The 64,008-nt window shown below is 35.4% G+C and overlaps 3 protein-coding genes and 1 pseudogene across 5 annotated transcripts in view; 3 read left to right on the plus strand and 1 right to left on the minus strand.

Moving 5' to 3' along the window:
* The first annotated feature begins 24,913 nt into the window (after positions 1-24,913).
* Positions 24,914-25,725, plus strand: LOC104605871 (heat shock protein 83-like; annotated as a pseudogene).
* A 2,148-nt stretch (positions 25,726-27,873) lies between these two features.
* LOC104605798 (26S proteasome regulatory subunit 7) lies at positions 27,874-56,052 on the plus strand. Its single transcript, XM_010270696.3, has 10 exons — positions 27,874-28,051; positions 29,511-29,592; positions 31,458-31,549; positions 31,636-31,713; positions 31,841-31,902; positions 34,489-34,633; positions 34,833-35,051; positions 35,190-35,371; positions 52,919-53,094; positions 55,692-56,052. Exons 1-10 carry the CDS (start codon positions 27,968-27,970, stop codon positions 55,847-55,849), a joined length of 1,278 nt encoding a protein of 425 aa, XP_010268998.1. The 5' UTR covers positions 27,874-27,967; the 3' UTR covers positions 55,850-56,052.
* A 1,547-nt stretch (positions 56,053-57,599) lies between these two features.
* LOC104605797 (metal tolerance protein 1-like) lies at positions 57,600-60,630 on the plus strand. 3 transcript variants are annotated; one of them, XM_088895764.1, is made up of 3 exons: positions 57,604-57,856; positions 58,399-58,704; positions 59,360-60,630. In XM_088895764.1, the coding sequence occupies exons 2-3, from the start codon at positions 58,606-58,608 to the stop codon at positions 60,518-60,520; spliced, it is 1,260 nt and encodes a 419-aa protein (XP_088751890.1). In that variant the 5' UTR covers positions 57,604-57,856; positions 58,399-58,605; the 3' UTR covers positions 60,521-60,630. The 3 variants fall into 3 exon arrangements, with proteins under 3 accessions (XP_010268996.1, XP_088751890.1, XP_010268997.1); XM_010270694.3 differs by lacking the exon at positions 58,399-58,704 and having other exon boundaries at positions 57,600-57,856; XM_010270695.3 differs by lacking the exon at positions 57,604-57,856 and having other exon boundaries at positions 58,476-58,615.
* Positions 60,631-62,242: 1,612 nt separating this feature from the next.
* LOC104605796 (SWI/SNF complex subunit SWI3C) overlaps positions 62,243-64,008 on the minus strand; it is a 15,562-nt gene continuing 13,796 nt past the window's right edge. Inside the window, exon 7 of the mRNA XM_010270691.3 lies at positions 62,243-62,754. Coding sequence (XP_010268993.1) covers positions 62,284-62,754 — 471 coding nt within the window. The 3' untranslated portion in view covers positions 62,243-62,283. The remainder of the gene's footprint in view (positions 62,755-64,008) is intronic.

Below are 64,008 nucleotides of genomic sequence, written 5' to 3' on the forward strand. Positions count from 1 at the left end.
AACAGATATTTACAGTAAAATATTCATCAAACTTCTAAATGGCATGGTAACGTTGAAAAATTTATAAATATAGCCTCTACTAAGAATAGGGGTACTGCTACACCCCATCTCCAGTCCCCATTTACTTCTTTGGTTTGCAGGATGGTTATATCTTGTTCTTCCTTCTTTTAATGTGTGTTTCAGAAAGAAGTCCATCATTGGGCTTGGGATGCCTACAGGACTTTTTTGATGCTCCTGACACTTGTAACTTATCTAGTTTATTGTACTAATGCATCCTTTAATATTGTTTCCAATAAAAATAAATTCAACTTAACAATTAGGAAAAAGGTTCTCTACTTGGATTAAATAGGGAACTTCCCTACATGCCCTGCCATGTTTCTACCACATGGAGGGTGAGGTAACTGTCTGAGCCATCCACGAACTAGGGAACCTGTGATTGGCCACCTCTGCAATCCTTCTGTCCACATCAACACTGTACCCCACTTTTTTATCATCTAAGACAGGTAATATTGACCCTTGAAGCTTTCATTATTTTAATATTAAAATTCCCTGAAAGGAATGGTTTATTCTGGACACACAGCATAGCTTTTGAGGCTCAAATTTCCCCCCACTAATAGAGGATAGTTAGAGGAACCATTGGGGCCATTTTGGGCTGTAAACGAATTTGCCACATGGAATGTTCCTTGGTTGTTCAAAAATCTTTGTTGAATGATCCAATAGCAAGCTCATACCCTAACAATATATGTTTTAATTATGGTATTGTTCAAGACTTATACTTTTTAAAGATATAATGACATGGTATGTAATAGGCTATAACTTTAATAGAAAGTTTGTGACTGTTGAACTTACATAACTTATTTGGTTTTCTATTCTTTATTTTTTTACCTCATCCTGTTCACATATTCTTACTGATTTTACATTTTTGCTACAGAATTTACAAGAGAGTTGACGATGCAAAGGCAATCTACATTTGTAAAATTTCATACATCAAATCCATGGAGCAGAAATAGGGTTCTTGTTTGAGTGGTAAGTACCTATGTTCTCGTTTGTAAAATTTAACAATGGACATGGCACTGATCAGAACAGATTGGTAGTACAGGATTCATATATGTATGTATGTATGTATGTATGTATGTATATGTATGTAGTCTACTGTCAAAGTATCAGCCTTTTGCTACCTAAAGGCAAGGTCTTTTGAGGACTCATAAGTGTAGCATGTAGTCTACTCTACTGCAAGTCTGCCACTAACTTGTTGATGAAAAACTTTGAACCTCAATATGCTTCATCTTATTAATAGCTGGGTAGAAATAAATATAGATATCTAGTGACTATTTCAAAAGGGCTTCAAAAATGAAATTGTTTTAAATTCTATATCTCTTGCCTGGGTTTTTATTTATATATCATGCTGTCATCTTCTATATGTCAATTATTTGCTTAAAACAAAACGAATTTGGTAGAACTTTCTGCTTCTTGGTTCTTCAGTCATTAGATCCCCCTTCCCCCAATATAATCACAGTTTCCAGATACTGAGAGGATCAAAGTTTCCTTATGGACACTAACATGGTGAGCAGGTGAAAGGGTGGATGCCTTGGGGTTGTGACCTGAAATCATGTGAAATTGCACCTTTGTATCCTATAGTTTCTTGTGTCAACTGGTCAATGGTTGAGCATCTTGGCACCTTGAACTCTCTATGCAACTGGTCAAGAATCTTTGTTCCATCCTATTGTAGAAACATATTTTTCTGTAAACTAGGGGATATAGTACTCCCTAATTTTATTCACCTTTCAAAACTCTTCCTCCTACATTTTTGTGTTTCAATTTTATTGAGATCTTGTCCAATAGAACTTGGTTATGTTTCGGTATTCAATAAGAAGGAAAGTAGATTTGCTATATAGACAAAGTTATTTTTTGTTTTCTTATGAAACTGTCTGAGCAATGGTATTCAATTTGATTTGGGTTGTTGATTTGTAAAGGGCACCTCTTCCCAGTTTTTATGTCATTTTATCTTCCAATTATTGGCACTTGTGGAGTAGCATAAATTCATCTAAAGTCACATGGTAGTCAAAGTTGTCTCTAAGATTTTCTTGTTTTACCATTTATTTACTTGTCCTCTTGTTCTCCTCCCTTTTGCAACTTCTGACATTCTGCATGATTTAGATGGGAATCTTAACTCATAGCCAAAATATTTTGAGAAATAAGAATTTGAACTATTGGTAGCCATTGGAGAACAGTGTAAACTAGCCACCCATTTAGGTGGCTTGAGGAGAAAAATAAGCTTCCCTTTTGACTCATCTCCCATCATATACTTTATATTTTTTCATTGGGTTTGCTCTCTGTCTTTTAAAGCCATCTCCATTCTATCTTTTATTCTATTTGAAAGCGTTTTCTGGAATACTAAGTTTGTATATAAATACTTGTAATTAATTTAAAATTCTTATTTTTGCAGACATGTTTCTTCCGGCAATTTGGTCACTCGGTAGTTCGTTCTGACTACCTGACACTCCGCAAAGGCTTCAACATGGTATACAATAAACCTACAGAATGAAGAATATGTCCAGCTTATGAGTTTATTAAGCCCTTTATGCTTTATATCTGGATTTCTCAGAAATATTGCTCAAAAATAAAAGGGTTCTTGCCTCTTTTATCCTTTATTTCTGATTTCCTTATATCCTAATATGGTTTGTACCTTCTTCAGGTAATCTAAACTAGGGGTGATCATGGGCTAGGTCATGCCAAACCTGGGCTGGGCTTAGCACCTGTGCTAAGGGCTCTAGTCTTGGCCTGAGCTTGGCCGGGCCTAAACTCCGGGCCTGAAATATTAGCCCATCCCTTGGGCCTGGTTCAGGCCTATTTGCAAAAAGTTGGGCCTGGCCTAGGCTCTAGGGTAGATTTTAGATTTAAAGTTTATAATATTTGGACAACCACTATTTGCAGAAAGTTGAAAAGACATTAAGATTTTGAAATTATTCATTGTACTTTGTACTTCTTTAAATGTGTTACTTAAGCACGTATTGTTTGCTGTGTTGGGCTAGAAATGATCACCCCTAATCTAGACAGAAAGCACACAGAATTGCATCTATCAATTAATCTAGAAAATATAAAGTCGGTGCTTGAAGAAAGCAAAAACTTCTCTAAGAAATTGCAATATCTAAATAACAGTTAAACTTGACCTTACTTGAATACTACATAAACACAGAGATCCACATATATAGACAAACTAGGAACTGTCTGAACTCACACTTGTGGACTTGCATCAATTCTTCTCCAGCTCTTATGCTTGGATAGAGTCCATGATGAAGTACCACACTACCACATAGAAAGCCCATGACACTACCACATAGAAAGCCCATGAACAGCATAAGTACAACCAACACAAAAAAATGGCCATAAGTCTACCCTGGAGGGCTGCTCATTGATACAATATAATGTGCAAAAAGCCAAATGCTCAGTTGACCTCTAACATTCTATGAGTCTCCTCTTCCTTTTAGCATGTGGCACTGGCAGTTCCTGGCACTTTGGGTGCATATACTAATTTATAACTAAGCTTGGAAGTCATGTTTTGATCCAAACATTTTCAAGGAGCCCCTAATAACCAAAAAATAGAAATGCCTTTCCTTGTTGAGATCATATTTCAATTGCAACTTGATTAATTGCATTATTATGGTCTTGTATATAATGAAACTGTATATCTAGCAAAGAACAAAGCTGTTCACTATATGTGGATTTTCAAATATTATTACCCTTTATTGATAAGTGTGTTTCCTTTTTTTCCCGGCAGAACCACCACCTCACATCAAAATATGATTTCCACAGCTATATGATTCGTTCTATGGAAGAAGAGTTCCAAAGAATAGTTGGTGTGAGGTCAGTTATAGTTTGTTATAATTTGTTAACCAGTCAATTTCTAAATAGAGGATTGTTTAAGCAATTAGATCATTTCTGCTTTCTTAGTTACATGCTTATTTCAAGAATCTTAAATATCAAACTAGACACAGCTTATGTAATTTCAACTAATTTGTGTTTAATACTATTTGATTTTTTCTAATACTACTTTCCAAGTTCATAAGATGTGGGTTTTCCTGGGTGGTTTTATTTTTCTACATGCTTCATTATGTGTTAGAATGTTAACATTTCACAACTTTTGTTTTGAATGAGCTAAGCTGGAAAACTTAGTAGGTGGTGGATGGTCTTACCTCGTTTTGTTTTACCTTATGAAAAAATGAGGGTAAATTACTACATATTATAACATTGTATTTTGATGTTAGTGTCGCTTAGTCCCCCCAACTTTAATTTGTAACAAAGACCCACTTTGAACTTTTTAGATTACAACACTTCACCCCTGCCCTATTAATGGGTTGGATGGTAAAGATAAAATTATAAAAAATGTTTATTTAGAGTCATGCATTTTTCTATCTTTTTGTTCTTTCCTTTTTTGTTGTACAAATTTCTATATTTTTGTTGTATTTTCTTAATTTCCTTTTGTTGTATATTTTACTTTTTTGCAATTTTAGTTTTTTTCTGTAATTTTGTCTTTTCTTTATTATATTCTCTTCAATTTTCTGTTTTCTTTTGTATTTTGTTTTATTTTCTTCTTTTTGTTTATCTTTTATTCTATTTCCTATTTTTTTTCCTTTGGTGTCTGTTTTCTTATTGTATTTTATCAATTTTCTACAAAATGGTTTCATAAATTGATATAAGGGTAGTTTGGGATTTTAAAAATATTTATAAGCATACACATGATAGTCACATAAGAACATTTTCTAAAGTTGATTAGAGGTGGGAATAAGGTGATAGAATCTAATAAAAGTTCATTGTTGCAAATAAAAGTTAAGAAGGCAATTTATAATCTACCCAAGAAGGGAAAAAATAATTTTTGTTCCACTTGTTGATATAGCCCAAAGATTATTCCCCAATCACAATGAATGTTGATCAAGACTAACAATCAAAAAGAGAATAAGACAATAGTTGATTAGAACAAAAAATTAGCCTACTGAGGCAAGATTTCATTACAACCATGATAAAAGTTAATTATCTTTGTTTAGTTAGCAAATAACTTATTTTAATCTAAAATAAGATTTCAGATGCTTATGAAATCGTTATCTCTCCCCTTTTATATTGCCTTTCTAGGTCATGCCAATGGATATTCAACCTTTAATATTATTATAATATATATTTAGGCTTGAAATAAATTTTTAATACTTGAGTTTAGATCTCATGCACTCGGCCTCATGTATGTTGGAATGCATTTCCAAGCAGAATATTGCGCATCATTCTTATCATATTTTTATATAAAAAATAAAATAAAGATATTTTAACCATTCTAGTTTCAAAAAACAGGATTGAAGGAAATCTTGAAATAAAACAGCTCGGTATTTGTAGACTAAACCCTAGATGCCATTTACAAATAATTGTAGAACAAAGATAGGTGGAAGCCATCATTCCACTTGCAAATCATTTCTTCTTCTTCTTCTTCTCACCTAAGGACCATACAACAAGAGTTCTATCGTGTGTAATAGCCAAAGTCCAAAGGTAGCAAACTTCACAACTCATCTAATTGAAACTTGAGAGTGGTCATGTGTTTCAAACCAGAGAGGATCTTCTCCAAGGCAGTCCGGATTTCCTACTAACAAAAGATTTCTGAGAAGAGACGAAGAAGAAAGAGAATAGGGAAGAAGAATTTGGGCTTAAATGAAATATCTATTTTTTAAGAAAGGTTTAATTAATGTTTGAAGAATTGATATGTTGTAAAAACAGTATTTAACGGAGGGGTTAAGCTCTTGATTAGTTCTTACACTAAGTAGAGGGAAGTAAGTAGGAAATCCAGACTGAAGCCTAGAGGAGGTATTGTGCTCGCCAAGGAGTTCTGACAACTTTCCAAACCAGTCTAGCTTCTATGGCTCTGATTGGTGGTCAAATTTTTGGCTTTGTCATTAGAAAGTGCACCATGATATACACGAAGTTGAGTGCAGGAGATCCAAACTTCACATACTCTTCACCAATCATTTTACTTGGATGTTTATTGGTTTCATCCAATTCTTGGGTTAGGTGGTATTCGTTAACTCTTATTTCGAGCATTGATTGCTAAACTTACCTTTCAATAATCAGTGAGTGTTCAATCCTATGAAGCTCTAAGGGCCTGTTTGGGAGGGTTGAGCTAAAGATTGAATTAAGCTGATTCAAGTATTTTGAAGTGATACTTAATAAGTTATTCAAAGGTTGTAATGGACAACCCTTCAAATGTAATTCAGATTAGCTAAACATGATGGTTGTGTGACAAAAATTTTATGACTGGTTTTGGGTGTTTCCATTGGTTCTATAGTTCGTTGAACAGCTATTGTATTTAGCTAATCAATTTCCTTCAAACGATCGACGGACAACCAATTTGGGCTCTCTTGATTTTTCACAAAGCATAGCTTATAGGTTGTTATATAATTTGTGTGAGGCCCACCACAGCGAGCTAGAAGCTGCTTTATTTCCAACCTTACTAGCACTAACATCTTATTTCAGATTTTCACTGGAGTAAAGTTAGGAAATTCAATTTTCTATTTCTTCTCACTCTAACTTATTGCATCCAGCCCAATAACCATTATAAAAATCATACATACCATTCCACTTATCCTGGGGTGATAAGCTTTTGTAGCTTAAGAGCCTGTTTGGTCCATTCCACTTGGACAAGAGTTATTTTTGAAATTCCTATTCATAGTAAAAAACATTGGTCTTTCTTCTTCTTCTTCTTTCATTATTTCTTTTATGCACAAATTAGAGCAAAGAATAACAAGGCATTCGAGATGTTTTCAACAATATTCTAAAAAGTATGTTCTTGCTTATGTATCTCTTTGTTGCTTTTAAAACATGAAACTAAAAACATGTTCTTGAATTTCTAGTTTCAAAAACATGTTCTCATCTGATTATTTAATATCATTTTCCATTAATCATATAATTTTAACACCACAAAATTTGTTTTTGTTTTAAAAAGCCATTATTGCGATGATTTCAAAAATATGTATTGTTTTTTGAAACAAAACCAATACCAATTTATTTTTTTCTTTCAAAACAAAAACAGAGTTCAAGAACATGTTTTCTTCTCTTTGTTGCCAATGTGGCGATTTCAAAAACAAAAAATTCATGTTTTAAAACACCCCCTTAATTTGTAAAAACTAGTTGTACTTAGTAGTATGAAACATTAAACATTGACATATGATATGGCCGGAAAAGGAAATGTTGTGCCAAGGGCAACTCCAAAGGTCACCATGAAGCCAAAACCAGAGGCAGCAATGGAGATCAGACTAGATGCAGAAGAGGTTATAATTTATAAAGAGGAAAAGCCTCATGCAAGTCAGATGATAAAGGGAAGGGTCATATTCAAGAAGAAAAAAGTTCAGACCCTGATTTCAATTCTTACTACTCAAACCAAGGTCATTTTCTTCTATTATCATTAGCATTTATTCCATGGGAAACATGCTTCTCTTTTTTTTTTTTTAAGAGTTTCATTTGCTTCCCTCAGGCAGCTTGAAGTCTGCAATCAAAGGATTTGATTCTAGACATTAACACAACAGATGTTGATAATCAGTTGGCAGTAGTTGAGTACATAGAAGATATCTACCAATTCTGCACATTTGTGTTGAATCCGGACTTTTGCTCCTTCAGGCTGTGTTTGGAAGCGATGCAAATATGTAGAGTGTAAAACGGTTCATATAAATTGTAAAGTTGGGTTAGTTTTGCACCAACAAATTTATCTTCTTACCAAATAGACTTTTAGCTGTAATGGATGCAAATTCTAATTCCAATAAAGCATATGCCTTTTTTTTTATAAAAAGCCCACTTAAATGCAAATTTACTTCTTTTTTATTGATGTACTTTTACAACTTATTATCAATGTAAATATGCATTGAAAAATGTGTTTTCTATCATTTGCCAATGCATAAATGTAATGTTGCCAAACACAAATAAAAATGAATCAGAGTGCAAATTTACCCTGAATCGAGATTTACACTCCATTTGCATCATTTCCAAACGCAACCTCAAGTACAAATGCAATGCAATTCTCCTTAGCATGACCAATTCAAGAGTTGTTTTCCACCGGTCCATCCCCCATTTTTTAGTTAAATTTAGAAAATGTTTTCATATCACTTGTGAGCTCCACTGTTGTCATCCATTATTAACAATTGTTCATAATACATGTTTAGGTGGATTCATTATAACTAAATCAAATTCTATAGCTATTTGGGGTCTATTAGAATTACTCCATTTCTACTATGAAAATTTTGCTTTCAATTAAATTGAACCAAATGGCATTGATCAACGCTATTTCCTTATCTTTCATTTCTAGTTTGAAATAAATTCTATTTTCTAAAAAGAAATTTTAATGACAAACCACGCATGCCAGAACCCAACTCGAGCAGTTGAACCCCAGACCCTAACCGTACCCCAACCTGAAAAATTCGGTTTGGGTTTGTGCTGGGATCAGGTTGGATTCTGTTCTTATTTTGCAAATTCAAGGGTTAAGGTCAATTAAGTTTTAACATCTAATGTGTGTATATATATATACACGTGGCAACTATAATTTTCTAGAAAAAACATCTTAAAATTTGGTTGTTCACATTTTTAAAGAGAAAACCCATTCCTCATATACACATTGCTTTTAACCACATTTAAATTGGTTATCCACAACCACTTTAGTCTACAGTTTGCAATTTCAATAGTTTTGTTTGAATTTCAAACATAAATATAATTATTAAACAAATAGTGAAACTTAAATAAAATCTTCCAAAAAAACTCAAATGAAATAATATTACTATAAAAACAAAAAAAAGATTAAAAACCAAAATGATACATATATATGACTGCCTCATAACGGGGTCACATACTAGATAAAATATGATAATTAAATCTCTTAAATCAAATAAAAATCTATCAAAATAACAAATGAGAAAGGCTTGGCAGTTTGTCTAAACAACATGGACTGTTTGGGAACTTTCTCTGCATGACATGTATCATGTATAAGAAACACTCAACAGCCAAAATTTTTCTTAAAAGGATATAGTTATCATGATTTAGACATTTTGTTTTTAAAATTAAATTTATTGAAATCCGTATATTAATATATATATTTATAAATACTTACATAAATACATGTTTATACAATGTTTATACATATAATATGAAACTTAAATTGGGTTCAGGCATTGTTTTCAAAATCAGATCAGACCAGACGGTCAGACTAGAAAAATCGGGAATTGATAACTTAATCGGTTCTATTTCACCCTAAAATCACTTTTTGGCCAAAAACCGTTGATTTGATCAGTGAACCATTGACCCAAGCAATTGAATCAATGACCCAAACAACAGTTTTTGACCTTTTTTATTTTTTTATTTTTTGTTAGAACGAATTGTCCATTCGGACCAAATGGTCAGACCATTTGACTTAAAAACCAGACCTAGAACAATTCTCTATCCAATCTAATTTTAAAAACCATGGATTCAGGTTGGATCGGGTTGGGCAAGGCGTGAAATCAATTTGAAGTTAACTGGATGCATTTTTTTCAACTTGAACCCGAACTCGAACCTCAATTCAATCTGACGTGACACAGCCCAACTTGATTTTTTAGCTGAGTTTAGGCTAACATGGCTCAAGTTGTAGACCTAGCTGTAATTAGGTTGAAATTTTATGGGATCCAATTACATCCAAATTTGATCCGATTCCAAAATGTTAAGTCATATAATTTGATCCAAAATCCATCATGTTGTACTTGGATTGGATTCTAATTTAATTCAAGTTTGACTTATTGCGCCTAAATGAAAAAAAAAAAGTTATAAGTTCAAAAAATTATTTACTTTTTTACCTATGCATATAACATAAGTTTATATAAATATAAAATATTTAATTTATTAGTTACAAATTTTATATTAATGTCTATATATACATAATTATATTGCATATATAAAATATTAATATTTAATATAATTTTGATGTTAATCGGATCGGGTGTCAAATTGTATCGGAATTTGGAGGGGCGGAGCCAAGTATACAGGTGACCCCCCTCCCCCTCCAAACTTTTTTTTTTTTTGTTAGAACCACAAGTTGAATCGTTCAGTTCGGGAACTATCCAGCAGTTCAAGCAACAGGTTCCATTTTATTCCAAACCTAGTCCCTGGTTAAAAATCATTGAATTGGTCAATGTCCTATTGATCCAATCGATTGAACTGTCGATTCATTCAATCCATTCAACGGTTTTTGGCCATTTTTTATTTTAATTATTTTTTAAATTTTTAAAATTTGTTTGTCAGAACGGACCATCTGTTCGAACTAGATGATCGAACTATCAACCCAGAAATCGATGGCTAGAATAGTTCCAATTCCCGGTCATCTTTTAAAACATTGCCCAAGATTAAAAATATATATATTTATTTTTCTTTTAAAAATCTGTAATGGACGCAAACTTCTCCCGTCATTTTCCCCAAACCTTAATTCTACTCCTTGTCTCAATTTATTTTATTTTTTAACTTGGCCCCCTCATTAGAAAATTCCTAGTTGACAACCTAAACAAAAACGTTTTATTTATCATTTCATTATCATTAATTGATTTATTATTTTTTATCATTTTATGAATTTTTTAATTTTATTAATCTTTTAATCATTTATTATTTTTTGTCCTTTAATTAATGCTTAAGATTTTTTAATTCATTTATCATTTTATTAATTTTTATAAATGAATTGTTTGGTTTCATTACTTCGACAATCCTGACACTACATATCACCTTCCGATTCATCTTCAAACCTTCCCTTCCTTTGCTAAAAGTCAATTTTGGTGGTGCCTTAAGCTCTTTACATAAAGTATACCTCTACTGGTATACTTGTGAGAGACTGCAAGGGGGAGTTCTATTATGGAAGGGCCATTCAGATTCCCGTTTGTTCTCCTATGGAAGTAGAAGCCCATGCTGCTCTTGTCAGTCTACATCTTGTTATTGAAGTAGGTGCTTGTTCTATCATTCTAGAGGGAAACTCTTTATTTAAATGAATCTTAATTTAAATAAAACATTTATCACCCTAATACCAAAGTGGAGAACCTTAGAGGGGTGAACAATTATAGGCCCATTAGTCTTTGCAATGTTGTTTACAAAATTATTTCAAAGATCTTGGTGAATCGCATTAAGCCATTTCTTGATGATATTATTTCTCAAAGTGCCTTTGTACCTAATCAGCAAATTATGAACAATATCCTTATTGCTCATGAGATGTTGCACGCTATGAAAAAGAAGAAAGGCAGAATGGGGATCATGGCATGCAAAATTAATATGGAGAAAGCATATGATAGATTGGAGTGAGATTTTACTGAAAAAGTTTTAAATAAATTTGGTTTCCACAATAAGTGGATTAAGTGGGTTATGGAATGCATAAAATCAGTTTCTTTTCAAATTCTCATTAATGGTTCTCCTACTAGATTGGTGAGTGCTAGTAGAGGTATCAGGCAGGGTGACCCATTCTCTCCATATATTTTTTTGTTGTGTTGAGGCTATCTCTAGGAAGTTAGAAAGTGAAGCTGTAAATGGGAAAAACTGATTAGGTGTAAGGCTTCTAGGAGTGAACCTCTATCCCTATCCTTCAATTTGCTGATGATTGCATTATTTTTTCCAAAGCCCCGATAAATGCTTGTTTCAAAATTAAATAAATTTTGGACAAGTTTTCCATTGCTTCGGGTCAACTTCCAAATTATGCAAAATCTACTATTACATTCTCCAAGAATATTCCTTTTAGACACCAAAAGATCATGGCCAGAATTCTCAAAATTCCCCTTCAAATTAAAAATAATAAATATCTAGGTGCCCCCATTTTATCTAGGAGGGTGTCTAAAGAGAATTTTAAATTTATTAGTGAAAGAATGTCTAGGAAGTTGGCAAGTTGGAAAAATAATACTCTTTCTCTTGCTAGTAAATTAACTATAGTGAACTCTGCAACTTATATGGTATTTCAATTTGTAATGCAATCCTTCAAAATCCTCACTAATGTTATTAATGATCTTGAGAAAGAGCAAAGGGATTTTATTTGGTCAAATTCAAGAAATCAAAAGCTCATTCGTCTGGTGAATTGGAAAAAGGTTTGTACACCCAAAGTCAATGGGGTTTGGGCTTAAAAAATTTGTGGTGGACCAATAAGACCCTCCTTGCCAAGTTGGGATGGAAAATTATTACCAACAAAGGAAACCTTTGGGTGAAAGTGGTGAGTTGCAAAGCTTAGCCAAATGTAAGTTTTGGGATGTTGTCACAAAAACGGGTATCTCTTGGTCATGGAGAGGTATTCTTACGTCAAGGGATCTTACCAAAGCAGGAATAGGTTGGAAGATTGGTTATGGAAATTTGGTCAATTTCTAGAGAGACACGTGGGCAGGATATTTCCCTATTTTGGATAATGTTAACCTCGAAAGTATCTCAAATTTAGAAATGTTGGTTAGCAGTGTGATTGATTATGATAGAAAGGTTTGGAAGGAAGACCTCATCCGGTCTTTGGTGCCCGATCTTGTTTGGCATCGTACTAAACCTATAATAATTCCCTTGAATAATATTGAGGATAAAATAGTTTGAAAGTTGTCTTTGGATGGGAAGTTCTCTATTAGTTTCGCCTATAATGAGGAATGTCAAATTAATGGAGGCTCTGGCAATTCAAATATATATATATATAATAAAATTGGGAGGTCTAAAAAGTATCTGGAAACTGAAAGTCCCTCCAAAGATTAAAGTTTTTCTCTTCCTTCTTTTTAGTGGCAAACTTCCCACGAAGGATAAGCTTATTGTGAAAGGTCTCAATATTAACCCTAATTGCATATTTTGTGGTGAGGTTGAGAATATTGATCATTTGTTCATTAAATGCAACTTATCTAAGCAAATATGGATGATTGTTAAAACCATGCTTCTAGTGCCTATTGAGAGTGATACCTTGTTCAATTTATGGTGGACCAGAATTGCTAGAGATCAAGATCCAAATAATGATCAATTGTTTAGAGAAAAACTTGTGGTTTATCTGGAAAAATAGAAATGAGAAGTGCTTTAGTAATAAGGCCTCACACCCTCAAATTATCATTGACAAAGCTTTGAACTATTGGAATGTGATCAAGAATTAAACTCTTGCTGAAGTCAATGATTGTTCTAAAGAATGGAAGTCAATTGTGTGGTCTCCCCCCAACTCCGAGATTATTAAAGTCAATTTTGATGCTTCTCGTAGATAGGACGGTTGGTGCTCCATTTCTTGTATTGCTAGAAACTACTTAGGAGCTATTCTCGATCTTAAGGCTTACTGCATTGGTTACACTTCGATTAATTCAGCTGAAGCTTGGGCGGCGTGGGAAGCGGTGAACATAGCCACTAACTACAAGGATTCCCCAATCATCATAGAAGGTGACTCCAAGCTCATGGTTAATTGTCTCAAAAGGAAGGTGTAGCCCCCTGTGGAACCTAGATAATATCATCAAAGAGTGCCTTAATGCAGCGACATTGATCAATGGAAGAATCTCATTCAGACATGTGTACCACAAAGCAAATCAAGTTACGGACTGGCTTGCTAGGAATGCTCAATCTATCACCCTGATTAATGTTAATTGTATCCCATATGATCTTAGTGTAATTTGTTTGTTTGTTTGTTTTTTATTCTTAGGGAAGAGTTACCCCTGTCTTGTGTAACTCATCTTTTGCCTATCAAAAAAAAAAATAAAAAAGCAAGCATTTCCCCACTGAAAATGCTTATAACAATGTTTTCAACTCATCGTTGATTCAGATGGTCAAACCATTTAAACCATCGCCCAATCATTGGTTTTGAGTATAGTTTTCCTAAAACCTAGAATTTGATAAAAAAATCATTAACCCGATCAAAAGCCTTTTAATTTGATTCAAAGATAAAAACGATTCAACCTCCAACCTCCGAGCCCTTCGGAAACAACAAAAGGAAGAAGCATTTGATAAAAACAAAGGATTAATATAGTTTTCTAATACAGTCAACTCTATAACTTTAAATCCTCGTATCAACATATATGAGGAATAAATTAATAAATCTTAATTTTACAATCGCAAAATATATATATATATATATATATATATATATATATATATATATATATATATATAACTTTGTCATTTGATGGCATCATGAGCATACTCAAGATAAAGATCTAACCATGCCTTTGATCACAGTTTACATGTTATATTTCAATAACTGAATTTGGCCAATGGAATAATAAATAGTATTACAATTTGTCAAACATATTCTCATAGCAAAGGAAACATTCCACTATATGAATGAAAATTTTATAGATGTAAATTAAAGAGTTGTTTAAATGACCTATACTAATAAGTAGACATAAGTAGAGAAAGATAAATAGATGGGCATTTAGTTTATAACAAAGTGTATAAACTCTCCTCTTCTACATGCTTAAGTGTAAAAGATCTATATTATGAATTTTAATAATAATATATCATAGGATGGCACTATAGTACTGGTCATGCAGTATGATTATTAATTAAAAGCTCATATGTTCAAGCTTGAGCTTGATATTGAGTTAAGCTTCATATAAATAAAAATTATTTATATGTATGTATGTATATATAAAGAGAAAGAGAGAGAAAGATAAATAGATAGGCATTTAGTTTATAACAAAGTGTATAAACTCTCCTCTTTTACATGCTTTAAGTGTAAAAGATCAATATTATGAATTTTAATAATAATATGTCATATGATGGCATCGCATTGGTCATGTGGTATGATTATTATTCAAGCGCTCATATGTTCAAGCTCGAGCTTGATATTAAGCCAAGCTTCGTATAAAAAATAAAAATAAAAATTTTATATATTATACATATAAAAATTATTTGTCATCATTATATATATATATATTAAAAATATTATATATAATATAAGCTTAATTAGGCTCAAGTTGGGCTAAACTAGCAAATGAGCCTATAGATTGGACCGAGTTTATCTTGAAGCTTGCTTTAAACTAAGCCAAATCAAGATTTTTATGACCCAAGCTCAAATAACTCATAAAAATCTTAGTTCGTGTCTACCCCTAACCCAACATCAACGAAAGCAAATTGTGTGGTTGTAAGGCTATGAATGGAGAAACGATGGAGAGAAAAGTGGGAAAAGTAGGAAGAAAGAAGAGTTGGCCAAACTCTTGGAGGGGCTGCCTACATACCCTCCAATAATGGATCAAGCCATTATAGTTCACTGGAGAAGTGGAGATAGAGTTTCAACAAGGGAGAAAATGGTTGTTGGTTGCAGAATGGGGAGGGAAGAGAGGAGGGGAGAGAGAAAATGAACCTATATGTGAATATATGGGTAAGAGTTCCTAAAATGAGTACGCAATCCCCTATTTATAGAGTTTTGGGTAGGCTAAATTTCAAAAGCCTCTTGGACTACAGCTTCTTACTCTTTTCTTTTCTAATTTTACTATTTTATTCTAGGATGTTCCTTTACTCATTTAGCGCACATGTCTAATTAACCGTCTAGAATACTCCAATGTTTTGTTCTTTCTAGAATATTCCAACATTAATCGCATTTAACACTTTTTCCTTTAATTAATCGATCTAAAAAGTAGTTTGGTTTGACTCGGTTTAATCCGAGTCGACCGGGTCCACAAACTTATGCAATGTCATCCTCTTATAGTGGCATCTAGGGTGGACATGAAGTGAGATTTTCACAAGCTATTACCTATTTGAGCTTGACTTGTGAAAAGCTTGATTCTGCTTTGTCCAAACCGAACTTCAAGCCAAGTCTTGGCTGCCAAGATCAAGTCAAGTATATAGGCTTGTTTGCTAATTGAGTTAAGCTCAAGCCCAATGAAGCTCAGCTTGTAAAATTCGCAAGTCTAATAGAGTTTATATTATATACAATATTTTTAATTTTTATATGTAAAATTGTTTACTTTTATATGAAGTTTAGCTCAATGTTAGCTCAAGCTAAGCAAAGCTCAGACATGTGATCTTTTAAATCAATTTGAATTTGAGCTCATATTTCTACCTTGAATCAAGCTCAAGCCTTATGTTTTATTTTTGTTGAGTCGAGGTCAATTAACTAGATATTTGGCTTGGCTCAAATCCAATCCACCCTCTGTGGCATCAATAGAAAAGTTCTTAATAACCTAATGTAGAGTCCTATTGACTTGGATATCTTCTGAGAGTTATTTGATGTGCCCATTGCATTTGAAACCATAAAGCCAATGTTGTTTGGGTAGAGGTGTAATATAATCCTTAATAAATTGCTTGAAATTAGCAAGGTGTCTTGCATTGCACTCTAGAATTTGAGATCACATTAGTGCCCCACATGCACACCTCAACATGTATTGGGAATATTTTCCATACTTTTCATTAGGAAATGTTTCTAGTACACGGTTGGGATGTGTTTTGGAGAGCTCATGTGAACCCCTAGAGTTTTTCAATTGTCTCAATATTTTGAGTAAAAGCTTTTAATCTAGATTCTACAACTTACTCCACACAACTTGAGTTTCTTTGAAAATTTGAAACAAAAGCTTCTATTTGCATTTTAGGCATTACTTTTTTTAATATCTCTACTCTCTGCAAATTGGCCACTCCCTTGATTAGGTAAATCATCCCAATCACATTGAAAAACATGCAACCCCAAGTGCACGTATCACCAAGAACCATAATGGTGGTAGTGGTTGTTCTTATCTCTCCACCAAACCAACACTCAACCAGATTAGTTGAACACTAAACTTTCTTGAAAACAATGTAGACTTCAATTTCCTTTTTTTTTTCTTGATCTTAGCATACTTTGACTCGCTTGGTATCAATTCTTTTCTCCAATTAGGCTTGGGGAGGGGATTTTTCTTTGTTTTGACCTCAACTAAATACTCGTCATTAGGGTTGTGATCGAATCAAACTCTAATTGAATAGTTCGGGATCGAGTATGATTAGGCTTGTTTTTTGTTCACTTTTGATCAAGTTCAAATCTTCGAGTAAGCTCAATTAGTTATTCAAACTTGACTTTAACCAATAAAAAAGTTTTGACTCAAAATGTGTGTGTGTGTATATATCATATAATATAAAAATATATTTTTAAATATTTTTATGTACAATATTTGTATATTATATATAATATAAGAATATACTATATGTTACAAAAATACATCATATATTTATAAAATATAAAAGCATATTCATTTTTGAGCTTTCGATTTGAACCCAAGCTCATCAAATATTTAATCGAACCAAGCGTGAACCTAATAGCATTTTAGTCAAGTCAAGCCAAGACATGCCAAAGTTAGGCTTGGCTTGGCTCAACTAATGATGGGGATTTTTTTCGCTAGACGTTCACTTAGGCCAGCTAAGTTTTGTGAAAATTCAAATTTGAGAGTTTGCACCAAAGAAGGATGAGGGCGAAAGAAGACAAAGAACGCACAGAGGGATTGCTTCGATCAAAAGGGGTTAAGGGGCTTGGTGGTAAATCCAACTATTCATACCTTGTGAGATGTAGAGATGGATACAACCATCGCCATTGGTTGGTTGATAAATCCAACTATTCATTGACTTGAATGAACATCTCTTCAAAATGTCTCAACATCTTTTGCCCAATGGCGAACATACATTTTGGCTTCGAGGCATGTCAAGTGTTCTTCCACAACTTTATTTTGTATACCAAATGTTATATTATTGATAGAACATAACAACTATTTTATTTACTTTGAAGAAGATGAGAGACTTCTAGTTTAAAATTGCAAGAAAAGTTTATTCTTCAATTGATAATCCCTAAAAATGAATTTATGACTTACAAGAGAACTTAAAGATTCTCACTACTTTTATACCATTAACAACCCACCTTACATGTCTCGCATAAATGACGTAACACCACTCTTATAAATGACTTCTAACAAACCCACAATTTACAAGCATAATCAACTTAATTATTTTCTAGACTACTTGCATGGCCCACCACTAGTTGTACATAAAATCTTCTAATATTTTAACCTTGTAAGCTCGCTAATGTATCCATTTGCTATGAAAATAATAAATATTTAATCATGATAAATATCCTTGAAGTAACAAGAGATTTAACTAGAAAGACTTCAAATTACGACTTTGAATATGAAGATGAGTGGCTAAATAATAATGTACTTTAATGTTGTTTCCTTAATCCAACTCTCATTTTATTAGTTACTATCAAAAAAACTTCATTTATTAAAGATAATATTTACTATTCAGTTAGACAAGGCAATATGCCTTTATAAGTTACATTTTCATGGTGAATGTTGATTTTAAAAAAGAACATTTTCTTGAATCAACAAAAATCTTTTCATATTAACAATGTTCTATATTTATATTATTTAAGAGATATACTATGGTACCTAGATATATGTATTAAAGTGTCATACTTACTATCAAACTTTGAATTTGACCATATCTACTCATGTCCTTATCATATCTAAGTAACATAGATGCTATGTAAAAATATTTGTAAAACTATATTTAAATGAATCAAAAGCATTTTCTCTCTTACTTGCCACATTTAAACTTTTAAAAAACAATGACAAGTGATATTGGCATGATAGTGAAATAATTAGAAATATCATTACTATGGAATTAAAAGTCATATTTGTTGTTTATATAATAAATATAATTTTCTTATAATCATATTTAGCATTCAGGATAACAAAATCCGTAAACATGGAGAGACTAAATAATTTGGATTTTGTCATGCTCCATCAATACAAAATAAACACATTTTGTTGGAGACATGCTAGGTAGAATCCTAACTTTTGTCATCTTTTGTCACAAAAGCAATGACAAGTGATGTTAGGTAAAAGCAATGACAAGTGATGTTAACATGATAGTAAGATTATTTACAAGCAATGGAAAATGATAAAATATATTTATATTTTGAAATATAATATAATATTTATAATCATATAATAATAAAATATTTTACAATATTATACATTATAATATGATATAAAATTTTATGTAAATTTAATAAAATGATTACAATTAATGAAAATGATTACAAAAAATTATAATAATATTTTATAAAATATTAAGATATTTTTATAGTATAAAGTCATAATATTGTATTAAAATTGTAGTGTTAAAATAATATACAATTATATTATTTATAATATAATATAATATAATACATTAAAAAATTTTATAAAATAACAAAACTTGTCATGTCAATTCCTTGCTCTATGGAGTGCTCTCAACACCCAACCTTATACCCTTTTCTATTCTCTAGATTTGCTATCTAAATACCCCGCTCTTCGACTCTCAAATTGTTAACTTAGCATACCTCCCACCCCATTATGATTCAGCTTTCCACATTCATAGTTGAGTAGTATGATAGAAATTTACTCAACATAACTTTCCTAGTCTTATCCTCTTAAGAAATCTTTCAACATAATTGATCTTTCATAAGCAGAACATATTTATAAAACCTTCCTAGGCAATTTAGAAAGTTTTCTTGCCTTTCTCACCTCTATATTCTTCAAATAACATTATCTTCTTATAAATAAACACCACCATCTCCAAACCATATCCTTTGTTGCTTGAACTTTAAAATATGAACCACAATGGTCATTGTTTTAACTTTTGGATTCTCATCTTATAGAAAATGAGTGGACTTCAAAAAACAAGTAATTACCCGTATATTTTTTCTCCTTTCCTTCAAAACATCGAAATAAGGTTTTACCCCATTATGTTTTTAATGCATTTTTATACTATACGAAACATTGTCTTCTCCTTTTGGTTTCTTATTTCATAGACAACGATTGGAGGTAAAAACATGAAGATAAATATCTCCATATCATTTCCTTTCTTTTCATTGTCTAAAACATGAGTTCCGCCTTTTCATTAAAGATATTGATTATGTTTCTAACATATTATTTTCTATTTGGAAGTTAGCCCACCCTTCTACAACTCTACCATACAATACATTCATCTATCGCTCCATATAATGATCCATCAGCAACCTTTGCTACTTATTAACACCTTTGAAATCTACCTGCATCGACGTGTTTTCACATGTAAGTGAAACTATATTTTCACTTTTTTTAATTTGCAATGTCACTATTTGAGTGTTGTGATTCTATTGTTGAGCTTTGAAAGCAGCCCAACATTCACCCAAGAAAATTTCAACATTTGTAATTATTGTATTTGCTCAAAATATATGTAAAACAGGTAAAGTTATTGGTGTAAATGGGTTAGATATTTGGTTAAACTGACTTTGGTTTGACCCATTACATTTTATAAGTTTAAATTATTGTTATTTATATATAGAAATTATTGTTATTTAATTATTGCAATTTCTTATTCAATAATTTTGTCCATGAATTAAATAATAACAATTATTGTTATTGATAATTAAAGAATAATAACAACTAATTAATTATGGTAATAATAATAATAGTAATTTTTATTATTTCAATTTTTATTGTTTCTAATTTTTATGTTAATTTATTAGCAATTACATTAATTAACATAATTACAATCAATAATTACTAAAACAAAATTTTCAATTCCATTAATAGAACCATTATATTTACTTTCAAAATTTAAAAGTTTAATAATTTTGTTCTTCAAAATAACTTCAATAATTAATCATTGAAAGCTATTGATAATTAACTAATAATACAACAATATTCAAAATATTTTTTGTTATCCAATCACTTTAGTTTTTCAATCACTTATCTTTCCAAAATAATTATTTATAACTATTTTGTTATTCCTATTATCGTAAATAATTTTGTTATTTCAATCATTTCAAATTTTATATTGTTTTCAATTTTTTTCTCTTTAAAATTTATTAACAAATTTGCTTATAATTTCAAAATTTAAAGATTTAATAATTTTCAAAAATTATTAACAAAAACTATTATTTTGGTGTTTTTTATATTTAAAAATAATTATTGATAATTATTTTATTTTTTGTATTATTGTTAATAGTTCTATTATTTTAATCATTTAAAATTTGATATTACTCCAATGTTTTCTATTTAGAATTTATTAAAAACTTTTGATTTTAATTTAAAAAATATAAATATTTGATAATTTTCAATTGTTTTGATGATTTTGAATATGTTATTGGAAATTAGAAAATTTGTGCTAATAATTATTGAAATTGAAAACAATATTAATTGAAATAATAAAATTATTATTATTATTATTTTTTTTATTTAGTTATTATTACCATAATTATTTAGTTATAGTTATTCATTATTACCATAACAATAGTTGCTATTATTAATTCAAAAACAAAATTATTGAATAACATGATTAAAAAACAAAATACATTAATTAAATTACAATAATTTTTAATATATAAATAACATTAGTTTAAACTTATAAAATGTAATGGGTTAGACCTAAGGTGGTTTAAACAAAGATCCAATCCATTTACACCATCAACCTTACCCGTTTTTGCATCTACTCTATTCATTCAAAAGAGCAAATATAGTAGTTGTAAATGCATGGAAACCTGATTGAATGAATGTTGGGTTGCTCTCAAAACCCAGCAATATACTCCCAATACTTAGATAACAACATGGCAATATAGAAAATAAGTGAAAATATACTTTCACTTACCTATGAAAACTCATTGGTGGATATTTTATAAAGCAGACAAATGAATGTACATTGTGGTGGAGTTGTAGAGCTATGGTTTAGTTACAAAATATAAAAGAATATATTAGAAACATAATAGGAAGAGCTCATTTTCCGATATCTTGAATGAAAAGGGTGGAAGCCCCTATTTAGACGATGAAAAGAGGGGATATGAAGATATTTACCTTCTTATTTCTACCTCCAATCATTGTCTATGAGATGAGAAATTAAAAGAAGACAATGCTTCTTATGGTACGAAATCCATTAAAAACTTAATCGGGCAATGTCTATTTTGATGCTATGAAGAAAAAGGACACATCCCCTACTTAGATGAGGAAAAGAATAAAAATATATGAGGATAATTACATGTGTTTCAAAGTCCAATTATTTTCTATGAGATGAGAATCTAAAAGCTAAAACAATGGTCATTGTGGTCCTTATTTTGAAGTTCAAGCAACAGAAGATATGGGTTGGAGAAAAAAATAGTGTTTATTCTTAAGAAGATGGTTTTGGTGGAAGAAGAGAGGTGGAAAAGACAAGGAAACTTTCTAAGTAGCCTAGGAAGAGGATACGGCTAGGAAGCTATATTGGGTAGGTTCTTATTATACTACTCAGCTGTGAATGTGGATATCTAAACCATGATAGGATATGTTGAGTTGGCAATTTAAGAGTGGGAGAGAGGGTTGTTTAGGTGGCAATTATAGAGAGAACAAAAAGGGGTATAAGGCAAGGGGTTGCGAGTGCTCCGATGGGGTAAGTGAGCAATGAGAAGGCCACTAACATGGAAATATATGTATAAATATAATCTATATCTTTATATTACTCTTAAACATATAAATGAGAGTGTGGAACTTTTGTTAAACTAAAATACCCTAATTTTTTAATTTAGTTGCTCTCTAATTGTAAGGACAAAAATGTAATTCGAATAAAAATTTTCTCCTCATTCAAAGCCCTCTCATTAAGTTTTGTATTTGAGGGCATTTATAATAGAATACCCCTATTTTTTGAATTTAATCCCTTTATGATTACAAGGGCACAAAATGTAATTTGAACTACTACATTTCTTCTTGTTCAATTTTCTCTCATTAAGGTTGCGTTTGGTACCATTGCCACTTCTACTTGCAATGTTTTAGGTTGGTTAATACAAATTTTTGAGAAATTGCCTTATTACATCAGATAACCACTCCCACTAAAAAAAATAAGGGTTTTTATTGTTTACTCCACCTTAAAATTCATAATACAATCATAGTACAATTGTACAATTTGGGTCAATTTCATGGGGAAAAAGATGCAAAATTCATTAGGGGGGATAGTGTTTATAAGGGGAGCTAGGCATAAATACTTTGGATTGACCAATTATGAGGTGGACTTAATTGTAAAAATCCCAAAAAAAAAAAATACTAGCATCAGATTGAGTGTTGGCATTTATAATAGAAACATCAAATTGGACATTTCCTCAAGAAACAACAATGGTACCAAATGTTGTATTGATAATTCAAAGGATTTGTGATAGAAAAACGATATTCTCATAAAATTTGTATTGACTAACCTAAAATGTTGCAAGTAGAAGTGGCAATAATACCAAACACAACCTAAGTATCGTATTGGTAATAACTATAGGTCTATAACCAATACTAGATACATTACAATTGGATATGTATCCAGTCAATGGTGCATATCAAGGCATATTGTACTGTTGTGTTTCGGTCTATATCGTATTTTATCGGTCAATACACACCAATACAGACCGATATGCAATACTTTCTACTAAAAACTGAAGATAGAGTGATTCAAACCTAAGTCACATAGCGCACAATGCACTTAATACTTAAATCGACCTTTATACAACTAGGCCAACTTGCTTCTCATGTTAGTAAGTGAAACAAAATGACTTTTATTAATATAGTATCTACATGTGATCTAAAATAAATAATACATATCTATGTTTAATAATTCAAATTAAAAATCAAAATGAATAATATTCAAAATTAATATTTTATAAACTAATGAGATAAATAATCTACCAATTCTACATTAAAAGCAAGAGATGATATTCATCTCAAGAAATCTATACAAATAAAATATTAATAATAAAATAATTATTTTGGTACTTAAAAATATAGATATCTATGTGTATTTAAATTATTAATTAATATTTTAATTTACATTACATTAAATAACAAAATATTTAAAAATATAATATTAAATAGAATCTATCAAATCTATTAATTAACATTTATATCAAAAAATGGTTTTTAATTTTAAAAAAGTTATAGAAACAAAAGCATTAATAATGGAATAATTATTTTAGTAATTAAAAATTTGCATATGATATGTATCTAAAAAATTTTAGGGTAAATTACAAGGACCCTCGTGTACTATGGGATCAATGACAAAGCCCCCCTGCACTTTTTTTTGTGACAAAGACCCCTGAACTTTGGTCATTAGACAAAGACCTCCTTGATCGTTAAGTCAAATGAAAAGGTGTTAAAATACCAAAATACCCCACTAAACTGTTCAAATTTTCTTTTACTTGACATTCTTTCTTAGAACCTAACTAACCCAAAAATTAGGGGTGATCATGGGTCGGGCTTTGCACTTATTATAAGGGCTATAGCTTAGGCCCGGGATTGGCCCAAGGTTCCAGGCCTAAAATATAAGCCCTAGCTCAGGTCTATATGGGCCCAGGGCAGGCCTAATTTCTGGCCAATGTCACTCATATATAAAGCGTTACATATCTATATATTAAATGGCATAACATGCACATAAACTTATTTTATACATTATATAATACATGTCATGTTATAATATTTATATATAAAATATATAATATAATGTAAAATAACATGTATACATATATATACATTATACACAAAATGTGTAAGTTTAAATATATGCGGGCTGGGCTGGGTCCGGGCCGGGCTTAAAGTATTAAGCCCAAGCCCGACCCTAAAATTTGCAGGCCTGATGTGGGCCCGAGCCCAAGCCGGGCTTGAACACAAAACCCAGGCCCAGGCTCAGAATTTCCAAGCTGGGCTTGTGTGGGCTGGGCCAGGCCGGGATGAAATGATCACCCCTACCAAAAATACTTTTAATCATCACGGGAAAAGGAAAAAAAATCCGAGCTTGTTTGATGATAAATCTCTTAGCAGTGAGAAATTAATCTGACTTTCTCACCTATGTAAAACATCCTCTAGCTTTCGATTGTGAAATGTCACCTATGTTTTGTTTTTAAACAAAACCCTAGCATTTTTCTTCTTCCTCACTACCCAATTGAAACAGTCTTTCAAACGTCTGAGTTTGATCCGTCAAAGTAGCAATGATGGATGTTCAAATTGGAGATGCAGAGACCTTCACTTTCCAAGCTAAGATCAACTAGTTACTAAGCTTGATCATCAATACCCTCTATAGCAACAAGGAGATCTTCCTTCAGGAACTCATCAACAATGCCTTTGATGTGAGTGATCACCTTTTCTATTTCCACAACTAATGCTTGATGGATCTATTATTTATACTTGTGCTTTTTCCTTTTGAGTTATTCATTTCTTTTTTTTTTCTTTGTCTTATGCAGGCGTTGGACAAGATCCATTTTGAAAGTTTGACGGATAAGAGTAAGCTTGACGCACAACCGGAGCTTTTCATTAGGCTTGTCCCTGACAAGGCCAACAAGACCCTTTCGATGATTGATATTGGCATTGAGATGACCAAAGCATATATGAAAGAGAAGGATCTATGTTGAGGTTCTTTTGTTTTTAGTGCTTTGATCGACATCGGTTTTAATTGAAATTGTTCAACACAATAGATCTGGTTGACAACTTGGGGACAATTGCGAGGTCATGAACCAAAGAATTCATGGAGGCATTGCAAGCAGGGGTCGATGTGAGCATGATCAAACAATTCAGTGTGGGGTTCTACTCGGCTTACCTTGTTCCCGAGAATGTCATAGTGATCACTAAGCACAACAACAACGAACAATACATTTGGGAGTCACAAGGTGGTGGATCATTCACTGTCACCAATGACGTCAATGGAGAACAATTGGGTAGGGAACTAAGAACACCCTTTCCATTGACCATACTTCAGCATGCTCCCTTTCTCCCTCCCTTTACTCTATTACCACCCATCACCACTTGACCCTGCATCTCTCTCATTCTTCTCATTTTGCTCCTACTCCCTGTTTCTTCTAAGTTCAAACCCCTCACTTCTTGATCCAGCCATGTCTGATGTCATCAAAGAATGTTGGGATAAAAATCTGATACACTTGTAACTCCACCCTCTCAAAACAAAGGTATGTCCAAATTTTGATTTTTTTTAACCTTTGTCTTCATATTTTGCTTCTTATTTCTGAAACTTCAATTTGAGTCTATCATTTTTGCTTTTTTTTTTTTTTTTTGCTTTGTAGAACTCTATGGCTTGATCACTACATTTATATTACCCGAACTCTATGTTTCATGTTTGCATCGTCATTATGGTCCCAAGGCAAGCACAAATATTAACAATACAAAGTGTTAGATTATCTCATAAATTAAAGAAAAAAGTAATATAAATTATAAAAGGGTAGCTTGGGTATTTAGAAAATTTTAAATAGTAAGATGAAAACTTTTTTCAAAGTTAACTAACAGAACACCAATGGAGGGGGTCTTTGTCTAACAACCAAAGTTTAGGGGGATCTTTGTCACAAAAAAGTATACAGGGGGTCCTTGTAATTTATCCAAAATTTTAATAGATTTGATATATTTTAAATTGAGATTATATATTTTTATAAATTATTATTTGATATTTTAATTTACATATGAGAATTTAATATTTGGTTGACTTTTTTTGTTAATATAAAAAATAAAAATAGTAAAATATAAAATAATTGATATAATAATTAAAATATAATATATGCATATGTTATGTGTTTTTGACTATTGATTGATGCATTATCAATACAATTGTATGATATCTATGCATCCAGTTATATTAATTATAATATTTTTTTCATATACAATATTAAAATATACATTGCCTATGTATTTGTGCATTATTTGTGGCTATTTGATTTTGAATTTAGTATTATTAATGTATTTATGGAATTTGTATGTGTTTCATTAGCATATTCAAGCATTTCCATATTTTTTTGTTCGTTTTCATGCACTTCCAAAGTGTATTTGTATTTGATATGATACCCAATACTGATACTTTAATCTTAATATTTAGGGTATTAACTCTTACTCTCTCATTTAATCATATATTAATTAACCATATTAAAGAAAAATAAGTGTTATAAAGAACAAATGTTTTTTATTGCTAATATAAATTATATACAAATTTAAAAACCAACACAAAAATGGAGTTGTATTTTTATTTGGTAGTGAGTCAACAATTTAACCTTTTTGGGACAAATGTGTAGACCCTTGATAGGCTTATCAATGATACTTAAAACTTGTATAACTATATTTAAAATTATAAAAAATATATTTATATATATTTTATATATAATAAACTCAGTATCTTATATTTATATTAATTCACTATATATAAAAGTTGAAAAGTAATTAACTTATATTTTTTATATTTTAAAAAATTAAAGTGGAGTTGGATTAAATTTGAATCTGATCTAAGTCTATAAGGATTAAAATTCGAATATGCATGTGGTCTTTAAATCCAATAAAGTTATGAATTGGATTTGGATGCAAGTTTTCAATAATCGATCCAATCCATTTACAACCCTAAGCCTTGATGTAGTAGTAGTAATAATAATAATAATAATAATAATAATAAATCTATGCGCATCTCCCATATATATATATAAATAAATAAAGATTTAATATAATGAATTAACCAATGGTCCTAATATGCTCATTTCCCTAATTTCGATGTTTCACCCATTGTTTGGCATTTGCTATTCCCTGATTGCTTTGCATAATTTTGTATCTGTTTAGTTCTGTTGGCATTTATTGAGTAAACGTTATCACATAGGTGCCCCATCAACAAAGACCTCATTATGTACATCCATATATATTAATGTTTTGTAACAATAAACATCGATTTTTGTGCATCTCTCTCATATTAGAAAGTTTCATTTTGAAGCTTCCTCGAATGGGTAAGCATTTATTGGTACTTTTGCTAATGTAGTGTCTAATGGGGCTCGGTTACATGGGGTTCGGTTCGTTAGATTTGATCACCGGCCCGCTCCTGCCCGGTTTGTAAACATCGGTTGGGAGAGTCGGTAAACCGTAAACAACGCCGGTTGGTTGCTTCCATGGGTAGCGGTTCAGTCTGAGACTAGTCTGCGGCCTACATTACAAAGCTTCCTTTAACCTCTCTTGCCTCGCAAGCAAGGAAGATCAAAAGCTCCGAGTGGTGGCAGTAGCAGTTTAGCAGGAAAGAAATGGCACCCGAACCCGAAGAAGAGATCAACGAGAAGAATCCTCGACCCCTTGACGAAGATGATATCGCCCTTCTCAAAACTTACGTAAGCTTGGCGTTAAAACCCTAATCCTTTTTTCCCTCTCTTTCTCTTTTACAGCTTGAATAGATTCCGAAATTTGATCTGTTTTATTGCTGGCATATTATACTTGCAGAAGGTTACCTGTTCCTTACCTCTTGTTCTTTGCAGTTTTGCCTTTACTTTCAGTAATTGGCGGGAGGCCATGTTTTGTTTCTGGATCGTTTCTCTCTAACTGGGTTATCTCCTGTTTTGTGTAATTTTAGGGTTTCATCTATTCCGTGTATACGGATTTCGAACTTTCTTTTTTTTGTATTCTGGTTCAGCAATAAAAACTCTGTAGCTTCGGTGCTCTTTGATGAGTTCTTACTGAAGTCCTTGATTGTTGCATTTAGCGATTTGCTTCCAACTTCTGTAATGTAGCGGCAATGCCATGCCTGCTGCTATTGAGTCCAGTTGCGGGGAGTGAAGACTCCATTAAAGTAGGATAAAATTGAACCCGGTATCCTTTGCAATATCCTCGGTGGATCATGTGCAAATAACAATTGGAATATGGGGAGAAAACTCCTTAAAACATAAAATCTCCGGCAGGAAACTTACATGATTTACTTAAAAGAGCTTCGTGGGTTGGATAATGAGAGAAAGCTCGGAATCCCATAGTTTAAAAGATATTCTTCTTGATACGTTGAAATGGATAAACAAGATTCATTTAGCTGACTCTAAAATCTAAATAGTGGGGATAAGGCCAAGTTGACGGCTATGCTCATTGAAAACCCGACAAAGAGAAATTATAATTACACAAGATAGAAATTACGACAGGGAGACAAAGAAGTTCTCTCCCATAAATCCGGTATGACCCAATAAACTCTTGAGAACTTGCTTTAACTTGTTACCTGTCGTCTTCTGTTTGAATTTTGAAATAAACTCTTGAAAATTCTGAACAACTTTAGTAATACTTGAAGAAAATAATTTGGAAAATCAGAATGCAATATGGCTGTCTGAGGAGGAAAACCTTTTTGTGGCCTCTCATGCCCGGAAATTTGGTCTGGAGTCAACATGAAACCTTTCCTCTCCACCATTCTCTTATAAACCCACTGCTGTTATTCTGGGGCCAAAAGACCCGTAATTACACTTCAGAGTTAATCCAAAATAAAATTAGGTTTCTACTTTACTGTTTTGGTAAGAACATTAGAAACTCGTAATGAGAAGCACATCCTATCCCTCTCTCTATAGATTTCCCTTGCAAAGCATGTGACACATAGCTATAAATAAAAACTTTTCTCTTTCAAGTTGATTTTATTTTGGTTGCTGGTTGTTTTGCATCTTTCTGCCCAAACTTCTTCTCAGGAAGCTTCTGGCTATGTTCTTTCTTGGATTATTGTGCAAGTTTAAAATTTCAGTTTTTCCTACATTCCTCCATTCCACGATACATGTTTAGAGGTCTCTGTAGTGCGTTCCTATATCCATTTCAATGTTCTGATTGCAGGGTCTGGGGCCTTACTCTACTAGCATAAAGAAAGCGGAGAAGGAAATCAAGGAAATGGCCAAGAAAGTAAATGATTTATGTGGTATGCTTCTTAGGCCTGTTATAATTTAGAGGGTTTGTTGCATGTTCAGTGCCAGGCTTAATGCATGTCATTGATAATCTACAAAATGTAATTAATAAACTATTTTGAGTATCTGGATTAAAATATCTTTCATATTTCTTGAGAGGAATTGGATAGACTGAATGTATATCAGCCTGGCTTGATATACACTTATGTACTTGACAAAAAGGAAAAGCATAGTATTTCATTTTGTCAATATAAAACAAAAACAAGATACCCCTGTACAACTAGAAACTGAACACAGGAAATGTACAAAAACACCTTTACATCCCCAAACAGAAATCCCTTGACTGTTTACAAAAAAAATCCCATTAATAATTGCATTCATCCCTTAAAATAATTTGTTAATCGCCACGCCAACTAAGATTGTATTTTTCCTATAACCCTTCATATCTTTTTTATTGTCTTTTTGTTTTTTATAATTTACTGATTCTGTGAAATGCATATCATATTGTGATTCTTATCTGCTCCATAAATCAGCAAGGTTCTTATAATCCTAAAAGGTACTTGTTTTACTTGTTTTCTTCTTCTTGCTTTTATGAGCAATTGGGAGATTTCAAAGATGCTCTCTGTACACTTCTTATGATCAATAGATTTTTTTTATTAGATAACACTTAAGGTGAGTTAGTTACAAATGATACATAGAATGCCTGCTTAGCATTCTCCTAGTGGGGCTGATGCCTTCCCCATCCCCTTACATGCAGTTCCCTAAACAATAGCCCAATACAATTGTTCCCTGTTCACCCCTTGTCTTGCCATGGCATCAGCCATCATGTTTGCTGATCTGCATGTCTATATGAAACTTGCATTCAGTTCTGAAATCAGGGTTCCCTGTTCACCCCTTGTCTTGGATTTTTGACATTCAAAAATCCATCAGTTTCTGATAAAAAGATGCTGTTTCAATCCCCATCTGTCCACTTAGAAGTTGTATCCATGGATCAATATTTATTAATGTTGATATAAACAAAACTCCAGTTTGTAAAATAGCATTGTTTTTTAGTTAAGAAATTTATGCATAATCTGGATAAAAAATCTCTGATGCAAGTGCATATGTCTTTTGTTGATTGTACTTATTTACTCAATGGAGTGTGACTTTCATAGGCCTACAATTTATAGAAGGTAATAATTGACATATTAAGTGATTGATATCAATCTGTTGAATGAATATAGAACTTTTTATTCTTTTTTTTGGTCTTAACATTTTCATCTATTTGTATCACATAGTGCATCTATATATTATTTCTTTCCTACTTATCAATTGATATCTTCCAATTGTTGAATCAACACTCTTAGTCTCTCATGGGGTCAAATCCCAAAAAATATTTTGCTTGGAATGTGATCTGCCAGTCAATATATGAAACTCTTATACCTGACATAAAGAGGATATTTCCTTTACAAATCACATTTAAACGCCCAATAGAGGTTAGATTGACATTGGTAAGCACTAAACAGTAAACCATGGTTCATTCATTGGATGGTGTAGATATTAGTTATTGGATTTTAAATTACATATATCTGGCATATGTTTATCTGCATTATATTGATATATATACATTGAACATGGCTTTGCCCTGCTCTAGTACTTCATGAGTACTTTGGGATGATCTCTGGTCTCTGCACTTCCATTCTTATGGGCAAGTTTGTTATTTTGTTAAATTTCACAATACTAAATTCTTAACATTTTTCAGTACATCTTTTGGATTACTCTTCCTTGACATCATCACTGTTACTGCCTTTCTTCATCCATTCCTTAAGAATTGGACACCGGACACCTATGCTGGTCTTATTTTATGCCTGAATAGGGTTTGCTTTTATTTGAACTATAGGTATTAAGGAGTCTGATACTGGTTTAGCGGCACCCAGTCAGTGGGATCTTGTTTCTGATAAGCAGATGATGCAGGAGGAGCAGCCTTTACAGGTACTGTTTTATATATATTTGTCCACATTGAAGTTTTGAATCAAGAATCAACAGTAGGCTGAAGCAGTGGTTATCCTGGAATGTAGGTTGCAAGATGCACAAAGATAATTAATCCAAATACTGAAGATGCGAAGTATGTCATAAATGTCAAGCAAATTGCAAAAGTATTTTCTGCCCAATGTCAATTCTTTTACTCAGCAATTCTTTTGGAAGTAGTCATAGCTTATGAAATTTTGACATGCAATGAGTTGTTTCTAGTAACTTCTTTGTTTCATTTTTTTTTGGCTGCAGTTTGTTGTTGGGCTCGGAGACAAAGTTTCCCCAACTGACATTGAAGAAGGAATGCGTGTTGGGTAGTCTTTCTGTTTATCCTCTTTGATATTTCATTTTCCATTTTTGTAACTACTAAGATCTTTCTCATTCCGACATTTGAAGAATCAACATTTTCATATTGATTGTCTGGACTTTGAAGATACAATGGCATATATGCTGGAAAATTATTTAGTGAATAGTCTTTTTTTCAGTCATCTCTTCATTCCTTGTGGCAGTGATTCCAGATTTTGCATTATCAATATATGGGTTGTAATTGCAAGCACATAGTTAAATACTTAGTTTTATCCAGCAAATTGTAAGAAAGGGGTCATTACCCAATGTGGATCCTGGCTATCCAGGGTATTGTGAGGATAGATTGGACAAGGTCCTAACCTTTGGCTTCTTTTGCACAAAGTGATTACGAATTTACTATCAGACAGAAACACTGTCTCACATTTGTCAACCTGAGATTTTACCATAGGACCAATTAATGGCTCCATCTTCCAATAAAAAGAGAATAACTTAGGAATATCTTGTCTTCCATTGTTATTATGTATCTACTAAAACATACTGGACTTGATATATTAGGATGTATGTTTTTGCTAATGAACGGTTTGCTGGTTTCAATGAGCTATTTTTTGTTTTTATTTTGTTGTTTATGGGTATAAAGACAACAGATGTTGAGAAGTAGGGGTGAGCAAATTTTGGTTGAAATTGAAAAACCAAACCAAAAATTTCAGTTTCAGTTTTGCAGTTAGGTTATTTTGGTTCTCAGATTTGAAAATCTGGTTAACTGAAAAAACCAAATTAACTTAGGTGGCGTTTGATAAATCTGAAATCTGAAATCTGAAAAGTTAGAAAGATATTAAAAGTGTTTGGAATCTGAAAAGAGGCATTAATGCTTTTCTACTTTTTAGAGGCTCTAAATATTAAGCTTGTTTGTATTGGACCAAACCTTTAACATCTGAAATGCTTTGATTTTACTATTTTACCCCTAGAATAGACTATTTGGTAAATTTGAGCTCAATTGGTACTGTTTCATATAAATAAATTATTAAATTCAAAAATAATATTAAAAATATGAATAAATTATAAAAATAAAAATAAGTTATTAAAATAAGAATGAAATTGAAAAATAAATATAAAATTAGAAATTAGAAATAAATAATTAAAAGTTAAAATAATAACGAAAATAGTAGTAAAGTCCATGAAGCAATGAGAAAATATTTAATAATTAACAAATTAATATCTTAATACTATTAAAATATTAATAATTAGTAAAGATTAAAATAATTAATAATTAATACAATAAAAATTATAAATAATTTATTAAAATGAGAATAAAATTGGAAAGTATGTATAAATTTATAAATTAAAAATAAATTATTAAGAATTAAAATAATAATAGTAAAGTCTATGAAACAATTTAAAAATATTTAATGATTAGAAAATTAATATCTTAAAAACTATTAAAATATTTAATAATTAATTAAAATTGAAATAATTAATTTTACATATTTTGGCTTACATTAGTTGCAAAGGTAGCAAATGGTACATAGAAGACAATGGGTGGGAGTGGAGAAGAGATGGAGAGGGAGGGAGGTGTTAACCGCCGTTGCTGAGAGTTGCAGCGGCGGTGGCAGGATTTCACAGCGAGGCCTCTTGCAACAGAGATCAACGGCGACGAAGCCAAATGGGACGGAGAAGACAGTGGTCGGGAGTGGAGAAGAGATGGAGAGGGGGGGGGGAGAGAGAGAGAGAGAGAGAGAGAGAGGAAGGGAGGGTGTTAACCACCGCTGCTGAGAGTTGCAGCGGTGGTGGCGGGATTTCACAGCGAGGCCTCTTGCATTAGAGATCGACGACAAACTTAGAACAAAAATGATCGTGAAGGACTGGGACCCTTTCTTCGAGTTCTCAAAGAGAGAAAGAGGGGGAAGAATGGGATTTGAGAGATTTCCGGTGACATCTCCATGGCAGGGTTTCTTCAAGTTCTCTTAATCGCCATCTCCCTTCTCGTTCGATGACAATGAAATATGAAGGATATGATTTGTCGTTATTAAAAATATAAAGGATATTTTAGACTTTTCGCCAGGTCTGAAACGCATCTGACCACGTTCAGTGCCTGGCCTGGGTCTTAAAGTTTAAGATCTGAAAATGGCATTCAGATAATTTTTAAGACACGACTCCAAACGCCTATTACCTCTGAAAAGTAAGTTTTTCAGAATTAAGAGGCAAATTCAGCATTATCAAACGTGGCCTTCATTTCATTGTGGGATATTTGGTTTATTTGGTTCAGTTTTAACCCAAATAAAACGAATGCTCACCCCTATTGAGCAAAAGATTTCTTTGCTAAATTCTGGTGCAGAATATGAACTATCAAACTTCCAGATCTGAAAATTATGATGTTAATTGCACTCCTGGAGTACTTCCTAGTAAAATGTTTATTCAAATGAGTACTGCGAGAACCTTGCTGTCAGGAGCTTGGTTCATGAACTATTCTCATATGATTGTAATTCTTACAAGAAGTAAATGATATATAGTTTTCTGACGTTTATTCCTTCATATAGAGCTTTTTTATAATTAACTCCTATTTTGGTGAACGTCATTATTTTCTTATTTGGTTTCAGGGTGGATAGAAATAAATATCAGATTCAGATTCCATTGCCTCCAAAGATTGATCCAAGTGTAACCATGATGACAGTAGAAGAGAAGCCTGATGTTACATATAATGATGTTGGTGGATGCAAGGAGCAGATTGAAAAGATGCGAGAAGTGTGTAATATTTCCTTGTTCTAACAATATATACTTCTTGGAAAAGGGCAAATATATTAAAGTCCAGACATGTGTGTATATGCTATCATATCATTTGGCTTTGGTTTAATAATTGAAAGCCAAGCGTGTTTATGCTATTATTGTTAGATACCCTGTTTTGTACCTTCATTTAACCTTTATATGCTTTTCTTTTTGCAAGGTTGTTGAACTGCCCATGCTTCATCCAGAGAAGTTTGTGAAGCTTGGAATTGATCCTCCCAAGGGTGTTCTCTGTTATGGTCCTCCTGGAACTGGCAAAACACTCCTAGCTAGAGCTGTAGCCAATAGAACTGATGCTTGTTTTATTCGTGTTATTGGAAGTGAGCTTGTTCAGAAATATGTGGGTGAGGGTGCTCGCATGGTTCGGGAGCTTTTTCAGGTTATTGTCTGAATGTGAATTACCCATTTTGATCAACTAGGTTTTTTATTTTGCAACAAACTGTTTCCCTAATTTTCAACCTTGTTTGGTCCTTGGGCATCATCTGCTTTTTTTTTCTGACATTTTGATTTTCTTTAGATGGCACGTTCAAAAAAGGCTTGCATCGTCTTTTTTGATGAAGTAGATGCCATTGGTGGTGCACGTTTTGATGATGGTGTGGGTGGAGACAATGAGGTTCAGCGAACCATGCTTGAAATTGTTAACCAGCTGGATGGTTTTGATGCTCGAGGAAACATTAAAGTTTTGATGGCAACAAATAGGTTTGTTATCTGTGCTATTGGTTGTTAGTCAATTAGCCATTGCAGTAAATATTTGTCTCTTCATTAAATTTTTATGCCCGGCCAACTTTTGTCTTCAAATACAATTGGATAGTTTTTTCTTTTCTTTTCTTTTTTTGATAACAGTAACAGATTTTATTAATGAAACAGAAAAATATGTACAAGTACAGCTTCCCCAGGGGAGGTAGACTGTGTCCAATACAATTGGCCCCTGTTTCCCCCTTGTTAGCTAATGTGTCAGCCAGCCCGTTTACAAATCTTGATACCTACTGTATTCTTATCAGCATATCCCGTACTAGGCGTTGAATCCTTTTTAGCACCTCCTTGTGAGCTCACACTTCCTTTTTCTAATCCTTTAGCCACCCAACCCCCACTTGAGAATCACTTTCAATAATTAACCTGTCAATATTCATTTCTTTTGTCCTTTGTTTTCCAACCAATACTGCAAAGAGTTCAGCTCTTGTAGAGTCCCCAACCAATCAAAAAGCTTGTATCATCATTGTATGAATTACCTATCACATAGGAAGCTTCCTTGCACAATATGCCATATTTCTGCCATGCACAGGGATGATGTGACCAATCCAAGCCATCAAGCAAGTACTGAACCCTTGGTTAACCCACCTGTACAATCTTCCAGTTCACATCAATCTGTGACCCACCTTCTACTAGAGCTGCAAATGACATCCATTTATCTGAATTCAAATTTGATCTGGTTTAGGGCGATCTGGGGGCAATCTGGGGGCAATCTATTTATAATTTGATCATATATGGATCACTCCTATCCAATCTGATATAATCTGGTTCAATTTAACTTTAATGTATATGTTTATATAAGAAGAAAAATAGCCTTTTGAGAAGAAAGGACTGTTTAGAAAGTTGCAAAAATTCAAAAGAAAGTAGCAGAAATCAGAGTTCAAGAGGAGAGAAGAAGAAGAAGAAGAAGAAGAAGAAGAAGGTGGCGGCAACTTGGGTTCAAAGAAGCCCCTAATTCTATTTCATTAAGTTAAACTTTGGTAATTTACTGAGAAGCCCCTAGTTGGGCAGAAAATTAAAAAGACATAACATAAGAAAGAATAAAGCCGAGATTAAGGCCCATTACAGCAAAGAACATAAAAGATAAAAAAGGATAAATAGCTTATGGGCCATTCGGCCCATCTTCTCTACACTCCCCCACAATCTTAGCATAGATGTCAATCATGCCAGTATCATGCTGAAGTTTAGCCTTGGGAATGCCCTTGGTGAGGAAATCAGCTAACTGTCATTTAGAGGTGATGAAAGGTAGATACACTTCTCCAGAAGCTACTCTTTCTCGAATGAAGTGTCTGTCAACTTCAATATGTTTAGTTATGTCATGTTGCACTGGGTTGTGAGCAATGTTGATGGCGGCCTGATTATCATAGTATAACATCATTGGCTTATCATGCTCAATACCTAGTTCCTCCATCAAGGATCTAAGCCACAATAGTTCAGAAACTCTATGAGCCATGGCTTTGTATTCTGTTTCGGCTGAAGATCGAGCAACAACTGATTGTTTCTTGCTTCTCCAATAGACAATATTACCTACCACCAAACTACAATACCCAGAGGTAGATCTTCTGTCATCAATGTTTCCGGCCCAGTCAGCATCTATGTAGGCTTCAAGTTTCATATGGTCATGCTTAGCAAATAGAATTTCCTTTCCAGGGGATCCCTTCAAATAACACAGAATCTGCTTTGCTGCTGCCATGTGAGTATCCCTGGGAGCATGCATGAATTGACTGATACAACTGACAGTATATGCAATGTCTGGCCGAGTCATGCATAGATAAAGAAGTTTTCCAAGTAGTCTTTGAAAGACTCCCTTCTAACAATATTGCATCTGAAGCAGAGAGTTTATGGCTCATATCGATAGGAATAGCAATTGGTCTAGCGCCTATCTTCCCTGTTTCAGAGAGCAAATCAAGAACATACTTTCTCTGAGAGATAAAGATCCCATCCTTGGATTTAGCAACTTTTATGCCAAGAAAGTATCTTAGTTTCCCTAGATCTTTGATCTCAAACTCTGTATGAAGGAAAGATTTGAGATCATTAATCCTTGAGACATCATTACCAGTCACAACAATATCATCAATATACACAATTAGGTCAACGACTAAGGATCCTCTCCTCTTCACAAAGAGAGTATGATCAGACTGTGTCTGTACATAGCCGAAGCTAACAAGGGCAGCCCTAAACCTTTCAAACCATGCTCTAGGGGACTGTTTGAGTCCATAAAGAGATTTCTTCAGCCTGTAGACTTTTCCTTTCATATCTGCTTCATACATCCCTGGAGGAAGAGACATATAGACCTTCTCATGTAATTCTCCATTCAAAAATGCATTCTTTACATCCAGTTAATGAAGTGGCCAGTCTAAGTGTGCAGCCAAAGATAGCAGAACTCTCACAGAAGTCATCTTGGCAACAGGGGCAAAGGTCTCCAGATAATCAATCCCATATGTCTGTGTATAGCCTTTTGCAACCAGCCTAGCATACCTTTCAATGGTGCCATCAGCATGATATTTGATAGTAAAAACCCACTTACAGCCTACTGGATCATTCCCTTTAGGCAAATCAACCACTTCCCAAGTGTCATTCTTGTGCAGGGCATCAATTTTTGTTCTCATAGCATCCCTCCATTCTGGAATATTAAGAGCTTTTGACATAGACCTGGGAATTGGGTTAGAAGCAACAGAAGAAAGGTAGACAAAATATGAAGGAGAGAGCAAACTATAAGAAAGGTGTTTGGAAATGCAATGTGCAATACACTTTCTTTTTCCTTTCCTATTAGCAATGGGGATATCAAGGTCTGGGAAGGATGGCTCCAAAGGGGTTGCAACAGTACCTATTGTCTCATCTGTAACTAGAAGTGCATGAGGTTTATGTATTGTAGGGGAAACAATCTGCTCATTTCTAGTTCTTTGCCGTTGATACAACCTGGGATTAAAAAGAGGGCGAGGAGGTAAAGGAGGAGGAATAGGAACACTGGAATGAGAGTGAAGTGACTGATCCTCCCTTGACTCATTTGAAGGAGGAAGAGACTCAGCAAAAGACTCAACTGGGACAGGAAGAGGAAGAGCAAACACCTGTGACAAATCCTCCCCCTTTGGACAATGTCTCTCCAGAGAATAACCATAAAAGGAAGAAAGCTCATCAAATGTGACATTCATTGGGACATACCGAGTGTCAGTCTTCGGATCAAAACAACAGTAACCCTTCTGTGTGGGGGAATAACCAAGGAAGATACACTTGTGTGCTTTTGGTTCAAATTTATGTCTCTGGACACTTGGGATATGTACATAACAAGTGCAACCAAAGACACGAAGAGGAATAGGAAAAAGATCATTGTCCGGACGAAGAAGATTGAAGGGAGACTTAAACCCTAAAACCCTGGATGGCCTACGGTTTATAAGGTAGGTAGTAGTGAGAACAACATCACCTCAAAATTTTGTAGGGACATGTGAGGCAAATAGAATACTTCTTGCAACTTCAACAATATGTCTATTTTTTCTTTCAGCAACTCCATTCTGTTCTGGGGTCCTAACGCAGGAGCTTTGGTGAATAACCCCTAAATCAGTGAGATAGCAGGTCAGGTTTTTCTCAAAATATTCTTTTGCATTGTTGGATCTGAAAATTTTAATTCTGGTATCAAACTGGGTTATGACAAATTCATGGAATTGCCTCACAAGTCTGGGAACTTCATCACGAAACTTCATAAAAAATATCCAAGTGAATCGAGAAAAGTCATCAATGAACAAGATAAAATATTTGTAGCCACCCATAGAAGGTAAGTGGTAAAGCCCCCACACATCAGAGTGCACAATATTAAAAGGAGAAGAGTATCTTTTATTACTCAGAAGATAACTGTTTCTACAATGTTCGTTCACAAGACTCACAATGAAGACTGGACAAATTAATTCCCTTAAACAGTTTTGGGAATAAATGACTTAATGCAGAAGAAGAAAGATGACCCAAACGAAAATGACATGACTCAACTGATGGACTCTGTAGATGTAGACGCAAAAGCAGCTTTTCTAGGTTATTCATGGCACTGTCCAGGAGTATCCAACAGATATATTCCATTCGCCTCACGGCCACTCCCAATCACCTTCTGATACTCCAGATCTTAAAAAACATAGTAGGAAGGAAGTTTACACAACAGTTTAACGACTTAATTAGGTTACTTACAAATAACAAGTTTGTATTTAGTCTGGATACATGAAGAGCAGAAGGAAGAACCAATGAGTCTGTAGCCTTGATGGTTCCCTTGTCGGAGATAGGGGCAAGAGAGCTTTCAGCTAGGGTGATTTTGTCACGCCCAGGAAGTAAATCATATGAAACAAACAAAGTAGAAAGGCTGGTCATATGATCAGAAGTACCAAAATCAATAATCCAAGGGATCCTACGATTACCTGAAATGGTTGCATGATTGGCAGAAGCCCGTATACCTGAATGAGCAAATGTAGAAGAGGTTGAATTTCCTGGAGGGTTGGAAGAAGAGGTCACACCCTCTAGTTGACTGATCATCCTTCCAAACTTCTCATATTCTGCCTTCATAGCTACTAACTGCTCACTAGCCGTCATCTCTTCAGTTTGGTATCTGTCACTATCTGGACCAGCAACAACATTAGCACTCCCTCCCTTTATATTATCAGGCTTCTTCTGAAACTGAAGTGGTAGGAGCTCAGGATGCAATTTCCAGCACTTGTCTTTAGTGTGTTTTGGCTTTTTACAGTTCTCACAGATAATCTCTTTCTTCCTTGAGCTACTTGGAGTCCCTGCAACCCCCTTGGGTTTCACTCCCATACTAGCAAAGTGATTATTTAGACCAGCCCCTTGGACCTGGACAAGTCTTCTGCTTTCTTCACTACTTACCAAGGCATATGCTTGAGACAGTGAGACACTATCCTTGGATAAAATATTTTGCGTTGTAATGTTGTACTCTGGATTTAGCCCTGTCAAGAACTCAAACACCTTGCTTCTCTCAACCAGTTTTCTGTAGGTCTCAGCATCATTAGTGGTGTCCCAGGCTACAGCTTCTATCAAATCTATTTCTTGCCATAAAGACTTCAGTGTTGAGAAGTATACAACTAATGGTTTCTCCCCCTGTCTCAAATTCTTCACATCACTTCTCAACTTGTAAACCCTGACCACATTTAATTTTTGGGAATAGGTTTCAGCAACACTATCCCAAATTTCCTTTACTAAATTCATCCACAAATAGTGCTGACTAATCTGTGGTTGCATTGAATTCACAAGCCATCCAATAACAGTATAATTTTCTTGCATCCACTTTTCATATGATGGATCATCTTCCGGAGGAGCCTTTTTGCTCCCAAAGATAAAACCCCACTTGCCTCTACTACAAATATGAATCTTTACTGATTGTGACCAAGCCAGATAATTAGTTCCATCCAACTTGACTGTGGTCACAGCCAGTAGAGAGTCTACAGAGGCTCCCGGAACCTGTTCGGATTCAGTAACGTGCTTGTTTTTAAAGTCTGAGGAGTTCATCTTCTTAAATACTTCAAAAATGACTTAAAACAACTTCGAATAACAACAAATGAAGACAGAACAAAAACCGTGTTATGACCCAACCTCTATGCAGCCGTACCAGTAACCTGCATCACACCCGGAAGCTGGGAAATACGGAGAAAACTCAGTCACTCCTTGTAGACTTCACAGAACACCAATCCACTTGATCCGATCTTCAAGAAGGAGAATGAGAAAGCCTTCATTCACTGAGTGCCCAATTCAAACTCATTGTGGGGCCCACAATCAAATTTCTCCAGAAAATTAGGGTTTCGGGCAACACACTTGAATCTGTCAAGAGGACGACAAAACCAGTCCCCTTCTCTCCAGAAACCACTAACAACTGGGTTGAAATAGGTTTCTTTAACTATTTATACGATTCAGTTCTCCATACACACTGTGTATGGGAAAAAAGGTGAGAAAAAAAAGGGAAAAACAAGTCTGCTCTGATACAAGAAGAAAAACAGCCTTTAAAGAAGAAAGGACTGTTTAGAAAGTTGAAAAAATTCAAAAGAAAGTAGCAGAAATCATAGTTCAAGAGGAGAGAAGAAGAAGAAGGTGGCAGCAACTTGGGTTCAGAGAGAGATTTTCTAACATAATCTCTTTTCTTACTCCCTTAATTCTATTTCATTAAGTTAAACTTGGGTAATTTATAGAGAAACCCCTAGTTGGGCAGAAAATTAAAAAGACATAACATAAGAAAGAATAAAGCCCAGATTAAGGCCTATTATAGTAAAGAACATAAAAGATAAAATAGGATAAACGGCCTATGGGCCATTCGGCCCATCTTCTCTACAATATATACTTAAAATTTATATTCTATCTATTAGTAAAGTTGGTTTGAATATTTTGGTTTTACTAAAAGGCCATTAGTTCAAGTTTCATAAAATTTATTTTCAATATATTTCGTTCATGATATAAAATATCAAAATCATTTTTAGTTCATTTTATTAAATATATAATATTTTGATTATTTTTATTTTAACTTATTAATGTTGTTCAATATCCATTTTTGTTCAATCAAATTTGAATCTACCTTATAAGGTAGCCCAAAACAGAGGAGCCATGAACTTGTGCATCCTGTGTTATAGATTAAAAGTATTGATATGCACAATATGATGAATTTGTGCATCCTGTGTTTTGATTGACCAATACAGTAGGATTAAAAAAAGAAGTGAGGGGAGGAGCCATGAACTTCGTGAAGGCTAACCGATGGAGAAAGTACCTCAAGGTGGAGGCGAAGAACTTTATGCTGGAAGAACTAAGAATCAGAGGGCAGATTAGCTTGAAAATCAGGGAAGATAAGCTGGCTATGGTGCTATTGGTAGGACTGAATGTGGTAGAATGGTTCAGAGACTTTGTAGTTGCAGCATGTGCAAAAGGAAAGGACATGCTGGAAAGAACTTATAACAGACGTGGGAAGGAGATATGTGGTGGAAAGCAGGAAAAACCACAAAGGATTCTTCATAACACTTTCAAAGCAGTATGATAATGCCAGGAAGCAGATGGTCTGCTTTCCAGAAGGAAGGAAGAGCCTAGGGTGGATGGAAATAGTCAAAGCCGTAAGAGATTTTATATCTAGAATGAAGATGAAACAAGAAAAAGGTGTGGAGAAGAAGGCAAGAGAGGTTGTCCTAAAGAAAAGAGTGAACTTTGAGCCTCCCAACAGAATGGTCCCTACCTTAGTGCAAGGTGGAAACAGAGCAACAATATTGACTTCGACAGCAACAGGAGAGTGGTCCAACAAACTGATAGTTGAAGTCGATAAACCAGGTAGAAATTGGGAGGAGATTGCTGAGTTGGTCACAAAACAACTGAGGATGACCACATATGTATCAACTCTTTTTGATGGATGCAAAGCTTTGCTAGATCCTCTGGACAATAAGACAGAAGTTGAGGCCGTGTGCTTGCAAGATAAACTGGGGTCGGTGAACATTTACAGGTGGTCTCCTTCATCAAACTCGAAGGAATACTCGGTAATGGATGGAGTTAAAGTACGTGTGGTGGGTCTACCTTTCCATCTATGGAAGGATGAAGTAGCAGATGCCATCGCAACATTATGTGGAGCAAGATTGGTGGGTGTGTTTTGGGGAGATTTAAGGTCTGCAGCAATCTTATTAGATGGTGTCGAGCCTGAGGAGATTCCAGGAAAGTGAATTTGAGAGTTGAAGGAGTGTTCATGGCGGTCTGGTTGACTTCCTCCATTGAAGCTGAAATGTGAAAGGAAGCTCGTAGGGAGGAAGATGGTAAGGTTGAAGAAGAAACATTTCGTGGCAGTAAGGGGTTGGCTAACCTACAAGGTAGACACAGTTACACAAAAGAGGGCAAGCAAGCTTTTGGCAATTCAAAAGCTTTGCTGAAGGAGTCACAAACGTGATCAACAAGGCATGAGATGGACACCTGACAGAACATATGCACTAGCAGTAACACATGGCGTCCAAGCTACTTCATTAAATGCACATGTTTGACTGAGAAAAGGTGAGAAGGGGGCAGAGAGTAAGGGAGCTGAAAAGCTGGGGATTTTTAAAATTAATAGAGCCCAATCTCTACCCAATCCGGGCCAGATAATTGGGAATGGGCCTCCCCCAAGTGGTGGGCCTCAGTTTTTAGGCCAAATATTAATAGAAGGAACAATGTTTATAACGGGCCGATCATTGGGGGCCTATCTAAGGCGGGACAAAAGGAACATTTTGTTAAAAGTCCAAATGGGCCGAACATTATCAACCCATCAAAGGGGATCACATGTTTTTTAAAAGGTCACGTGACTAAGGGGGGGAGAGTCGATAGATGGTAAAGTCCATCTGTCTTCTTCGTTGACCTCAATAGGCCGAATACCACGAAGAGAGAAGTTTGCCATTTCAGGGAACTCCCTACACTGGGTCGCGCCAAAAAAGATAAACAGACTGTCACCAGAAAGACGCAATCCAAGGAGCTTCAGGCGAAGTGATCTTGAAGGGCAGAAGGAGCATGTGTGCTTTGAGGAAGACGAAGCTAGTGAGACCGATTCAGACTGTATAGTGAGCTTAGGGAGCATTGACCTGAGCAGAATGAGAAATGTTTTTGATGAAGACAGTGGGGTACAGAGGTGCTTTTTCAAGAGAACAAGGAAGAAGATGTTTCTAAAAAAGATGAAGAAGATGATGTGAATGATTTGGATCGTCTGACAAGAGTTGAGGTTCAGGTGATGCCTGCACTCGCAAGGAAGTCAGCCCAGTAGCTTAAGAAAATCAGGATACAAGGCCGGTAAGGAAAAATCCTAACACCTTGGTCTGTATTGTAATATCGGAAGAAGGGAAGCACATGAAGAATAGTTCAATTGCTAAAGCTGATGGGGTATTGACTCCTACTATAAACTCTCTAAGGAAAGATCAATCACAGGGAACAGATTTAGGCCCCTCTCCTTGTGCACATTCCCCTCCCTTGTTTGATGGTCTTTTGGTTCCCAACAACACAGTATGGATGTCCTTTCGGTTTTGGTTACTAATGTGCCTTTTGTGCTTGTAACAAATACTCCAAAATCCCAAGCGGAAGTTCCAGTCAGGGGAAAGAGAAGAGAGAACGGCGGTTCTGAGAGAGAACTGAGAGGGGAAGAAGCGGCTCCTAGAGAGAGAAAGGAGGAGGAATTAGAGAGAATATGGGAGATGATCTGTGCATTGTTGGAGGAATACAAAGAGGAGGAGGAACTAGGCCAAAAGGAGAGAGCAAAAATTCTCAAGAGAAGGAATTCTGTAGAAGTTCCGAGTTGGGGGGAGGGGTAGCTGAAGTTAATGCACCATCTAGGAAGTTCGAGGGTAACAATAAAAGGAAAAAGAAAAAGAGATCAGAAGTGGAGAGATTGATTTTAAATATTGAGGGTGACATTGAATTTAGCGGGAGAGGGGAAAGAAGAAAGATTCTGTAGTAGGTGGAATCTCTTGGGAAGGGTTTTTTGAAAAGTACTGAATGAAAATCATAAGTTGGAATGTAAGAGGATTGGGAAGCGAGAGAAAGAGAAAGGCTATTAAAGACCTACTAAGAAGAGAGAAACCGGACATAGTATTGATACAAGAAACCAAGTTGGCAGAAATGGATAAAAGGTGGCTCAGAAGTGAATGGAGATCAAGAGGAGTTTGCTGGACCTCGGCCCTTGGGGTGCCTCTGGAGGTATAGTAACACTATGGAGGGAGGATGTCGAAGAATCATTAAAGGTTAGGAATGTGGGGGATGGATTTACCTGGGTTCTAACCAATGTCTATGGGCTAAACATGTATAGAGAGAGGAATGAGATGTGGGAAGAATTGTATGGAATATGGAGCTTATGGGAGGGTCCTTGGTGTGTTAGGGGGGGGACTCTAATGTAATTAGGTTTTGTAATGAATCCAACAACCCCCAGAGAACAGTTACTACCAGTATGAGAAAGTTTAATGAATTTATTAGTAACTGTGGTCTAAAGGATTTACCTCTCTTACAAGCCAACTTTACTTGGTCTAATTTCCAGAAAACCTTCTGTGTTTGAAATTAGATAGATTCCTCTTTAATGAAGAGTGAGAGAGTCATTGGAGGAACCTGATGGCTAGAGCATTACCAGAGTCATTTCCGATCATTTCTCTATCCAGTTAAGTCCTGAAACATTAGCCCTCTGGCCCACGGCCTTTTAGATTTGAGAATATGTGGTTAACTCACCCAGATTTTGTGCATTTGATTGGGGAGTGGTGGAGAGAAGATTTAAGAGGGGTGAAGTGGAAGGGAGTGAGATTCCACAAAAAGCTGGAAAGGTTGAGGTCCAAAATCAAGGAGTGGAACAAGGAACAATTTGGAAGAATAGAGGAACAAAATAGTAACTTGTTGTCTAGGATCGAGGAATTAGATTCTAAAGAAGCCCAAAGGATGATGAGCGAGCAAGAAATGGTGTTGAGAAGGAACTTAAAGAAGGATTTGGAAGAGGTCCTGTTGAGAAAGGAAATTTCTTGGAGGCAAAAGTCAAGACATAAATGGATTAAGGAAGGGGATGGAAACACAAAATTTTTCCATGCGTTGGCTAATGGAAGGAGAAGAAAAAAATTCGTGGCTAAGTTAGAGGTGAATGGGGAGGAAGTAACAAATCAAGATGAGATAGCAAGGTTGTTTGTGGATAATTTCAAATCGATCTATAGGAAACCCTTGAATAATAGGCCAATATTGGAAGATTTGTTGTGGATCAGGTTATCTGAAGAACAAGTAAATTGGTTAGAAAGGGATTTTAGTGAAGAAGAGATCAGGCAGGTGGTGTTTTCAATGGATAGATCCAAAGCTCTCTTTTGGTTCCCAACAACACAATATGGATGTCCTTTCGGTTTTGGTTACTAATGTGCCTTCTGTGCTTGTAACAAATACTCCAGAATCCCAAGCGGAAGTTCCAGTCAGGGGAAAGAGAAGAGAGAACGACGGTTCTGAGAGAGAACTGAGAGGGGAAGAAGCGGCTCCTAGAGAGAGAAAGGAGGAATTAGAGAGAATATGGGAGATGATCTGTGCATTGTTGGAGGAATACAAAGAGGAGGAGGAACTAGGCCAAAAGGAGAGAGCAAAAATTCTCAAGAGAAGGAATTCTGTAGAAGTTCCGAGTTGGGGGGAGGGGTAGCTGAAGTTAATGCACCATCTAGGAAGTTCGAGGGTAACAATAAAAGGAAAAAGAAAAAGAGATCAGAAGTGGAGAGATTGATTTTAGATATTGAGGGTGACATTGAATTTAGCGGGAGAGGGGAAAGAAGAAAGATTCTGTAGTAGGTGGAATCTCTTGGGAAGGGTTTTTTGAAAAGTACTGAATGAAAATCATAAGTTGGAATGTAAGAGAATTGGGAAGCGAGAGAAAGAGAAAGGCTATTAAAAACCTACTAAGAAGAGAGAAACCGGACATAGTATTGATACAAGAAACCAAGTTGGCAGAAATGGATAAAAGGTGGCTCAGAAGTGAATGGAGATCAAGAGGAGTTTGCTGGACCTCGGCCCTTGGGGTGCCTCTGGAGGTATAGTAACACTATGGAGGGAGGATGTTGAAGAATCATTAAAGGTTAGGAATGTGGGGGATGGATTTACCTGGGTTCTAACCAATGTCTATGGGCCAAACATGTACAGAGAGAGGAATGAGATGTGGGAAGAATTGTATGGAATATGGAGCTTATGGGAGGGTCCTTGGTGTGTTAGGGGGGACTCTAATGTAATTAGGTTTTGTAATGAATCCAACAACCCCCAGAGAACAGTTACTACCAGTATGAGAAAGTTTAATGAATTTATTAGTAACTGTGGTCTAAAGGATTTACCTCTCTTACAAGCCAACTTTACTTGGTCTAATTTCCAGAAAACCTTCTGTGTTTGAAATTAGATAGATTCCTCTTTAATGAAGAGTGAGAGAGTCATTGGAGGAACCTGATGGCTAGAGCATTACCAGAGTCATTTCCGATCATTTCCCTATCCAGTTAAGTCCTGAAACATTAGCCCTCTGGCCCACGGCCTTTTAGATTTGAGAATATGTGGTTAACTCACCCAGATTTTGTGCATTTGATTGGGGAGTGGTGGAGAGAAGATTTAAGAGGGGTGAAGTGGAAGGGAGTGAGATTCCACAAAAAGCTGGAAAGGTTGAGGTCCAAAATCAAGGAGTGGAACAAGGAACAATTTGGAAGAATAGAGGAACAAAATAGTAACTTGTTGTCTAGGATCGAGGAATTAGATTCTAAAGAAGCCCAAAGGATGATGAGCGAGCAAGAAATGGTGTTGAGAAGGAACTTAAAGAAGGATTTGGAAGTGGTCCTGTTGAGAAAGGAAATTTCTTGGAGGCAAAAGTCAAGACATAAATGGATTAAGGAAGGGGATGGAAACACAAAATTTTTCCATGCGTTGGCTAATGGAAGGAGAAGAAAAAAATTTGTGGCTAAGTTAGAGGTGAATGGGGAGGAAGTAACAAATCAAGATGAGATAGCAAGGTTGTTTGTGGATAATTTCAAATCGATCTATAGGAAACCCTTGAATAATAGGCCAATATTGGAAGATTTGTTGTGGATCAGGTTATCTGAAGAACAAGTAAACTGGTTAGAAAGGGATTTTAGTGAAGAAGAGATCAGGCAGGTGGTGTTTTCAATGGATAGATCCAAAGCTCCTGGTCCAGATGGCTTCACAATGGCTTTTTATCAGTATTGTTGGGATGTGATTAAAGAAGACCTTGTTAGGGTGTTTCAGGAATTTGCAGATAAAAACAAGGTAAGCCCTGGAGTTAATGCAACCTTCTTGGCCTTAATCCCAAAGAAGATAGATGCAAAGCACCCTAAGGATTTTAGGCCGACCAGTCTGGTGATTAGCATCTATAAAATTTTGCCTAAAGTGTTGCCTTTGAGAATCCGAGTAATACTACCATCCATCATTAGTCAAGCACAAGGTGCTTTCGTGCAAGGTAGGCAAATAACAGATCAGATTTTATTAGCAAATGAGTGTGTGGAGGACATGAGAAAGTCGGGGAATCAAGGTTTTGCGTGTAAGTTAGACCTAGAGAAGGCTTATGATCTTGTGGATTGGAGTTTTTTACTAGAGATTCTTGGGTGTTATGGCTTCGGAGATAGATGGTGCAACTGGGTAAAGGGTTGTATTAGTTCTTGCCATTACTCAGTCTTGGTTAATGGGGTGGTCAAAGACTATTTTCCAGCTTGTAGAGGCCTTAGACAAGGAGACCCACTCTCCCTGTTCCTTTTCACCTTAGTTGCAGATGTTTTCAGCAGATTAATCTCTAAGGCAGATAGGGAAGAGGAAGTGAGTGGTTGGAGGATTGGAAGGAACAATGTCCGGGTAACCCATCTTCAATTTGCTGACGATATCATAATATTTTGTGGAGGTGACAGGCAAAAAGTGAGGAAACTTAGAGCATTGTTACAACATTTTGAGAAGGTCTCCAATTTGAAGATAAACCTGGATAAGAGTTGTGTGGTCGGTGTCAATATGAATGAGGAGATTTTTCAGTCTGTGGCAAATTGTCCAAGTTGTCTCGTTTCTTCTTGGCCCTTGTAGTACCTAGGTCTCCCTCTAGGGGCTAACCCATGAGAAAGTAGTTTTTGGAATCCAGTTTTGGAAAAATTTGAGAAAAGGTTAGCGGCTTGGAAAAGAAACTATATCTCTATAGGGGGTAGAGTGACTTTATTGAGAGCAACCCTAGCGAACCTACCGGTCTACTTGTCCATTTTTAGGATACCTAATAGGGAGGCTAAGAAACTGGAGAGGTTAATGAGAAATTTTCTTTGGGAGCCAGGGGAGGAAAAGAAAGATCATTTAATTAATTGGGGAATAGTTTGTAGGAGCAAAGAGGAAGGTGGACTGGGGTTAGGTAGGTTAACTCTCAAGAAAAAAGCCCTATTAGGAAAATGGTTGTGGAGGTGGCCTAGAGAAAGGGAGAGGTTGTGGCATGAAGTGATAGATAGTATACATGGATGACTGGAAAACGGATGGGATGTGGGTGTATCAAGACAAGCAATGTAGGCATCTCCTTGGAAAGCAATCGAAAGTATCCTCCCTCAATTTCTCAACTTTGTCAGGTATGATGTCAATTCTGGTAACCTTGTTTTATTTTGGGAAGACACTTGGGTGGGGACTGCTACTCTAAAGGACCAATTCCCGTCTCTTTATTCTATTTCCCTTTACAAGGAAAAAGTTATCTCTCGTTTTCTTCCATCTCCTATTTCACCTTCATCCTTAATTTGGGATTTTGGCTTTCGGAGAGGTTTGAGGGATGATGAACTTAACAGTGTCTCAGATCTGTTGTCTCTTCTTGGCAGTGTCTTTTTGGACCCTCTTAGTTTGGATGTGAGATTATGGTCCCCTAATCCAAAAGGGTACTTCTCTTGTGCTTCTTTTTTTAAGTCCCTTTCCTCTTCCCCCGAGTCAGTGGGGTTTTTCGACCAAGGAGATTTGGTTTAGACCTGTTCCACCAAAAAATGTTGTTTTTTGCTGGGAGGTGCTTTATAGAAGGATTAATACCTTGGACTGCTTGCAAAAGAAAAGGCCTTTCATGTGTTTATCCCCTAACTGGTGTGTACTTTGCAGGGCTAATGGGGAGGATTGCTCCCATCTACTTGTATCTTGTTCCTTTTCTAGAGCCATTTGGAGTTGGATTTTTTCTTTGTTTGGGTGCAGGTGGAATTTGTCCACAGATTTAAGTCAGCTATTTGATCATTCTTTTTTTGTGTGCCCTACAAAAAAAGGAAAAATGATGTGGATATGTATTAGAGCAACTGCATTGTGGACAATTTGGGAAGAAAGGAATGCAAGAATATTCAAGGAAAAGGAAAGAAGCATTCAAGCTGTTGAGGATTGCATCTTAACTAGGGCCATTCATTGGCTGAGAACTATGGACCTCTTTCATAGTTTTTCCTTTGATGATATTTGGAGAAATTGGTTAGTGGTGGCTAGCAGCCATACAAGGAAGGACAAGGTTTCTGCAGTGTTGACCCCTCCGCCTGAAGGATGGGTAAAGCTGAATTTTAATGGCAGCAGCCAAGGAAACCCAGGCCCATCGGGAATAGGAGGGGTGCTAAGAGATACGGAGAGCAATATATTAGCCTTGTTTTCAGGTCCTGTGGGATTAGGAGACTCTAATAGAGCTGAGATTTTGGTGGCGGTACAAGGTATTCAGATTGCAGAACAATTAGGAGTTCAGCATTTGGTAGTTGAAGGAGACTCTCAAATTGTTGTGGGATGGCTGACAGATCCAGCTTCAGCCATGTGGCGACACAAAGATTTATCAAGGAAAGTCAACTGGTTTACAAGAAATATGACAGTTACCTTTTGTTGGGAGGGAAGATCAGCAAACACCTTAGCGGATGGATTAGCTAAGCAGGGGGCTACTAGGGAACATTTATTTTGGGCTCCTTTGTAATTGTATTTATGACTAATTCTGTTTTTTATTTGATGTAATACTGCCCTGAAGAGGTAACAGCTCGTGCCTCTTTTGAGTTCCCTGTACTCCCTTTTCTGAATTAATAAATTATATTCATTCATAAAAAAAGGTAGCCCAAAACAGATCTCCCCTTGATACCCCTTGTTTAGCCAGAGAATCAGCCATTGCATTTGCCGATCTGCTAACCCACTGAATCCTGTCATGTTTTGGGCTACCTTATAATTGTAATTCAGGCTTGTATATGTTTATGTGCATATTGTTCAGTTCTAGGGGGAGGTAACACCTTGTACACTCTTTCTATGTTTAATAAAATTACACTCATTTATCAAAAAAAAAGGATCTACCTTTTATCTGATTCGATCTGATCTGTTTTCTGTCCACCTGTAAAATGTGTCTTCCACAATTAAAACTGGCCCTTGGATGTGAAGGGGTCTGGACCAAGCCAGGCTTCTGGGCTTACAACTTTAAATATTATATATAGTATGCATTTATTATCATATCATAATATTTGTATATAATATTCATATGTGTGTGTCAATGTATATTTAATAATATATAAACATGTAAACTCTGGGCTGGACCTAAAGTATTAGGCCTAGGTCTGGCCTGCAAATTCCTGGGCCTGATGCAGGTCCTAGCTTGGACATAAAACCATGGGAGTGGGAATTGTTAATTGCTTCTTTGGTGTGGCTCTTTTCTACATCAAACTCTTTTGGGATGGAAGTCGAAAAAACAGTTGCCATTTAATTCTCCCAATCACCATTGAATTAGAATAATAAATTTGCCCAATTTTGTGGGGGATGGGGGTCCGATGGGATGGTAAAAGGAATTTGTGAGGCTATTTTGGGCACCAAACCAATTTTTCCTTTGGCTCAATTTGGTAGGAGTACAAATACAAATATGTACTGTGCAAATACATACAAAATACAAGGTTTTGCACTCTACAAATTTGTATTTGTACTCCTTCCAAACTGAGCCTTGGGAATTTTTTTTTTTTTTTTTATGATTAAAGCCTTGGGAAAATTTGTTGATCATTAAACATCACTGAACAACCCAACTAGTAGGGGTTCCCATATATGTATGTATATTACATATAGCAAACAATGCTGAAGAACTTGATAGTTAACTGAAACTATTATTGAGCAGAATAGTTGCTTGATAGATGTTGTTGGTACTTTCTGATGCAGTAGGGCTAGAACAAACTATCACTAGACAGAAATGAGAGAGCAAGAGGAAGGAGAAGGGGTGGAGAAAGAGAAATGAGAGAGAAATCCCAAGGAATCACTCCAAGGGGTCCTGGAATCACTCTAGGGTTTGTAGGTATCACTCCATACAGCAAACTTGCTCTAAAGAAATCTTCATTTATTCATTAGCTTCAAAAGGAAGAGAATACATCTATTTATACTTTTATGGAGTGACGTGTGGCCCGGAATACTGTTCACCATAATTACAAAAATGCCATTCCTTGTCTTGTGCATCAAGAAACACAATAACTTTCTATCTACTAGTGCAAATAAACTGAAAATTGAAAGACAAGCCCTACTAAACTAGAGGAACAAGATGTTATAGCCCAGGCCCCACACAGGACTAGTTAAAGTGACGAAAATACCCATGCTGTCCAAATATACAAAAAATACAAAAATTTCAAGAAAATTCCATATTTGATTCTCCAGCTCTTGCATTACTGTCTTCATTGTTGTCAAGTTTTAGAAGATTGTACTATAGTCAAGATCTCTGGTTTGATGCTACAGTCAAGGTTTATCCTAGAGATGAATTTTCTTATGAATTCATAGCTTTGATCTGAATTTTGACTGGATCTTATGAATTTTCTGAGTGCTGATTTTGGTAACAAGAGCGCATTGTCTAGGTGACTGATTTCAATACTCCAATGGTATATTATTAAGTCAAGGATCCACTTTCATGCTCAGTCATGGTTAATGATCAATTGCATTGTAGCCCATATTCTGAGGTTTCATATTTTAGGACTTGACATTATTTTATGATGCCCATCAAAAACATCACTTCATGATTAGTTTCCTACTCAGTCATCTCACTTTTCACATTTATTGTATTTATTTTTATGATCTTTTCAGACCTGACACACTGGATCCAGCGTTGTTACGTCCGGGGCGGCTAGATCGTAAGGTTGAATTCGGGTTACCTGATTTAGAGAGCAGAACACAAATATTTAAGATCCACACACGAACAATGAACTGTGAAAGAGACATACGGTTTGAGCTTTTGGCTCGACTTTGCCCCAACTCCACCGGTAAACAGAGCTACTTTGAGAACTCTTTCCTGTCTTTCCTTCATAATACTGCTATTTAGGAAATTGGCTGTGCCTACAAAATGCCAACTTCTGGGGTTAAATAAATTAGATGTTTTTAGTCTACTGCAACCCTTTGAAGATGTTTTCTCAGAAAAGTCTATTAACATTGATGACGGATTTTTTTTTTCACTCACCAACCTTCCAAAAGAAAACTCTTTGTTGTTTTTTTACTAAACAATGCAATGATTTTAAAGGTGTGCCTAGGTGCACAGGAAAGGTACAGTTTAAGGCATGCACCTTGTTCCAATCTTATGAAGATGCTTTCTTGGGCAAGTCTCTTAACATTGGTGACAGATTTTTCTTCTCCCACCAAGTGGTTGTTTGCTTGGTTTCCAAAAGAAAAACCTTTTGGTTGTTTTATTCACTAGATAAGGCAGTGTTTTAAAAGGTGTGCCTGGGTGCCCTCTGAAGATGCATTCTTGGAAAAGTCTCTGAACGTTGATGACTGATTTTCTTGACTAGACTAGATAATGCAATGTTTTAAAAGGCGTGCCTAGGGCCCTAGGTGCACAGGCCAATTACAGTTTAAGGAATGCACCTTGCTTCAACCCTCTGAAGATGCTTTCTTGGAAAAGTTTTGATGGCAGATTTTGCTTCACCCGCCAAGCAGTCTTCTGCTTGCTTTCTAAAAGAAAATATTTTGCTTGTTTTGTTTACTAGAGGATGCAATGTTTTGAAAGGCGTGCCTAGGTATACAAACAAAGTACAGTTTAAGGCATTCATCTTGGAGACTGGAACTGCTACCCACAAGACACTACCCACTAAATGCTACAGCCACTCAAACATGTTTCATATTCATATGTTGTCATTATTACCAAAAAAAAAAAGAAGAATTTCTCTGTTGTCATTATTACCAAAAAAAAAGAAGAATTTCTCTGTTGTCATTATTAAAAAAAAAAAGAAGAATTTCTCTGTTGTCATTATTACCAAAAAAATACTTGTATGTTGTCATTGATGGGGTAATACATGAGGTATGTGGCTCTAGTGTCTTGGGGGTAGCAGATACTTGGCACCTTGCCTCAACCCAAGTGCAGGGTGCAAATCTGGTGCACCTAGGTACATATTTGGGTCACCTTGTACAAGCAGCTTTTCTGAGCTTGCTTTTGTTCTTTTTTTTTACTTTTTCATATATTTTTATGTTTTTTTTCGCCTTTTTGATGGTCAATTAAATTCTAAAATACCTTTCTTTGGTGCTTGTGTACTAAAAACAAGCAGAAAGAAAAAAGATATTTTGAATACCTGGAAGCCCTAGTTGCTTCTGCAAAATAGGCAACAATTATACAACTGACCTTTGATCCCTAACCCTAAAATAAGCTATGACCAAAATGATAAGACCTACCCCCTTACATATATGGGCAAAAAATTCAGATTGGTAGCACTACTTCCAAATCTCCACATGGACTTGTTTGAACTTGCCTTTGAAGAAATATCAGTGTGAAGGCCCCGACCTTCTAGGATTAGGAATGCAAGATGTCTAACATCACATTAGCTAATGCAACAAAACATTGAGAATTTTACATGATCGAAATTTTGAGTATTTACAATTTATAAAAAAAAAAATGAGTATATGAAACATTTTGGTATGATTCTCTTATTTTCCTTCATTTTCAATTTGAATTTGTTTTTATATGTGTGATGCTCTTGTATTATCATTTGAGCTAATAGGCTTTTTAAAACACTAAAGCTAACCCTATTTTTATGTATTAATGTTATATTTTATTTTTAAAATTTTCAATAATTTTCACCTTGCTTTGTCCCAGCACACACCTCGCCTTGCACCTTAGGTCCTAACCTTGTGCTTTTCTAGTCACTTTTTAATTCATTGGGATAATATCCAAATGGCTGGATGAATTTTGCCAAATTAGTTATTTGTGTGAAATTATTTTATCATAGGTTATCCATAAATCATGGCCTGATTTCAACTTAATATATAGGCTGCCTTTGTTGCAGCATGAAAAGGCCGAAAAATAATGATACCTTGGTCTCTGTTCATGGGTGCAGTGTCGTCTCAGACACTTTAATTTTTGGTGTAGATTCTGTACTGGTCACCATATCCAGTTGTATCTTTGCCGTATCTGGGAAACTGAAAAAACTTGGTGTCCACATTTGATAGCCTACCAGTCTCTCCAGCTCTCCATGTTACATCAGTCTATACAACCATGCCTTCTGTATGTTTAACTGTTGCATGGAGTTCATATGGACTAATGTGTGACATAGAAGCCCTGTGGACAGTACAGGCTGTTGAACATAGACAGACAATTTTTTCCCTGGGTAACATAGCTGAAATGTGCTTTTTACATTGAAGAAATTGGGGTCATACTGGAAATATGATTCTGCCTAGGTGATTTATCCTTTTTTACTTTTTTTCCCATTCATAAATGTTTTGTAATAATATAACACTTTGCCCACTTAAGCCTATAAGCCTGCTGTTTATAAAGTCTAGGTTTCATAAACCTATTGCCCCATTATGCTAATATAACACTTGAATTTCCTAGTTGTATGGATTTATGACTTCGGTGTCATGGATTTGTTTACAGGGGCTGACATAAGGAGCGTGTGCACAGAGGCTGGGATGTTTGCTATCAGGGCACGAAGGAAGACAGTGACTGAGAAAGATTTCCTTGATGCAGTTAATAAGGTCATCAAAGGCTACCAAAAGTTCAGTGCGACACCCAAGTACATGGTCTACAATTGAGATGCTGTCTTGTACTCAAATGGAAACAAACTTGATGATCTGTTGTTCCAGTAGGGTCACTTTCATTCTCTGCCTTCTGTGGTGGCTTTTCCTGGTTGTTGTTGGAAGCTGCCGGATGATGATATATTTGTTAATCAGTTTTTTTTTTTTTTTTACCGACTGTATTTTACTGCAAATGAAATGTCCATGATTGCTGTAGGCAAGCTCTCTCTCTCTCTCATACAAAATATCCATTAATTTATTTTCTTGTCCTTCACTCCATATTTCCTTTAAAACCAGTTCTGAGGGTGTGGCTATCTTTGCATTTGCTAATTGTGGTGAATGACAGATTACAACACATTGGAGCTAAGCTCCTTTAGGAATAAAGGCCTTTTGCCCCTGTTTAAGATCAATACGTTCGAAATAGAGTGTAAGGTAGAGATGAGTTATAAAGAGAAGATATGTATACCATACTGGAGACTGGAGAATGCTGCATCCATTTGGGTTCTCTCAGCAGTACTGTAAGAGTGAAAAGATGCCAACAAACAAGCTTCTTACATTTCTCACCTTCTAAGTCACATTACAGGCATCATTCTCCAGTCAGCATATAAAAGAGCAAGAAGGCATGGTGGTTAGACAGTTGGTTTCCTAATGGAGGTGGGTTGTATATTACATAATGAAAGAATAATAGTATGGCTGTTCAATTACAGCTTCTGTTAAAGGAATTAATTAATATGCTAATATAAAACCTCAGGTGCCTTTTTCTTCAACCCTCAACCAGCCCATGAACTTTTAACAAGCCATTATGAGTGATGATTAAGGATACATCATACAGAAAACCTTTACGACTAAAGACAAAACTGTTGCAGGCTTGCAGCATGCAACCATTTTTCTTGGCGTTATCGCAACAAAACAATTTTGGGTTGTAATGTAAGGGAAGGGACCACAACTCCACAAGCGCTAATTGAGGTTGCCAATAAAATCCATTACCCAATGTTGGTACCAATTATGTAGGGTCTTGGGAGGGTTGGACTGGATACGGTTATAACCGTTGTTGGTATTTTGTTTTGTACAAAGTGGCTGCTCTTAGATTCATAGTTTCAAGCCCACGTTCTCACACTTATCGGCCTGAGATTTTACCATTGCACCAGATAAAAAGGGCCCTAATTGAGGGTGCCAAGAGAAATTAGGTGATGCCCAACTGTTGGTGTTGGGTGGCAATTTCCAATGCCTTCAATCCTTATTAAATTGGGTGATGCCAACTGTTAGCTACTCATACAATCCATCTAATAGGTTTGGCATGAAGGTATTTGCTTGGATTAGAGCCCATACATTTTCTATTTCACTACACAACATTAAATGAGGTTGTTTAATCGGCTACCAGTCAACATCAATCTAGAGGTCTTTCTGCTATGGTCCCCTACAGTCTCATTTGGAAAATAATATCAGATCAAACCGGAAAATTATGGTATGAAAAATTTTCAGATCCGATCAAATCATTTTAGTATAGAAACCAAATCAGACCAGACTGTTTTTTTGAACTTGAATCAATCAGAAAGATCAAGTAAAACATATACCTGCATAAATAACAAATATAATTCAAATATCAAATATAATAATTTGATTTACGATTGAGTCAAGTTTTTGAAATTCAGAAAACCAGACCGAAATTTTAAAATTTTCCAGGTCAGATCAAACCACCAATTTCGATTTGATCCGGTCCGATTTGGCAGTCTGTACCATATAAAGAGCACGCCTAGTGTAATTATCTACCCATTGACATCCTCTGCCCACACATGTTAGCTAATTCACAATCCATTTACCTTTTTTTTTTCTCATCTCTTTTACACTATCCTTATCAACTTCCACCATCCATCCAGTACATGTGTATATATATAGACAGATTACAGATACTTCCTAGCCTTGGTATTTCAAAGCTTCCCCTTTCCAACTTCTTCTTACATAGTCTCTGTTCAAAATCTTGTAGTGTACATGTTCTTCAGTTCAAACCTCCTAGTCCTGAAACATGTAAGTTCACTATATGCTTTTCTTACAATTAATCTTTTTCACCTGAAGTGAGCATTTTCTCTTTCTATCTATAATCATGGTTTCTCAAGAACATTGTTTGACTGATAAATTTCTTTCTATATAGTAATTTTCATACAAGTAGAACAGTTGTTTTCTTCTTTAATTAAAATTAAACAAATACTATTTTTGCCTTAGTGCCTATAACCGTCCAGAAGGAGTCTGATCCAACGTCTAGACCTCCATTACAGAAGCGCCTCCCATTCATCCTTCCTCTTTTTTGACAAACCACCTGAACACCCAATTTTTTTTCTCCATATGATTATTAGATTGAGAAAGAACAAAGTGAATATGTGGAAGAAATCCTCTCTCAGTTTTTCTGGAAATAGATAGATGATATAAAGAAAGGACTGAACCAGTTGTTTTCTAGAACATTGTTGAGAAAAAAAAAATCCTCTTGAAATTATTGTTTTGTATGATATTTTTAGTTAGAAGTTGAAGTCAACTTTCCATGAATGTAATCAGAGCTCTCTTGTGTTTTACAGTTAAAATATCAGAAGAGTTATGATCTGCTACTAACATTTGCTGCTGGATAAGAATACAACCTATCTATGCCACCTGTCCTCAACTTAAATGTGGCATTACATTTGTGTGAGCAGAAAACCAGGACCCACACACTTGTTGTATTAGCAATCTGGGCTTTTCAAAACTTGTCATCACAAGGATGAGGTCTACCATCCTCATTCCTCGCCATGGTTCAAAGTATGATAACACTAACATGCGCGTGGGACGTGGGTGTTTTCATCACTCGCTATTTATTTTTATTTTTTCTTTTCAAAATTTCACACGGGGTATGTCTGTCTTAACTCTTAGGACTGACTTATATTTAGCTTATTGAGGCACTACTGATACGATACCGTACATTTAACCTTGGTTCACATCTTGACCCAGTAGTTCAATTGGTCAATTGGTCACTCGGTATTATGGGTTCAAACCCCTCGTAGGATTCGACTCGAGTTTGGCTCAACCTGAAGAAGCTGACCTGACTATATGAAATGGGATGCCTGACCCAATCTAACCTGCCCCCTCAAATAGTACATCCATACTCCACCAAGAAGGATACATGTAGAGATGTTTCAATGCTTCAATTCCAACTAGATGAGTTGGTCTCAAGTCTCAACCCTAACCTGACCCTCCAACTTGAAAAGGCTGACCAACCCTAACCCAGTAGGATCGGGTCCACTTAACCCTACCCATTGGCATCCCTATGAGGCTGCATGATCTGTAAATGGATCTCAGACCTCCATAAGGTGCCCCATGGTACATACCAAGGATCTGGACCAACCATGAATGAAGCCCAATAAATTTCAACCATCTGATCCCTGAAAAGATTTATAGTTCTTCAAGAGCCTTAAACTAAACTCTTTCCCCACCAGCCAAATAAACTTTTTATTCTTTCTTATCATCTTTCACATTGGTTATCTGTTTGATCTTATAAATTTTCAGATGGAAGTTCAAATTTGCGAACAGAAGGAACATGGGCAGATTATTGAGATATCTGGAGACTTTGCAGTCGATGGGCCAAGAAGAAAAAATGATGTTTGTGGTGGTGCAGCCTGTGGTTTCTCTGATGCCGGAACTCGGGCCAAGGATGCCAAAGAACGACATGCATCTATGAGGAAGCTTTTTCTGACAGTTGCACTATGTATTATTTTTATGAGCATAGAAGTAGCTGGTGGCATTAAAGCTAATAGCCTTGCTATCTTAACTGATGCAGCCCATCTACTTTCAGATGTTGCCTCTTTCACCATCTCTCTATTCTCGCTCTGGGCATCTGGGTGGGTAGCAACACCACGTCAAACATATGGTTTCTTCAGGGTTGAGATCATTGGAGCTCTGGTCTCCATTCAATTGATCTGGCTTCTTGCAGGGATCCTGGTTTATGAAGCTGTCATTAGAATCATCCATGGCACAGGAGAAGTCCATGGCTTTGTAATGTTTGTTGTGGCTGGATTTGGTTTATTAGTTAATGTTGTCATGGCTCTCTTGTTGGGTCATCATCATCATGGTCATGGTCATGGTCATGTTGAGCATGACCATGGGCAAGGTAATTCTAGCCATGGTGATCATGATCATGGTCATGGCCATCATGGGGTCAACGTTATGACACATCATCAACATCATAATTTAAATCAGTCAGAAGCCAAGCATGAAAAGAAGAGCCAACTGAAACAGAACATCAGTGTGCAAGGAGCATATCTGCATGTTCTTGGAGACTCCATTCAAAGTATTGGTGTGATGATAGCAGGTGCAGTGATATGGTACAGACCTAAATGGAAGAAAATTGACCTAATATGCACCCTCATTTTTTCAGTGATTGTGTTGAGCACAACAATAAAGATGTTGAGAAACATACTAGAGATCTTAATGGAGAGCACACCAAGAGAAATTGACACAACAATTCTGCAAGAAGGGTTGTGCAGGATGGAAGAGGTTGTTGCCATTCATGAGCTACATGTATGGGCCATCACTGTGGGGAAGATCCTATTGGCATGCCATGTTAAAACCAAGCCTGATGCAGATGCTGATGTTGTGCTAGAAAAGGTTATAGATTACATTAGAAGAGAACACAACATCACCCATGTCACCATACAGATTGAAAAGTAGTAGGATTGAAAAGATCTTTAGATGTCTAATGAACTGTAGACTGTAGTGCCTGCATTATTTTTGTGTGGAAAATGGAAATACATCTGTCTTGGAGTTTTCTTTGTCTCAAATTCTACACTTATTTTTAAAGAATATGAAGTTGATACTTTAGAAACTCTTCTTGCATATTAAGACCTAGAAAAGCGCTGAGAAACCAAAACGCAGATAAATAGACCATTAGAAATGAACAACCAATCACATATATCAAATGATTGCAGCAGGACCAGAGAGGGATCCAATTGCAAACGGGCAGAAATTTGTGAATACTAAGGAAACCCTTGGTAGACCCTATCAAATAAGGATGTTCGGTAAGCTATCAATTGACATCACTCCATCTTACTTTCAGTCTTCCGGATAGGCTATTGCTTGGTATATCGTGGTAAAATCCTGGGCTGCAAGCATGAAAATGTGGGTTCGAGTTTGAGATAGGCCACTTTGTGCATAAAATGCCAAAGGTGAGGTTCGTTTCCTGTCCACTGTCCACTAATGGCAACGGGGTAGGGATCATGTTCCCCGTCCCCGCCCCCAATTATGAAATTAACCCTCATCTTCGTCTCTGATCCTCGCTGGGGATAAAATTTGTCATCCATCCCCGATCCCCGACAGGGATGGATTCCCCGTGGGGAACCGAATCCCCAATTTTTTTTAGATAATTTTTTTGAAAAATAAATTTACTTAAAATAAATAAAAATTTTAAATATATTTTAATATATATATATATAATATAAATAATATTTAAATATATATAAATATATAATCAGAGTCGGTGCAGGGCGGGGACCTCAATCCCCATCCCTGTCAAAATAATCTCCATCCCCGACCCATCAGGTCAGAGAAGTCAGCTCCCCATCGGAGATGGGGAAAATTACCATCCCTACTGTCCACCCCTCCAAGGACCCCCCAGATAGTTGAGACCAATATTGGGCAATGACCATTTTTGGGGTGGAGTAATCAGTTATCCGTTTTCATCCTAAGACAAACAAGGTGGGATTGAGAAAGAGGTGGTATCTTCTAAAACTGTCCCCGTTATGAAAAGAATGTGAAAAGGGAACTTTTCACATCATCGTTTGTGAAACTTAAAAAAGGCAACGTTTTCAGTTGGGAAATGGAAAAAATGGTCGATAATCACGTCTCTCGTTCGTATAAGAGGGTGCCCAAGATGAGAATGATAAAGACTAGAGATGTCAAGCCACAAGGAGAAGAAAATGAAAGCTGTTGAAGATATGAAAGATCAGCTAATCAAAAGAGTTTTGTCATTTAACATTTATGACAAATACCAAAGACTGCATTGCCAGTGCAATTTGAAGCATGTAAATGCGTCGATGAATTGAAGGGTTCTGGTTGACAACTGCCAAAGATGGCATGGTTCTAGATAGATGGAACAGCACCATAAGGTTTAAACCGCCTGACCCAAGTAGTAGGGGTTACTCGGGTCAAACAACTACTGAAATGTAAGGTTCCCAGACTTGCAAACCTGGTTGGCTGGTTATTCCATATCCCTATCCAGCAAAGATACCAAGGCATTCCATTTCAGGTGTCCAACTATTTAAATAGATGAACCAGTTAGGCCCCAGATCGTGCGTGCAATATACCAATTCATTGCGGCCTGCACAACTGAAGCTGTGGCCGCTATCTGGTTCGAAGTCCAAACTATTGGACGAGAGAGAGAGAGAGAGAGTCCAATTAAATCATACAGCTCTGCATAAAAACCGATTTTCCGGTGGTCAACCTACATTAGTGTTTGTTCCAGATACAGGTCTTAACATTGGATGACTAAGGGCAGGGGGCATATTTCCTGGGGCGGACGTGTACATGGCATTGGAGGTGGTGGGTGTCACAGGCTGGTGGATTGCAGAAAGGGGCAACCTTGGCCCAAAAGCAAACATTGGTTGTCGTGGCATGAATATGTTTGGATGGTTTAGTTGGTTATTGGCATATCCAGAGATATTTGTCTGTGAAGGTGAGGCTGAAATGACTTGTTGCCTGCTGGTTCCAGCATTATTATTTACCACAGCAACAGTGGCAGCAGCAGCTGGTAGGGTAGTAGTGGTACCCATAGGTCCAAACCTAGTTGACATAACCCGGGCCCGTTCAGCTGCAAGTCTTTGCCTTGTCCTCTCTACCTGTTCACATTCTTTCATCAACAAGGTTTCCACCTCCGCAAACTGCTTTAGCTTCAGCTCTAATCTCTTCAACTGCACCAACAAAGCAATTTGAAACATGAAACTACCAGAAATGGATATAATTTTCTTCCAGGAATAAAAAAAGCTATCGGGTTGTCCAGTTTTTGGCACATGCATCATCGTGGAATGCAAACCAACTAATCAGTGGACCCTGTTACTGAACAACCTTGTAATCCCAAAAATGGATGCTTACATGGACCAGAGCTTATTGTTCTACTCAGAGACAGCTGATTGGATGGTTATGATTCTCAATCTCAAAGATGGTATAATTTCGGGGAGACATAGATGCACACATGAAAGCAAAGACTCCTGCATTAATGGCAAGTATGTAATTTCCGAGTGATTTGACTTTTGGTTAATTTGAATTTTTTAGAAGTTGTTTTCTAGTTTGTCGGTAATAGTAAGAATAGAGTTGATCTTAAAAAACCAAACTAGTTTAAGTAACCTTATTAGAGAGTTGGAATTTTAAAATTGAAAAGTTAAAGGTGCAACCACATCACTTTTCTTCCAGTCTATTTTTCAAGCGTGAAAACATGTCTGTTTTTCATGATTTGTGTCATTTGATAGATTATTTAGTTATCCATCTATGAGGTCAAGATCCGATGTGTTTTGAGAGAGTTAAGGACATTTTACTGATATGGTGTGTTGGTTTTTTATGGGATTAATGTCTTTCTATTTTAGGGCTTATCTTGGAGTTAGTTTTTATTTTAGTTATAGTACAATTAGTAAAAGGCAATTAGAGTTTGTCTTTATTTGTCACTATGGGTTTATCTTAATTTTAAAACAATTAGAAATTCTCTTTGGTTAATTTCCTAGTTGAAATCGGAGCCTATAAAGGGATATATAAGCCCTTATAAATGTCATTGTAATTGATTTTTTTAGTTGATTTGATGAGTATAAGTTTTGATGCAAGTATCTCTTCTCTTCTCTCTTTTCTCTACCTGTAACTCAAGGTTTGGTGAATATAAGGGGCCGTTTGGCAAGTCTATTTGGGAAGATCTTCTGGTAGCTCTTGACAGTCAAAAGACGCATTGAGCTTTTGCATTAAGATCTGAGCAGCCTAAAGTTCCTTTGGTTAAGGCATGTCTTTTCGTGTGTCTTTCCATGTGAAGATGAATAAAACACACATAGACACACACAAGCTCCTTTTAGAGCTTCCCAAAAATTGCCTGATTTGGGCTTCTCACATCTTTTCGGCACATCGGCTTTTGTTGGCTAGATCTGCCACAAACCAAACGAGAAAAGACCGAATTGCAGTCTGCCGGG

This window comes from Nelumbo nucifera, chromosome 1 (genome assembly GCF_055504915.1).
Source record: "Nelumbo nucifera cultivar China Antique chromosome 1, China Antique-T2T, whole genome shotgun sequence".
NCBI lineage: Eukaryota > Viridiplantae > Streptophyta > Magnoliopsida > Proteales > Nelumbonaceae > Nelumbo > Nelumbo nucifera.

What these genes read in the sequence shown, in the direction of transcription:
- LOC104605798 (XM_010270696.3), top strand. Translation starts at nt 27,968, where the DNA reads ATGGCACCCGAACCCGAAGAAGAGATCAACGAGAAGAATCCTCGACCC. An exon ending in TGGTTCGGGAGCTTTTTCAG is followed by an intron (nt 35,052 to 35,189) that starts GTTATTGTCTGA and finishes GATTTTCTTTAG; the next exon opens with ATGGCACGTTCAAAAAAGGC. An exon ending in GTTTTGATGGCAACAAATAG is followed by an intron (nt 35,372 to 52,918) that starts GTTTGTTATCTG and finishes TGATCTTTTCAG; the next exon opens with ACCTGACACACTGGATCCAG.
- LOC104605797 (XM_088895764.1), top strand. Translation starts at nt 58,606, where the DNA reads ATGGTTCAAAGTATGATAACACTAACATGCGCGTGGGACGTGGGTGTT. An exon ending in TTTTCAAAATTTCACACGGG is followed by an intron (nt 58,705 to 59,359) that starts GTATGTCTGTCT and finishes ATAAATTTTCAG; the next exon opens with ATGGAAGTTCAAATTTGCGA.